Genomic DNA, 70,746 nt, shown 5'->3' with positions numbered 1-70,746 from the left:
TAGGGTCTGCCCCAGGTGGATAATAAATAGGCCATTATCAGTCTCATTTCAGTGTCCACAGTGGAGAGATTTTATTCTTCCCTTTGCTCTGGAATTGGCCCCTTTTCTTCTCCAAATCCCAGCCTTGGCCTAGAATTTTGAACTCTGCTTAGAATTCCAAATTGCCAAATATGTCAGGAGATCAGACAGAGTTAGCTGAGCAGGGAACAAGGGTGTGCTTTTCAGAAGCACGTGGGTCTATTTCACAAGAATATGCCATAAACGATATGGACAAGACTCGCCATAAATTTATGGGTGAAACAACTTATTCCAACTGCTCTCATGCCTGGCTTCATACAATCATCTACTTGCCCTTCCCTGGGCCCAGCCGATGCTGCTCCTCCTTTAACAACTGCTTCTGGGCCGGGCGCGGTGGCTCAAGCCTGTAATCCTAGCACTTTGGGAGGCCGAGACGGGCGGATCACAAGGTCAGGAGATTGAGACCATCCTGGCTAACACAGTGAAACCCCGTCTCTACAAAAATACAAAAAACTAGCCGGGCGAGGTGGCGGGCGCCTGTAGTCCCAGCTACTCGGGAGGCTGAGGCCGGAGAATGGCGTGAACCCGGGAGGCGGAGCTTGCAGTGAGCTGAGATCGCGCCACTGCACTCCAGCCTGGGCGACAGAGCGAGACTCTGTCTCAAAAAAAAAAAACAAACAAAAAAACACAACTGCCTCTGAATGTCCCTGTGGTGTGGGCCAGAAAGGAGACTCTCTTCTTCGCCAAATCCACCTGCAGTATGGCAGAAACTAGAATTCATGGCTCCTCTCCCAACCCATGCCCACTTCTGCCACTTAAAGAAAACACCCCATAAAGGGTGGGAAGAGAGAGCGTAACAGCAAGGTCTGTGCATTCCCAGAGATGTGATGCAAGGGGTGTGGGAGGCATGGCACTGCTTCACTCACGCTGGAGAGCGGGCGCTTGGCCTGGCTTTCAGAGGAAATGCTCGCTGGAATGCGGTCGGCCCTGGCCGCACCCACGCCTGTGGGGGAGGGGCTTACGTGTCTGGCGCATCATAGGTGGCTCCTGGGGTTTGCCGTGAGTCTCAGCACAGCAGACCTGAGAGGAAAAACATACAACAAATTCAAAATGTTTCTTCTATTCTCTCACCCAACAACAATCAACACAGAAGACGTCTGTGACCACACGTGTGGGTTTTTTTTCTTCCCATATACCAAGAAGCAAACAATTCCGCCATGGACTCTAGCCGAGACTCCTCCAATTCAATTCAATTCAGACACTAGCTACCTAGAGCTAGTGTAAGAAGGCACAGGTTGAGGGCTCAGTCCCCAAGACCACCCCTCACTCCTGATGCCAACTGCAAGCTCCAGGTGGTTTTATCTGTGCATCTGATCAACTGGCTATAAATCAGGGGTCCTCTCGCCCCCTCCTGTGGCCTCTCCTTGGGTTTGATTAATATGCTAGAGCAGCTCACAGAACTCAGGGAAACTCCGATTTATTATAAAGGATATTACAAAGGATAAAGATTAATAGATGCATAGGGTAAAGTATGGGGGAAGGCAGAGCAGCTCCCATGTCCTCCCCAGGCACCACACCCTCCAGGAACCTCCACGTGGTCAGCTACCCAGAAGTTCTCCAAACCCGGTTCTTTTGGGTTTTGATGGAGGTTTTATTATGTAGGTGTGATTGATTAAACTATTGGTCATTGGTGACCAACTTTACCTTCAGCCCCTCTTCCCTTCCCAGAGGTCGGGGGATGAGGCTGAAGGCCCCAACCCTCCAACCATGCCTTAGCCTTTCCCATGACCAGTCTCCGTTCTGAAGCGACCGATGGGCTGCCAGCCATCTGTCAACTCATCAGCACACAAAAAAGACATCACTTTGGAGATTCCAAAGAATTTAGGAGTTGTACACAGGGAAACAAGGTGGAAGACAAAATATATATTTTTCAATATCGAGGTAGGGTACAGTAATTTTTTAAGCCAATCCTTTTAGTCCAGTGAAAGATAACTAGAATGAACAGCTCCAGAACTTTTGCCAATACAGGCAAAATAGGCTCATGCTGTCTTGGAGAGAAGCTGAGCAAAAGCCACCTCAGTGTTCAGTGTAGGGACCCAGGTCCTGGAGAGGAGGTGGGCCGTGTACATAAGGAGAGCAGGACATTTTTTTGGGGAGCGGGGGTAGGGCCCTGTCACTCAACCCCTGTTCCCTACAAATCAACGTCAGGATCCCTGGCAAAGTGGCCCAGAGCAGGCCCAATAAGGCCGGGCGCTGGGAGGGCAGTAGGACAACTCAAGTAAAGCCACTCTCACAGGAGAGAGAGGTGAGCTACAGGCTAGCCCCATGTTGTGTTCAGTGAGTTCCTAGGTGGGGGCCGCAAGATCAAACGAGCCAGTTTATTGATCTGGGTGGGGCCAGCTGGTCCATCAAGTACAGGGTCTGCAAAATATCTCAAGCACTGATCCTAGGAGTAGTTCAGGGAGAGTCAGAATCTTATAGTCCTAAGGCATTGTTTATAATAGAAGCAAAAATAATCCAAATGTTCATAAATAGGAAACTGGCTATAGAAATTATGATGTGTCCATACTACGGAAAACCATGCAGTGGTTATAGATTGAAGTTGACCAACAGAGGCAGACAAAGAAAAATCTCAGGAACATGTATCTACATGTTCCTGAGAACGTGTAGATCTCAGGAAATGTAGATTATATGTATATAATATGTAACAATGTATTAATATATCCAGTTAATTTTTTTAAATGTTTGCATATATATAATATGTATATAAATTCATAGAAAAGAAACTAAAGGGAAGTGAAAGTATTGATGGAAACTTTGGTAAAAGAAGGTCCAGGCATGTGACTCATGCCTGTAATCCCAGCACTTTGGGAGGCCGAGGCGGGATAATTGCTTGAGGTGAGGAGCTCGAGACTAGCCGGGGCAACATAGCAAAACCCTGCCTCTATAAAAAAATGGAAATATTAGCCAGGTGTGATGCTGCATGTAGCCCTGTCATCCTGGGTTCTTGGGAGGCTGAGGCAGGAGGATTGCTTGAGCCCAGGAGTTTGAGGCTACAGTGAGGTATGATTGTGCCACTGCACTCCAGCCTAGGCAAAGGAGTGAGACTCCATTTCTAAAAGGAATTAATTAATTAATAAAAATGAAGAGGATGCTCAGCAGACTTCTGAATTCTTCGAGTGTTCACAAGAAAAATAAATTCATGTATCACATGTCCCATAAAAGAAAAAGGGGTTGGGGTTGCTTCTGCATATAAAGCAAGCTAGTTTCAACTTTTGTTTTTACCAAACTCTCTGTCCACTGGAGAAAAGTGCTTGCCGCTGAAAACTGTTTTTCTGGTTCACTGAGGTATAATTGACAAATAACAAGTATATATATTCGAGGTGTACAATGTAATGTTTTGATATAAGTATGCATTGTGAAAGGATTATTACGACCAATTTGTAGTAATTAACTTGATGAATTAACATATTCATCAAGTATATAATACATTATTATTGATTGTAGGCTCCATGCTGTGCATTCCATCTCAGAAAACTTTGAGTATTACCCTAAAGTTAACTATGACCGTTTAGGGGTTTGCTCTAAAACATTGTTTTTCAAATTTTACTGTGGAAACAAATCGCTTGGGGATCGTGTTAAAATTTGGATTCTGAATCAGTAGGTCTAGAGTGGGGCCCGAGATTCCGTCTTTCTGACAAGCTCCCGGGTGACACCAGTGCTGCTGGTCCCTGAAGCACACTTTTGGTGGCAAGGTTTCCAGCGAGCTGAGGCTCTTGTATTTCTTTACAATCCAGACATCAGTTTCCCCTCCTTGTCATCACAATTCAGTGCATTTACCATTATATGGGGCTTTATATCCCTAGAGAATCAGAACACATGTTGTGGAAAATTGGCTGAGTTGCATCAAAATGCATTGGTTTGGTCTCAGACGTGTTGCCTGTATCTGTAGCTGTATTTCAGTTCCAATAAATGCATGCATGTGGGTCTCAGGTAAACATATTGGTTTAAATGAAAATTCACTGGTTGGGAAACAAAAATAGGATTGCAATGAAAACACATTGCATTAAGTATTTTACATAATTCCCACAAACAGATGCTAGGAAATAATGTTTTGGTTTCAGTGGCAGTTCATTGAATTCACTGGCATGCTATTTGTGTCTCTGAATATGTATGAGTTTTGATGAAAATGCATTGTGGAAAGAAATCAGTCAAGCTCTTCCTATACAGTCCAGCTATAATGTTCTTCTAAATTTTATATTGCTATACCATCTTTTCTCTTGTTTATGAATACATATTATTTTTAATGTTCCATATTGCTTAGTGTTGCAGTAAATATGACCATTTTGTTTGTGTCTTGAGTTTCTCATGTAGTGGATACATACATTGAACATTAAAGAATACCAATGTGACTAAAATCTGTTATATTAACTAGAAGGTGCCTTTAAATTTTTTAAATCTCAAAATATTATTATTTCTGCATTCACTTTTATATAGAAAGATACATTCTAAAAAATACTGGACTAAATCTAGAATCAATTTTGAAATCATAATACCATACACTAAACAGATGGAAATATTGGCAATATTTGAGCAAATACATGGTGTAATTACAGTAAAGCAATTTACAGAACTGATGAGAACAGAATTACAATTTGTATCAAATTAATGCCCTGAAACAAACCTTCATTAACTGTTGTATTATGTTAGTGATCTCTGTTGCTACCCAAAGACTAAATGGTGGGGGGGAGGAAGAGGGGCAAGAAATTTAATTTCATTTAAATTGTGACAGTGTTCCTATACAGTATTTTAGACACTTCAATGGGTCAAAAGCATACCGCATGCTCAGCCAATTAGCTGGTATGCAAAGTTATTCTTAATTCTTTGTGAGAATTGTAGACAGTGGGTTGAGGAGGTGGAAATAAAAGCTGCATAGATACAAATAGTTAAAGGTCATTATCTACGTACCAAATCTAACTCGAGAAGAAAATCTTACGATACTATTTTATAGCCGAATGTGCTTCACTCACAGAGAGGCTCAGCGTTATCCCTGGACCTTGGAAATAAGGGTGCAATTGACTGAATGCTTATGTCCCCTCCAAATTCATACACTGGTATTCTAATCCCCAAGGTGACAGTATTAGCAGATGGGGCCTCTGGGAGGTGACTAGGACATGAGGGTGGAGGACTTGTGAGTGGGATTAGTGCCTTCACAAAGAAGACTGCAGAGCGCTCCCTTGCCTCTTCCACCATGTGAGGACACAGGGAGAAGATGGCTATGAGCCGAGAAACAGGCACTCATCAGACACTGAGTCAGCTGAGGTATTGATCTGGGACTTCCCAGCCTTCAGAACTGTGAGAAATAAATTTCTGTTTAAAAGACACCCAGTTTCATGTATTTTTGCCATAGTAGCCCAAACAGACTGACAATGGGTATCATTTTGTTGAGCCACTTATAAAGTCCAAGTCCAGGTCAAAACTGCAGGCTGATATTAGCTGGGCATGGTGGTGCATGCCTGTAGTTCCAGCTACTCCAGAGGCTGAGGTGGGAGGATGACTTGGCTCCACAGCTACCTGAACTTCAACCTACCTTCTTTCAATACTATGCCCAGAACATAGTCTCTCTCAATGACCCAGTCAAGCTTAAAAAAAAAAGAAAAAAAAAAAAAAAAAAGACATCACCACTTCTCTCTTCAAAATCTAGCCTTGATATATATTTTGAGGGGACACATTCTGAAGTGTATCAGCATGATACATCATATCATCTGCAACTTACTTTCAAATGGCCTAGAAAATAATATGGTATCTACTATCTATTTATCTACCTACCTACCTATCAAGAGATAAGCAAACATGATGAAATAATAACAGTTGTGAAATCCACGTGAGGGGTATTTGGCTGTTTGTGTGCCATTTTTCAGCTTTTTAAATTGAGCTTACTGTTTTAAAAAGGCAGGAAAAAGTACATGGCCTTGATTGTGAAGACAGACAAGGAAGAGCTGAGCCCTTCTTGTTTCCCGATACATCAAAAATGCGGGACACATGGTCAGTGCTAATACCTACTCCTTAAACTTAAGAAATTCCTAAAAATTAACTTTGCTTGTGGAGTGTCAAACCAGGAATCAGTTAAAACAAAGAAAAATTTGAGATTTTTCTAGGGGAAAAAATTTCGTCTTGATTTTCTGAGTTACCCCAGTCCACTGTCCCTGGGTGCGCCTCTTGCCCTGGTAAAGGGTGTCACCCTTGTTCCCCAGGATCTCTCTAGAGTTTCACTCTTGTTTCCCTGGCTGGAGTGCAATGGCGCGATCTCGGCTCACTGCAACCTCTGCCTCCCAGGTTCAAGCGATTCTCCTGCCTCAGCCTCCCAAGTAGCTGGGACTACAGGCACCCAACACCATGCCTGGCTAATTTTTTGTATTTCTAGTAGAGATGGGGTTTCACCACGTTGCCCAGGCTGGTCTTGAACTCCTGACCTCAGGTGATCCGCCCGCCTCGGCCTCCCAAAGTGCTGGGATTACAGGCGTGAGCCTCTGTGCCAGGCCCAGGATCTCTTATACAGTAGAATTCTACTCTGTCATTAAAGAGGCAAGCATAAGCTATTCCAAAACCAAGAAAGAGCACAACCCTAAGTGCCCAGAATGGTGAACAATTAAAGAGCTTTAACTGCTTGGCAGAGTCTTTATGTTACCTACATAGAAACCTACAAAAGAGGCTAGGCGCAGTGGCTCATGCCTGTAATCTCAGTATTTTAGGAGGCCGAGGCGGGTGGATCATGAGGTCAAGAGTTCAAGACCAGCCTGGTCAATATGGTGAAACCCCGTCTCTACTAAAAACACAAAAGTTAGCCAGGTGTGGTAGCACACATTTGTAATCCCAGTTACTCGGGTGGCTGAGGCCTGAGAATAGCTTGAACCTGGGAAGTGGAGGTTGCAGTGAGCCAAGTTCATGCTACTGCACTCCAGCCTGGGCAATGGAGCAAGATTGTAAAAAAAAAAAAAAAAAAAAAAAAGAACAGGCCAAGGAAAATCAATGGAGACAGGGTCTGCATGTACTACAGGTGAAAGAAATTTTCAAAAACTCCAAAAAAAACTAGCTGGGCATGGTGGCACGCACCTGTAGTCCCAGCTACTCAGGATGCTGAGGCAGAAGAATCGCTTGAACCCGGGAGGTGGAGGTTGCAGTGAGCCGAGATTGCACCATTGCAATCCAGCCTGGGCGACAGGGTGAGACTTTGTCTCAAAAAAAAAACCAAACAAACAAAAAACAAACAAACAACAACAGCAAAAACCAACAACAACAGCAACAACAAAAATCTATAAAAGATAATAGCCCCTCAAGTATTTGAGAAGTAATGCATTTTGGGGACAAGTCATGCTCATTTCCTCCATCTTCTGAAAAAAACACAATTGTTCTTCTAGATACTTCTCCAGTGTTAATTTAAAGATGGCAATGGTAATACAAAGGTGACTGAGTCACGTGTCAAGTCAAAAAGCTAGTCTTAGATATGACTTTACATTTCTCTTTCTCATCCCTTTGGTTCTTTAGAGACAGTCACCGGAATGAGTATTAACGTCTGATAATTTCAGACATTTGTTTATTCTTTGGTCTAAGTATATACCCTCATGGGGTTTTCTGTAATATTCATGTCAGAATCGTCATTCCTTTACACTTTCTGCAGTCCTTGGTTGAGGAATGTCTTATTCATTTCATTCATTCTGAAAGATTTATCGAAGCGCTATGATATGCCAGTGCTTGGGATACAAACACAATAAAAGAGCCTTCCATTACTGACAGATTTTTCTCCTTGCAACTTCTCTGCCTTCCCACTGCCTCAGCCTCATGGGAATACTTCCTTCAGAAGTATGTAATTTATAGCACAAGCTCTTTATTAGAACTCCGAATTCTAATTCAAGATCCATTTTTTTCAATGTTTTATTATAAAACCTTTCAAGCGTATCTTAGAATTGAAGGAACTGTACAGTGAACACTCATATGCTCACCAGCTAGATTCAACAATAAACATTCTACTGTACTTCTTTTACTATTTATCCATTTATCCAGCTCTTTATCCACCCACCAATCCATCTTGTCTTTATTTTTTTTTTATTTTTGTTTTTTTGAGATGGAGCCTCACTCTGTGGCCTAGGCTGGAGTGCAGTGATGCGATCTCAGCTCACTGCAACCTCTGTCTCCCAGGCTCAAGTGATTCTCCTGCCCCAGCTTCTTGAGTAGACGGGATTACAGGCATGCACCATCACGTCCAGCTAATTTTTGTATCTTTAGTAGAGACGGGGTCTTATCATGTTGGCCAGACTAGTATCGAACCCTTGACCTCAGGTGATCTGCCCGTCTTGGCCTTCCAAAGCATCTTGTCTTTTAATGCATTTCTAAGTATGCTGCAGGCAGCAATACACTTCTGCCCATATGTTCCAACATGCATATCTTTTATTAGAGTTCAATATTGGTTGTTTTTTTTTCTTCTTTTGAGGTAAAATTTAAGTACAATAAATGCACAGTTTCTAAGTGTGCCACTCAGCAAGTTGCAAGGAGGGCCATGTATGCGAGCAAGGCAAACCCCTGGCGAGATCCAGTACATTAAGACTGCCCTGAAAGCTCCCCTGCACAGCTGGTCCCCACCCCATGGCCCAACTCCCAAAGGTAACCCTTTCTCTGGATTCCCCTGCCCCCACCTTAGATTAGTCCGTAGGTTCGTTTTGCTTGTTCTGGGATGATATATATAAACAGTATGTGCTTTCTTGTGTAAGGCCTCTTCCATTCAGCCCAGCATTTTTGGAATTCATCATGATGTTGTATGTATCAATTGTTCCTCCCCCCTTTTTTTTTTTTGAGACGAAGTCTCACTCTGTTACCCAGGCTGGAGTGCAATGGTGCGATCTCAGCTCACTGCAACCTCTGCCTGCCGGGTTCAAGAGATTCTTCTGCCTCAGCCTCTTGAGTAGCTGGGATTGCAGGTGTGTGCCACCACACCCGACTGATTTTTGTATTTTTAGTAGAGAGGGGGTTTTACCATGTTGACCAGGCTGGTCTCAAACTCTTGACCCCAGGTCATCCACCCACCTCAGCCTCCCAATGTGCTGGGCTTACAGGTGTGAGCCACTGTGCCCAACCAGTTCCTTTCTTTTTTACTGTGTAGTATTTCATTGTCTGAATTTACTACAGTTAGTTTACTCATTCTCCTATTGGTTGTTTTCAGCTTTTATTTATTTATGAATAAAGCTATGGACATTTTTGAGCAAGCCTCTTTGAGGACATATGCTTTTATTTCTCCTGGGTGAGTAACCTAGGCGCGGAATTGCCAGGTCATAATGTAGGTGCAGTCGGCCATCCATATCCATGGGTTCCACATTCATGGATTCAACCAACATTCATGAATTCCATAAAAAATCAAGGGGTGGGGGAAAGGATGATCATGTCTGTATAGAACATGTATAGACTTTTTTCTTGTTATTATTTCCTAAACTGTATACAGCATAATTATGCTCACTATCTGAGTGGTGGGATCAGCTGAACTCCAAACCTCAGCATCATGCAATACACTTACATAACAAACCTGCATACATACCACCTGAATCCAAAATAAAAGTGGAAATTATTTGTTTAAATACAGTATAACAACTATTTATATAGTCTTTACCTTGTACTAGATATTATAAGTAATCTAGAGATGATTTAAAGTATACAGGAGGATGTGTGTGGTTTATATGCAAATACTACCCTGTTTTATATCAGAATCCTGAGCATCTGTGATTTTGGTATCTGCAGGGGGACCTGGAACCAGTCCCCTGCAGATACTGATGGATGATTGTATATGTTTTGTTGTATAAGAAATTGCGGGCTGGGCATGGTGGTTCACGTCTGTAATCCTAGCACTTTGGGAGGCCGAGGTGGGCGGATCATTTGAGGTCAGGAGTTGGAAACCAGCCTGGCCAACATGGTGAAACCCTGTCTCTACTAAAAATACAAAAAAATTAGCCAGGCATGGTGGCGGGCGCCTATAATCCCAGCTACTCAGGAAGCTGAGGCAGGAGAATTGCTTGAACCTGGGAGGCAGAGATTGCAGTGAGCCAAGATCGCACTGCTACCCTCCAGCCTGGAGGACAAGAGTGAGACTTTGTCTCAAAAAAAAAAGGAAATTGAAAAATCTTTTTCAAGATGTATTTTAAATTGATAAAACACTAACTTAGTATACATTTAGATTAAGAAAAACATTACTATATAGGTTGATCAATGTGATATGGTTGGTTCCATGTCCCCACACTAATCTCATGCAAATTGTAATTCCTAATGTTGGGGGAGGGACCTGGTGGGAGGTGATTGGCTCATGAGGGAGAATTTCCCCCTTGCTGTCCTCATGATAGTGAGTGAGTTCTCATGAGATCTGGTGGTTTTAAAGTGTGTAGCACTTCCGCCTTCACTCTCTCTCCTGTTGCCGTGTGAAGATGTGCTTGCTTCCCCTTTGCCTTGTGCCATGACTGTAAGTGTCCTGAGGCCTCCCCAGCCATGCTTCCTGTACAGCCTACAGAACTGAGTCAATTAAAACTCTCTTCATAAATTACGCAGTCTCTGAGAACAGACTAATACATAATGCTAAATGTCTCAACATTCTCTACTCTTTGGGTGAATATTTGCTTATGTAAGCTGTGGAGAGAAGAAAATTAAAGAAGCTAGGGAAAGCTCTCTGGGCCACCGTCCACCACTAGTGTTGCCTTAATTATTAATCCTACATCATTTTAGAACTTGCACTTCAATGGCAATAGGTATTCCTCCAGGACTGGAATGCAGTTTCATCAGAACTTTCTCCTGACACACCTTGTGGTTCTGAGTCACAGATGTTTTTCTTAAAGGGAGTGTCTTTCATCTCAGGGCCTCAAGCTGCCTGTCATTCCCCATAGTCCAGAGATCCTCCTCCCCTGTGATCACTTTCCAGCTTGCACTCTCTCTCCTCACTCCCTTTCCTTCCAGTTCCCGCAGCCACTGGTGAACTGCCACATGCCGGCTCTCTGGCTTTCTAGGGTTTGCCATTTCACAAGCCCGTTTCACAAGCCTTAGCCTCAGATTTTATAAGGTTTATCGGTAAATTGCAGAATGAGAGGTTTTGTCTTGCGTTACAGGAATTTCAGGCAGAAGCAAGCAGATGGCGTAACAGGACAATCCAAGCACAACACAATCCACAGGCCAGGGCTCAGAGCTCATGTGACCTGCCTCTACCAGGCACTGAGCTGACACCCTGGCCACACCTCTCAACTTCCCAATCATCTTCTTGCAGGAAAGAAAAGTTAAGCATTCCAGGCTGGGCGCAGTGGTTCACGCCTGTAATCCCAGTACTTTGGGAGGCTGAGCCGGCCGGATCATGAGGTCAGGAGATTGAGACTATCCTGGCTAACACGGTGAAACCCCATCTCTACTAAAAATGTAAAAAATTAGCAGGGCGTGGCGGATGGCGCCTGTAGTCCCAGCTACTTGGGAGGCTGAGGCAAGAGAATGACGTGAACCTGGGAGGCGGAGCTTGCAGTGAGCCGAGATTGGGCCACTGCACTCCAGCCTGGGCGACAGAGCGAGACTCCATCTCAAAAAAAAAAAAAGAAAAAAGTTAAGTATTCCAAGTGTTCAGCTGATTTGAGCATTTTGTCCAGGACATCTGATTCCAATGTTTGAATGTGTGTGTTTGTGTGTGTGTGTGTGTGTGTGTGTGTGTGTATTTAAAGAGAGGGTCTCCTTGTGTTGTCCAGGCTGGCCTTGAACTCCTGAGTTCAAGCGTGGTAGTACACACCTGTAGTCCTAGCTACTCACCCTCCTGAGTATCTAGGACCACAGGTGTGTGCTACCTACCGTGCTAGAATCAAATGTGTGTTTTGCATTTGTAAATTTATTGGCGTAAGTGACAGAGTCCAGGCATATAATAAAATTGGTGACTCTGAAGAACAAATATTTCATTTTCTTCCATTTTCTCTCAGTTCTTGCAAACTTTCCTGAAATATTGTCTCAGCTGAAAAACATGTTCTCACCATAGTCGCATGAAGGGTGAAACTCGTCTTCCCAGTGGTCATAATGAACACAGCTCATATTGTCCAGGTCTTTTCTTCCACTAGAGGGATTTTACTGACCTCCACTTTATTCTCCCAAGAAACTTTTAGTTAAAAAGCTTAACTGTGGCCAGGTGCAGTGGCTCATGCCTGTAATCCTAGTACTCTGGGAGGCCGAGGCAGGCGGATTACCTGAGGTCAGGAGTTCGAGACCAGCCTGGCCAACATGGCAAACCCCTATCTCTACTAAAAATACAAAAACTAGCCCGGCATGGTGGTGCATGCCTGTAATCTCAGCTACTCAGGAGGCTGAGGCAGGAGAATCGCTTGAACCCGGGAGGTGGAGATTGTAGTCAGCCGAGATAGCGTCATTGCACTCCAGCCTGGGAGACAGAGCAAGACTCTATTTCGAAAAAAAAAAAAAAAGCTTCAATGTTCTCACCACACACATATACAAATGGTAACTGTGTGAGGTGATGGATGTGTGCATTAGCTTGATTATGATCTCTCACCTCACAAGATACACGTCTATCAAAACATCGTATTGTACACCTTGAATATATACAACTTTTAGTTGTCAATTATACCTCGGTAAAGCTGCAGGGGAGGGAAAGTTTTAGCCACAAAGAAGATCCAGTTGGAAAATCTTAACATCAAATGCTAGTTTTTGCATGCAATTTCTTTTCTTTAAAAAATACATGGCCATAATACAAAATTTAAAAAGCAAAATGGTAAGTTGCAAAGCTTGTCTCTGTTCCTCCCCTTTCCCCTAGTCATCAGATCTTCCCAAAGACACCTATACATACTGTTACTAGGTACTTGTATATTTCTAGACATTCCAAACTTTTCTTAACATATACATATTATATAATCTCCTCATCACATAAATGTTAGCATAAGAGACAGCAAGTTGCCTGTCTCAACATCCATTCTCCCACTTTCTTTCTTTTTCTTTTCTTTTTTGACATGGGGTTTTGCTCTGTCACCCAGACTGGAGTGCAGTGGCATGAACAATGGCTCAGCACAGCCTTGACCTCTTGCCTCAGCCTCCTGAGTAGCTGGGACTACAGGCACGCACCACCTGGCTAATTTTTAAATTTTTGTAGAGACAGAGTTTCGCCATGTTGCCCAGACTGGTCTCAAACTCCTGGACCTAAGGGATCTTTTGACCTTGGCCTCCCAAAGTGATGGGATTACAGGCATGAGCCACTGCGTCTGATCTCCTCACTCTTTTTTATAACAGTACTCCAAATGTATTTGAAGCTACTCTTGCTGTCCAGCAAAACCCTGCATTTCTCAGCCTTTCTGTTAGCTAATAATGTAGCCTATGTAACTAAGTTTTAGAGACTGGAGTGGAAGATACTAGAATGTAACATTTGTCAGATCTTTTGCCTTTCTGCTGGCTGGGATGTGGACTTGATGAATGGAACTTAAGCAGCCTTCTTGGACCGTGGAACAGTCCACTTGGGATGGCAGAGTAACAAGATGGAGGAAATGAGGTCCTGAGAATGATGGATTTCCCTTATAAGCCATGGCCCTGTCTATATCTGTTTTTGTTGTTGTTGTTGTTGTTGTTGTTTTAAGCAGTTGAAACAGCTTAAACACCATAACAAGCTCACTGTTACTTGCAGCAAAATACAATTCTTTTTTAAAACATATGCAATTTTTATTTGTCAATTATACCTTAACAAAAAATGTAATAGTCAAAACAAATGATATAGCCATGGATCAAAAAATAAGTCACATTGAAAACTAGAAAACATTTTGAATTGACAATTGTGAAAATGCCACATGTCAAATATTGTGGCATTCCACAAAATCTATTTTGAGTGAAATGTATAGCGCAAAAGCCTATAAATGTTGACATTTAAGAAGTGGGAAAAAAATTTTTTAATTAGCTAGTCATCCAAATTAGAATTAGAAAACAACAGCAAAATAAATTCAAAGATCAAAAAATGAAAAATAAATTTAAGAGCAGAAGTAAATAAATACAACTAAAATTTATAAGATAGAGCATTACAAAGACAAGCAGTTCTTTAAAAAGTCTAATACAATTGAAAAACCTGTGAGCAAGAGTGGAAAAGCAAAAAAGAAAGGACACAAACTATATTAAGAATGTAAGAGGGGGCTGGGCGCAGTGGCTCATGCCTATAATCCCAGTATTTTGGGAAGCCAAGGCAGGAGGATCACTTGAGGTCAAGAGTTCAAGGCCAGCCTAGTCAACATGGTGAAAACCCATCTCTACTAAAATTACAAAAAAAAATTGGCTGGGTGTGGTGGCACATACCTGTAGTCCCAGCTTCTTCGGAAGCTGAGGCAGGAGAATGGCTTGAAACCAGGAGGCAAAGGTTGCAGTGAGCCAAGATCAAGCCACTGCACTCCAGCCTGGGCCACAAAGAGAGACTCTCTGCCTCAAAAAACAAAAAAGCAAAAACAAAAACGAAAAACACAAAGAGGAATGTAAGAGGAGCCAGGCATGCTGGCTCACACCTGTAGTTCCAATGCTTTGGGAGGCTGAGGCAGAAGGATCACTCGAGCCCAGGAGTTTGAAACTGGTCTAGACAACACAGTAAGACACTGTCTCTCAAAAAAAAAAAGTAAGAGGGGACATAAATGTAGAAGCTGTAGGTATGAAAGAGATAATAAAATTTTTCTATTTATAGGCAGTTTTATAAAAACAAATTACAAAATATACATGAGATAAGTTATGTTCTATTAAAGATATAAGGTATGGTATAATACAGTAAAATACAATTCTTAACAGATGTGTATACCATACATAGTGCACTACACCTTGCTTTCTTCCTTAACAATATGTCTTGGAAATGAATCTGTAGAGTACATAGAGAACTCTCTCATTCCTTGTAATGACTGAATGTTATTCCTTTATACGACGGAACCATCATTTATTTAAACGTGTCTTATTGATAGCATTTAGATTGTTTCCAGTCTTTGCTATTATAAAAAAAAGGCACAATATACAAACCCATCATTTCACACACTTGCAACTCCATCTGTAGGATAAATTCCAACGAGCGGAATCACTAGGTTTAAAGGCAAGCTCATATTTATTTGGATCGATTTCACAGAGAAGCTATACCATCTTACACTACTCCCAGCAAAGTAAAAGAATGCCTACTGAGTGTCCTAACAACAGCGTCATTAAGGCGGCACATTCCAATGTCTGTTGCACTTCTTTCATGAAGCTGAGCACCTTTTCCTGGCTGCATAGCCTTCCAACCAACTCTATCATAATAGAACTTGTTCCTCATCACCAGCAGGTGGGCATTTGCTAGCTTCAGATCTGAAACTTTCATTTTCCTCTAGTAGGCTTCCGAAAGTAACCCTCTTGCTTCATGGATTAAGTGAGCCAGGATGCCAAATAACTTATAATTGAGAAATAAAACTCACGCGAATGAGAATTTGTCTCCAAAAGTAGAAATGTTTCCATCAATGTCTCTCTTTCCACAACTTGCATTTGTGAAATTTAGAATGAACGTCAGAAGTAGGAAAAGACTCATTCTGTCCTAGTAGAATCTTTGTGTATTTCTTAGAATACTTATTGTAGGATTAAATTGAAAACAAAATCATCCAGTTTTACACTTATTAAGGAAGAAAATGATCACAGCAACATATAAGATGTTGACAAAGGGCTGGGCGCAGTGGCTCACGCCTGTAATTCCAGTACTTTGGGAGGCCGAGGCAGGCGGATCATGAGGTCAGGAGTTCCAAACCAGCACGACTAACATGGTGAAACCCCGTCTCTACTAAAAATACAAAAATTAGCCAGGCGTGGTGGCACGTGCCTGTAATTCCCGCTACTCAGGAGGCTGAGGCAGGAGAATCGCTTGAACCCAGGAGGCGGAGGTTGCAGTGAGCCAAGATCACGCCACCGCACACCAGCCTGGGTAACAGAGCAAGGCTCCGTCTCAGAAAAAAGAAAAGGAAAGGAAAGGAAAGAAAAGAAAAGAAAAGGAAAGGAAAGGAAAGAAAAGAGAGAGAAAGAAAAAGAAAGAAAAGATATTGACAAAGAATGAAGTTCAACACATGAGCTTTGACCAACATTCCAATAGATGGCAGTATTGGCCAACTTTTTCCTTAAAAACGTAGGTTCTTTTCAAGATGCTAATTAAACCTTGTTAGACACAATAGATATATTTTGTGTAATTTCTCAATGAGAATTTGTATGTGTAGTTTATTATACATTGTGCTCTATATTGTAAAAAATAACAAAAACCCTGAAGTGGTAATGTCGTAGGCAATAATAATGCAGTAACCGAAGTATGAATGCACAGTTTTGAGCACTAAAACACACTAAGGGCTTTGTTACAGACTGAAATATGTCCTCTCCCCAGAGTCACAGGATTATGAAGCCATAATCCTCAATGTGACTATATTTGGAATCAGGGCCTTTAAGGACATAAATAAATTAAATGAGGTCATAAGAGTGGAGCCCCAGTCTGACAGGACCGGTGTCCTTACAAGAAGAGGGAGATTCCCCAGGGAGTCCTCTCTCTCGGCTTGGACACAAAAGAAAGGCCATGTGAGGACACAGAGAGAAGGTGGCTGTCTACGAGCTAGGAAGAAAGGCCTCACCAGAAACCAACCCTCACAGCAGCTCGATCTTGGACTTCCAGCCTCCGGAACTGTGAGAAAAATAAATGTTTGCGATTAAAGTCGGTTGCATGTTGTTAAGGCGGGCCTAGCAAATGAATACAGGCTCTTTCCTAACATTGTCTCTTTAAGAGCTCACCAGCCTGAGGTAGGAATCATTCCATCTGTATTACTAATGAGACCGCTGAGGATCAAAGGGGTGAGTAAATTGCTTAGCAGTGCCTAGGTTTTATGTAATGAGTTTGGCTAAAACGGTAGAGCTCCCTGATTCTAACCTCCCTGCAGGCTTTCCACCACATCCACTGACCTCTACATGGCGAAAACCAAGGGTTCACTCTGTCTTCAGGGAGCTCCACCCAGCAGCCACGTTTGACAGAGCTGTTCACTTTCTCTTCCTGGAGCTGTGGCTTCCAGAGTCCATGCTCAGCAGTTCCGCTCCTTCGGCTACTCCTCTTTTAGGTGAGCTTTGTTGGTGTCCTTCATTTCCCTGACTCTAAACATTGGAGAACTTCACGTCCTGCCTTGGGCCTCTTCCCTGCTCATCCACAAGCACTCCCTAGGTGACCTCAGCCACAGCCTCCAAACTGGTTTTGCTGCCTCCACACTTGTCCCCCTGCCCTGACCGAGCAGCCAAGGTGACTCTGTTAAGATAGGAAGCAGATTGCGCCATTGCTTGACTCAAGACCCTCCAAAGTCTCTGATCTCACTCAGAAGAAAAGCTGAGGGTTTTTTTGTTTTTGTTTTCTTGTGTGTGTGTGTTTTTTTTTTTTTTTTTTTTTTTTTTTGATGGAGTTTCACTCTTGTTGCCCAGACTGCAGTGCAGTGGTGTGATCTCGGCTCACTGCAACCTCCACCTCCTGGGTTCAAGCGATTCTCCTGCCTCAGCCTCCACAGGTGCCTGCCACCACGCCCGGCTAATTTTTGTATTTTTAGTAGAGATGGGGTTGCCCCATGTTGGCTAGGCTGGTCTCGAACTCCTAACCTCAGGTGATCCACCTGCCTGGGCTTTGCAAAGTGCTGGGATTACAGGCATGAGCCACAGTGCCTGGTCAAGCTAAGGTCTTTATAACATCTCCCTTTGGTGCCAACAGCTCCACCCCCCAACTCCCTTCACTTCTCCATTTCTCTCTGGCCTCCTCTGTTGCTCCTCTGTCCTTAGCTCACTCATGCCTACCACACAAGCCAGCCATGCTTCTGCCTCAGGGCCTTTGCACTCACTGGTTTCTCTGCCTGGAATGTTTCTCTGGTAATGCAGATGCCACCATATCCTTGGAGACATCCTTATCTCAACTGCAAACCACCCTCCCTCTCAGTACTTCCTGACTTCTTTGTTTATGTTTTTCCTTCAGCCCATACCATTCATTATCTGCCATACTATATATTTTACTTACCTTGTTTATTTTCTCTCCTCTGGAATACAAAGTCTACAAGGGCAGATATTTTTTTCTTTTGTTTTCATGGTTCTAGGCTCAAAACCTCTAACAATGCATGGCACATGGAAGATGTGAGAATTTGCTGAATAACTGAATGGCACCATGTTGCTTCACCTAAGGATAATGACTTAGAATAGGAAAAATGTACTGTGCAAAGATCAGTTCTCAATAGCTGTCTACATCTCAGAACAAGAAAAATTAGATGTAAACTGTTGCACAAAGGATTAGATGATTTTTTTTAATCACATTGGAGATAAGTATTGCCATAAGCCATATAAGCAAAACAATCAAATCTCTGGAGACATTGGAAAATAAGATTGATTCTAAATTTGCTGCTGATGTTTACCATTGCTTTGCATAAAGGCAAAAGGAAGGGCTGGCCAACTTCTCATGGTTTTCCAAGTCCAGGTGTCTATGGCTGAAATAATAGACAAGGAGTAACACTGTAAAATTTGGCAGAGCTGGGAGACTGCTTGAGGCCAGTGGTTCAAGATAAGTCTGGATAGCATAGAGAGAGATTCTGCCTCTAAAACAAAACAAAATAAAAGACAAAACAACTAATTCTGTTTTTTGTTGTTGTTGTTGTTGTTTTAACACAACAACAAACTTGACTATGAAAATTATTGCTGGGTGCGGTGGCTCAGGCCTGTAATTCCAGCACTTTGGGAGGCCGAGGCGGGTGGATCACCTGAGGTCAGAAGCTCAAGACCAGCCTGGCCAACATGGTGAAACCCTGTCTGTACTAATAATACAAAAAATTAGCCGGGCGTGGTGGTGCCTGCCTGTAATCCCAGCTACTCGGGAGGATAAGGCAGGAGAATCACTAGAACCCGGGAGGTAAAGGTTGCAGCGAGTTGAGATTGCACCACTGCACTCCAGCCTGGGCGATAAGAGCAAAACTCTGTCCCAAAAAAAAATTATTATGTATAATTCATTCAAGGGCTGTATGACTCAGTTCCCTTAGAAAAATGTCATAATTTTTATGATATTACTGAATACCATTGGCATTATTTGTGTAGCCCACTTAAGTGAAGTCAATAACATGATTAACTGGCCTATTATCTTCATGTCAGGCCAACGTTATTTGGATTTTATAAGTTAGGGTGAGATAGAAATAAGTGAAAATATTTTTTCTAATGAATAATGGTGAATCTAAAATAGGATCGACTTGGCCAGGCATAGTGGCTCATGCTTTTAATCCCAACATTTTGGGAGACTGAGGCAGGAGGATTACTTGAAAACAGGAGCTTGAGACCAGCCTGGGCAACAAAGGGAGAACTCTTCTCTAATAAAAATAAGAATAAAAAATTAGCCAGGTGTGGCAATGTTCACCTGTGGTCCCAGTTACTTGGGAAGCTGTGGCAGGAGGATTGTTTGAGCACAGGAGTTCAAGGCCGCAGTGAGCTGTGACTGCACTTCAGCCTGGGCAAGAGAGCAAGACCCTGTCTCTAAAAAAATAATAATAATAAATAGGACTGACTCGCATATGTAAGCAACTATTTTGTTACCAGTGACAGAATATATGTGAGGATGTTTTCTAGTCTTGTGACTGGTTTCTCAGTTGTATGTTTTATTTTTAGAATCATTGTTTCCAGGCTGTGTTGTTTGGAAACTCAGCTGACAGATGTATGAATCTGATTCCAAGGTCTCTGAGAGCTGGAAAGGGCCTCAGAGATGGTTGGGACTGATACTCTTGCATTACAGGTTAGGAAATGCAACCCGGAGACAAGAAGAAACGTGCCCAAGGACATAACAGCCAGCCTGTGGCTAGGCTGATACTAGAATCCTGTTCTTCCCATTCCAGTCGCATGCTACTCAGGAAACTCATCAACATTCCTGAATATTGAGTGTTTCCTACCTGTTACATTAGCAGTTTTTGAGAAGGGTATATATTGTAGTTAAATTAATCAGCTCTGGGAAAATATGGGTGCTGCATGGGAATAGAGACTGCCATTTGAGAATCACTGCAGAAATGACAAAACCCTGAGAATGAAGAATGGGCCTGAAATAGTCCTGGCACTCTGCTCTTCCACCAAACTGAACTGCAGCTCTAAGGAAAATGACTTCACGTCTGTCACTCTAAAGCCTGTTCTAAGATCACATCCCCTCTGACTCTCCCTAATACTTCTGATTATAGTTGGTAATGATGCCCATTAAATGTCTTTGGTTTCTTGGTACACAGAGAGAAGGTAAATAATGGGTTCATGATTTAGGAAAGAATACACAAATATTTTTCACACTATAAATCTGCTTTCTATTCAGTTAAATATTAGACCATCTGGTAATGGAGAAAATGTTTGAAAAATCTACCTAGGTTAACCTAAAATGTTGCATTTCCTGCCTTCGGGCTTTGAATTTTTAAGTTTCATGTCTTCATAGATGGTGATCAGGATAAAAGTAATATCTCTCTTATATTCGTGCACATGTTTAAGTCTGTGTACATATACATATAAGTCATATAACAAGCCCCATGCCAGTGTGCTTAGGAAACACAAGAGTGCTAAAGACTAGAGTCAAGTTCCTCTAAGCAACTCAGGGTACGATCACTTATCACTTTTTTTTTTTTTAAGTGTAATTTCCATTTTATTTTTCTCTAGAGAATAGTCCGTCTTCAGTCTTTAAGGACTCAGCTCTTTACACGGGCTTTGGTGGGGGTTGTGGAGCAGCACCCGCAGGTCTAAATCAGGGCTGGGGGTGTTTGGTCCTTGCGGGCTTCATGAGATGGATTCCTGACTACTTTGCTGTGAATTGCATAACTCATACAGTAATGTAGCTTCACAAACAGCTTGAGAAGCACATAAGCATCGAAGACGCTCGCTTCAGAAACGTCCCTGACCGCTGCGGCCTCCACTATGTTTTGGATGACGAATTTCTTAATGGCCTTGTCCTTGGGCACACATAGGGCACAGTTTGTGCAGCGAATAGGCTGCACTTGGCCAAGGCACAACCGTTGTTCTTTCTTTTCTTGGTCATCTGGGAGGCACGGACCGGAGAGAGGACTATCACATTGTTTTGTTAGGCATAGTTTGCTAGTGTATGAGTATTCTGGCACAATTATATGATACTGAAAGTAGGAATCATAAACATGAGTAAGATTTGGAATCCTGTGTATCAAGTGGCAATGAGTACATTAATGATGAAAATGACAGCAAAAGCTAAAAGTAAAAAAGAAGACCTTAAAGTGCAGTTTTCAGCTCTTTTTTTTTTTTAAAGTAGTGACAGGGTCTTGCTGTATTGTCCAAACTGAAGTACAATGGTGCAATCATAGCTCATTGCAACCTTGAACTCCTGGGCTCAAGAGATCTTCTCACCTCAGCCTCCCAAAGTGATGGGATTACAGGTATGAACCACTATGCCTAACCAGAACATTTAAGTCACTAAAGCTAAATGTTAAAAACAATCATCCGCCAGCCTCGGTGGCTCACACCTGTAATCCCAGCACTTTGGGAGGCCTAGGCAGGTGGATCACCTGAGGTCAGGAGTTCGAGACCAGCCTGGCCAACATGGTGAAACCCCGCCTCTACTAAGAGTACAAAAAATTAGCCTGGCCTGGTGGCACACACCTGTAATCCCAGCTATTTGGGAGGTTGAGGCAGGAGAATTGCTGAATCTGGGAGGCAGAGATTGCAGTGAGCTGAGGTAGCACCATTGCACTCCAGCCTGGGTGACAGAGTGAGACTCTGTCTCAAAAATAAAATAAAATAAAATAAAAAAAAAAAAAAAAAAGATCACAGGGAAGATCAATAACATTAAGAATTATACAGGGAAGCCTGTATCCCAGCACTTTGGTGGTAGTAAAAAGATCGAGACCATAACATTAAGAATTAGCCATGCGATGGCGGGCGCCTGTACATATTATGACAGTTTGCAGTGAGCTGAGACCCGGCCACTGCAGGGATTAAGTTTGTAGGTATTCTAAGAAAAATTTCCCTTATTTTTAGGTTTAATCTTGTTCAGGTAAAATAAGAAATTTTCCTGGCTGTGTGTGGTGGCTCATGCCTGTAATCTCAGTACTTTGGGAGGCTGAAGAATGCAGATCACTTGAGCTTAGGAGTTTAAGACCAGCCTGGGCAACATAGTGAAACCCCAGCTTTACAAAAAATACAAAAAAAAAAAAAAAAAAAAAAGTTGGGTGTGGTCTGTAGTGCCTGTAGTCCCAGCTACTTGGGAGGCAGAGGATCACTTGAGCCTGGGAGGCAGAGATTGTAGTGAGCCAAGATCACTCCACTGACTCCAGCATGGGTGACAGAGTGAGACCCTCTCTCAAGAAGAAAAAAAATTCACTTATAGGTTATCTCTGCCCCAGTCCTTATTTTATATTTGCAAATAAATAATGAGCTTTAATTGGAAGACAGAAGTGAACAGAGTAATATTCCGAAATTATATCCTTACACTGTTTTTTTTTGTTGTTTTTTTGTTTTTTTGGTTTTTTTTGAGACAGAGTTTCGCTCTTGTTGCCTAGGCTGGCGTGATCTCGGCTCAACGCAACTTCCGCCTCCCGGGTTCAAGCAATTCTCCTGCCTCAGCCTCCCGAGTAGCTGGGATTACAGGCATGTGCCACCACGCCCGGCTAATTTTTTTATTTTTAGTAGAGACGGGGTTTCTCCAGGTTGGTCAGGCTGGTCTCGAATTCCTGAGCTCAGGTGATCCGCCCGCCTCAGCCTCCCAAAGTGCTGAAATTACAGGCATGAGCCACTGTGCCTGGCCATCCTCACACATTTTACTGTGGAAACATGTATACACCCACACAAAATCCCACTTATAAAACATCCCTATAGGACACTAGCAAAATCCCACGGGATCCCAGGGGTTCAGGAGCATAGTTTGAGGAACCCAATTAAAAATCTTTGTGCTGGCCGGGCGCGATGGGTCATGCCTGTAATCCCAGCACTTTGGGAGGCCGAGGTGGGCAGATCCCATGAGGTCAGGAGTTGGAGACCAGCCTGGCCAACATGGGGAAACCCCATCTCTACTAAAAATTCAAAAATTATCCGGGTGCACATGGTGGTGCACGCCTGTATTTCCAGTTATTTGGGAGTCTGAGGCAGGAGAATTGCTTGAACCCAGGAGGCAGAGGTTGCAGTGAGCCGAAATTGTGCCAGTGCACTCCAGCCTGGGCAACAGAACAAGACTCTGTCTCAAAAAAAAAAAAAAAAAACTTTATGCTTATTTTTTTAGAACTATCAGTGTTATCAGTTAGAATGATTTTGGCTCCAACTATATGTCTTTCTCTTTTTTTTTCACTTTTTAATTTTTTTTTTTTTTTTGTAGGGACAAGGTCTCACTGTGTTATACAGGCTGGTTTTGAACTCCTGAGTTCACACGATCCTCCTACCTTAGCCTCCCAAAGTGCTAGGATTACTGATATAAGCCACCACATCCGGCCTTCCAACTATATGTCTTTCACTCATATTCTTTTATAATAAATCCTGAGGTAGGACAGCTATAGGGTCACTTAACTCAGCAGCTTAACAAGACCATCAAAGACAGGGAATTCTTCCCATCTTTCCACTCTGCCATGTGGGAGCTTCCTTTATGTGGGAGCCTCCTTCATAGTCACAAAGTGGTTGCAGCAGCTCCAGACATCACCTCCCTTATATCCCCACTTGGTAACAACCAAAGCCTGGAAGACACAATAAGGACCCAATCTTCTGTTCCTTTTTAAGAGTGAGGAAAATGATCCAAGAGTCCCTACTTCCAGTCAGATTTCCCCTTAAATCTCATTGGCAAAATAAATTATATTACATACTCATTCCTAATTATCAGAGAGGAAAATGGAATTGTGATAATGACTTAGATAAGTGATTCACAACCCAGGCTGCTCACAGCATCACTTGGAGAGTTTTCAAAAGCTGTCAAAGTCTAAACCAATTAAATCAGAATCTTTGCAGAGGGGCCTAGGCATCAGGGTTTTTTGTTTTTTATTTTTTGTTTTTTCCAAGACAGAGTTTTGCTCTGTTGCCCAGGCTGGAGTGCAATGACATGATCTTCGCTCACTGACACCTCTGCCTCCCAGGCTGAAGCGATTCTCCTGCCTCAGCCTCCCAAGTAGCTAGGATTACAGGCATGTGCCACCACACCCAGCTAATTTTTGTATTCTTGGTAGAGACAGGGTTTCACCATGTTGGCCAGGCTGGTCTCGAACTCTTGACCTTGTGATCCACCCACCTTGGACTCCCAAAGCGCTGGGATTACAGGCGTGAGCCACTATGCTTGGCCAGGGCATCAGTATTTTTATAGCGCTCCCCAAAAGATTCTGATTAACAGTGAAGGGTGAGGACCAGTGACTAGTCTAATTCTTAGATGAATCAAAATTCACCCCCTTGGGCAAGGAAGGACCCAGCCTTTCTTTAAACATGTGGTTGCCTGAGAATTGAACAAATTTGAAGTAGGGAGAGAATGGTTTTGCCATGCCTATCATGGTATTGTGGAGATTTAAGATTTAGTGGCTGGTGAGGTGCCTCATGTCTATAATCCCAGCATTTTGAGAGGCTGAGGCAGGTGGTTCATTTGAGGCCAGGAGTTTGAGACCAGCCTGGCCAACATGATGACCTCGTTTTTACTTAAAACACAAAAATTAGCTGGTTGTGCCTGTAGTCCCAGCTGAGGCAGGAGACTTGCTTGAACCCAGGAGGCGGGGGTTACAGTGAGCCGAGATTATGCCACTGCACTCCAGCCTGGGTGACAGAGTGAGACTCTGTCTCAAAAAAAAAAAAAAAAAAAAAAAAAAAAAAACTAGTCAGAGCTGTTGAGGTGTTGAGGCACCTGCTACTGATACATACTATAAACATGGAAGATGATTTTCATTTTTATAGTCATGAGCAGGATACTGTCTAATGTATAATCGTTGGACATTAAAGAAAACAAATTCCTTCTTGTCTCCTTAGGCTCAGAGCCACTCAGACATTGGGAAGCAAGTTTGTCAAGATGACAGAGAACCGAGGTAATGGATTCGAGTGATGAAACAGGAAGTTCATTCATGAGTTTTTGGCCACACCTCCCAAGTGACGACTTGGCCAGAAATGGGATAACTGGATTTCTCTACTTCTCTTTTATCATCCTCAATGAGAGTGACCAAATATTAGAGCTAGATGGAACCTTAGTGAAAATCTGGCTACTCGCCCCGTCCCACCAGCCTGCCACCCATTTCAGGTTTGAAGAGACAGAGACACATGGACCTTATGTAATTACTGGAGATTATCCCAGGAGTCTGTGGCAGAAGTCAGCTTCTTCCCTCCGTGCTTCCCCGCCCTGTCTCTGGTGCTTTCTACCAACACCAGGTTGTTTCTGTGATCATACTTAAGCGTACCTAACTTGTGAATGCTGTATAGAAGGTGATAATGAACATGATTTAGCTTTAACACTCAGTTTCCTAAAGGGACACGTGGGGGCAGCAAATGTTTAGGAAAAAAAAATTCCAGTTCTAGTCTCTACTGTCTACATATGTGTATACATTTGGGAAACGTTTGGGAAAGGAATATTTGAGATCTTCTTTTTCTTTTTTGTGGTTTACTTATTTGATGATATTGAGATTGTTTCTGAGCCATGTGCTTCAACATCGGATTGGGGATTTCAGAAAAAGTTTTAGTCACTGTGATTCAATTTAGCTTCCAAATGTACCTCTGCTAAGAGACTATTAAAAGCACTCATAAATAGGACGCGTGTCTTCTTTGCAGTGTTTGTTAATTTTGAGTCACATCTTCTTTTTAGAAATTCATAAGACTTGGTGTCACAGAGACTGGAATAAGTGTAGTCAAACTTATTGGTGAAGATATCCTTTAGCTGTTTTCATAATCCATTTCCATTGTTATGCTTATTGATGAATAAAACATGTTCTCTTGGTAGATACTTCTTTTTTCCCCCCACCTTGATTTAATGTTTCCACTCTTATTGTCAAGTTTCTTATTACTCCCTAATAACTCTCAATAAAATAATGATTCCTGGGAGATTATTCCTGCCTTCCTACTATCACCTGTTGATTTGAAAAGGCAAAACAATACCGTAGAAGCTTCACTAATGCATTGAAAGATAAAATGATAATACTAAATACTAAAATATGAAAAGTGATACTAAAAGTGGAGTCCTAGCACTAGTTTTTTGCTTTTTTTTTTTTTTTGACTCTTTAAATTTTATTTATTTATTTATTTTTGAATTTTTTAAAATTATACTTTATGTTCTGGGATACATGTGCAGAACATGCAGGTTTGTTACATAAGTATACACGTCTGGCACTAGTATTTTGTTGCCACAAAATATCAAGCATGTATCCAAACCGCTCAAGACACATTAAAGGCACAGGTAATTTGTAGGCATATTCAGGCTTGCAGTTTGCATTTTTTGGCTTTCTTGTGGCTTTCAGTGTCAGTTGAGGTAATTCATGGGAAACAGTCACCAAAGAAATGCCAGTATTAGAAATCCAGGAGCCATTTGTCCAGCTTCTTCCAGATTCAAGACTTTAGAGGTAATTTCTATCAACACTGGACATTTTCTGTCTACAATTAACAATGAACACATAGCATTATGTTTAATTGCAACCTGTTTAAAGCAGATTGGATGCTAAGGTTTAAGAACATTCTTCAGTCAAAAAGGTCTTTTAATCAGGTTTTTAATCCTGAGCACAGTCTAGGACACAGCATCGTAGACTAACTCATTCGAGAATAGGTATCATCATCTAATCCTAACCACCCCCACCACCAACAAGCTGAATAGCTCTGGGCTCAGTATATACATTTGTACTGGGCTCAGTACACACACCTAAGCCAGGTTCAGTATATGCCGCTTTACAGTGAGGGGCATTTTGTAATGAGAGTTCTAAGGCTCTAAAATTCTGTGTTTCTGCTAGTTTCTTCCTCAAGAAAAAACTGTGGAACTCATAGTGAATTCCCCCTCTTTGGGTGGTTTGAGCCAGGCGGCTATTTAATCACAAACATCACAAGTCAGATTTTTCCTACCTAGTGTTGGTAGTGGAACATACCGGAACTGCTAAGGCCAAGGAAATCCCATTTTTCGAAGAGGCTTTCCTTTGTTAGCTTCTCTTTCTAGTAGTAAAGGTAAAAGAAAAAAAGATGTTAAAGATGTAAATATCTTAGGGGTTTTTTTTTTTTGTATAAATATTTGAACACAATAAGAATATGTAATGTAAACTGGATATGTATTTTTTACATTTTACTTAACCTGAATTTTACACAATCTTTGCTTGAATGCTCCAATAATGAAAGGAGAAAATATGTATTTAAACAATTTTTAAGTATTTATTCTTTATTCAGGACACTTGAGTTTCATCAAGCTATAGTTTTAAAATGTAAAAATGCTGTGAAATTAAAAGCAGTCAAATGCTTTTGTCTGAGTCTTTGTTCAAGGAAGTAGCTTAGACAACCTTGCCTTAAAAGTTCTTGAGGCAAATGAAAACCAGTTTTTCAGAATTAGAAAGACCACAATTAACTTAGTATCCTATAACTTTGGTATTTTAAAAAGTAATTCTCAAAGGGGTGAGTCAAGTCAGAAAGGGAACTGTGTGTATAAATTGTCAGGTTTTGGCATTTGTTTCCAGCCATTTCCAGACAGAAAACTTCATTTTTATTCTTCTTAGCACATTTCAAAGGAAAGTTGTACAATTCTTATATTCACAATATCACAGCTAAAATTATCTAATCATAAAGACTGTACAATTTACATCATAAGATTCAGAAAGAGCACATTTTGAGTTTGAAAACAAATGAAGTGATTTGTGCTATGTCATTTTTTTAAAAAAAACCTCATATACTTGATGAGGCCTTATTAAATTATCAACGTAAGTTTCTAATGCAACTTTCTGTGTTGATATAAATACAGAAAAAACAATACCATTTGAACAGTGCCTCCCCAGGGTTCCAGAGCCTGGAACAATTTAATAAAACAATTAAGTACTGTGCTATTGGGGTCGGGGTAGGGGGGTAGGAATGAGCTTTTAAAACTAAACCAAAACAAAACAAAACCTCTCCAGACTGAGAATCTTTGAGTTTTGAACATGTGATTGGAAATCCAGAGGTAGCTTGTCTGTCATTTTGAGATCTTTGATAAGTAATCTTGCACAGCCTAAAAAAACTGATGGGCGCGACACTTTTACTGGAGAGCTCTCCTTTTAGCAACACGTGCAAAAATGGTAAGGTTCTACTATTAAGACATTACCAGCGATTAAAACATGGAAATCTGACAAGTTTTAACAGCAATCGAAGTGTATTCTTTTCAAGTCTGTGGTTTTGAGAAAAAGCAGTGGAGTCTGGAGTCTACAGGTCCCGTCGAGCACACCAAGAGGATGGGCTTCCTTTAGGAAGGCAGGAAAGGCAAAGAGAGTGTCTCCACTTTAAAAAGCACGGCCTTACCTCATACTGCAAAATTAAAGTGACAAATCCTGGAGAAAATCTCGGAGCACGCATTACAACCAGTCCCGTCATTAGTCAATTAAGACAAACTGAATGTAAACGGAGCCTTGTCCGAGTCTATTCGCGACCCTAGGCCCCTCCAGGCAGTGGGAAAACTGGGCGGACACTTCCGGGCCTGCACAAAGAGAACCAGGACCGAGCCCTGGCCACTAGCTGGGGCTTTGCGTGGCAGAAAGTTTCGAGGCTTCCGTCCCAGACTTTCAGGAGACTTGCATCCATTTAGGAGACTCTCTGTCTCCACCAGCCTCTAAATTCTGAATGGGAATAAGCCCAATCGGCTTCCCACCCCCCGGCCCGCCCGGGTTTGGCGCCAGAGCGCCCTCCCGGCAGAGGCCAGAGCGCAGCGGGAACCGCCAGCCCGGCGGGGGCGCACTACACTCGGCACTGCGGTCCCCGCCTCCCGCCGCAGCCCAAGGGGGCAGGCCTCGGAGCCACCCAACTGCGCCACCCGGGAACTGGCTGGGTCCGCAGAGCAAAGGGGCGGCGGCGGCGACGCTGAAAGCTGGAGCGCATTGCGAGCCAGCGGCCACCGCACTGCTGGGGAGCGACGCCCACCTGTTAGCTCAGATATTGACATTTCCAGGCCATGACACCTGCACCCTGAATGGTGACCAGCCTCCTCACCCGCGGCAAGACCGAGCCCCGGGGCACACATCCTCGGGTCGACTAAGTGGCCAGAGGGTCAGCGGCCCAGGCCTCCAGCTGCGTGCGGAGCCGCGAGCCCAAGGCGCGCTCGCCTGGCAGTGGTGCCTGAGACTGGGGCTGCTGCAGCTCCCCGAGGCCCGCTCCAGGAAAAGACATCCGAGCCTCTCCACCCAGCGACTCAGGGACCTTTATGTACAAATGTAGGACACTTGCCTCTCTGGTGGGGAAAATGTTGGAGAGGGCGCTGCCATTGGGTGCGCACCTGGTCAGCGAACTTAACCTAGCGAGTTTGGGATGGAGAAGTAGGATGGAGAGGAGAGCGAAATTTCAGTCTCTCTGATTTAGCAGGAAGAAGTCCATGATCCAGGATTCCTGGCTTTTCGGACTTGAGATTCAAAGAACAAGTCCCAGGCGCATGGGCTTAGCGAACGAGACTGAGACGTCAAAGTAGCGCGCTAGGAGTTGGAAAGTGGGGAAAGAAAAGGCAGAAGTGTGGAAACTGGAGAAAAAGAAGCCCAGAGGTGGAGTGAAGTTATGCCCGGTCCAGAGTAAACTTTATTCTAACCTAGAGGCTGTCTCGATTTCTTAGATGTAAAGACACCCTATACTGTGCTTCTAAACCAGCGTCCCGGGCAAACAGCCAACGCCGCCAAGAGATGTCGGGAAACGCTGAGTTTTTAGGCTCTTGCTTAGCAGTGCTGTTGGACTTGTTCTTAAGTTGGCTAATTCGAATGCACAGCAGTTTGAGAGGTTTAGCTTTGCATACCTAGGACTGAGACACGCCCTGTTTTTCAAAAGGGGGACTGATAAAGCCAGGGTCTCAAGTTTTTCACAAGGCCAAAGATGAGGAGTGGCTGCAGTTTAGAAAGTCAGTTCCAAAACTCTGCTATAGATCGACGCAGACTTGCCCTAAATAGTTCCCAAATCTAGGTTTTACTCCCAGATATTCTGATTTCTTTGTTGTGTTGAGCCGCTCAGGCATCGGGACTTTACAACCCTCCAGCTGACTCTAATACACAGCAAAGTTTGAAGGCCACTGCGCTAAGTCACCCATTATCCCCAGGAAAGGTTTTTTGGAGAAGGAGCAGAGACCTTCTTCCATTTAGCTCTTGGCGATTGTGCCAGCTTTGGAACTAGCTCCCTAGTCATTGAAAAGTACAATCCCTCATCTTACAAGGTTGTTATTGTTTTTGTTTTTTGTTTTGCTTTGTTTTTTGTTTTTTTTTTTTTTTTTTTGCACAGAGACACAGCAAAACATTGACTCTCCACTGGCATCAGCCATATAGGAATTATGAAGGATGAAACCATCTCCCCCAGGCCTTCAATAAGTGCAAGTGATAACTTAGCATTGAGAATTCTGCCTACCAGTTACAAGGTAAACTGGTAGCTCTTTTCAGCCACCCTGACTCAGGATATCCCATTAGGAATCAAAGTAATCTCTCAGGGCTAGTGATTGCAGACTTTTCAAGCTGGTGTTAAGGAAACTGAGAGTCTCAAATTCAGGCTGGATCACATGCACTTGCATCCAGACTCCCCCAAAATGGATCTGCTATTTTAAGACTGGCTGCAGAATAAGCCTGGGGGGGGGGGGGGGGGGGGGGGGGGGGGGGGGGGGGGGGGGGGGGGGGGGGGGGGGGGGGGGGGGGGGGGGGGGGGGGAGGGGGGGGGGGGGGGGGGGGGGGGGGGGGGGGGGGGGGGGGGGGGGGAGGGGGGGGGGGGGGGGGGGGGGGGGGGGGGGGGGGGGGGGGGGGGGGGGGGGGGGGGGGGGGGGGGGGGGGGGGGGGGGGGGGGGGGGGGGGGGGGGGGGGGGGGGGGGGGGGGGGGGGGGGGGGGGGGGGGGGGGGGGGGGGGGGGGGGGGGGGGGGGGGGGGGGGGGGGGGGGGGGGGGGGGGGGGGGGGGGGGGGGGGGGGGGGGGGGGGGGGGGGGGGGGGGGGGGGGGGGGGGGGGGCTGGTGTCTAGAATGTCCAGGAGTGGTGCTGGGGAACTGGGGGGCGGCATTGGATGTCCAGGATCGCTCATATACAAATCTAAAACCTGGTTATATTAAGTGGTGAATTACTGATACCAAGACTAGCAAAATAGCCCCTTTTCAGCCGACATGGAGGGGAGGATAGTTCTCTTGGCCTTTCCTAAAGGTAACTCCAGAGGCAGAGGCACCACAGAGGACCACCCCCCTCCCAAACCCGCCAGGCACCCAGCTGTGCTTGGACTTGGCTGCCTAAAGCGTTTATCACCTTACTTTATACAAGGCGGGACCTGGAAACAGATAACCCCCGGTGGCTGGGTCGGGTCAGGGATCACTAATAACTTCCTAGGGTTTCATCCTCTCTCTCTCTTATTTCTGCACCATTTCTTTGCAGTGAGAACTGCCTGATACTTCCTTAACCTCCATCTCTCCAAGAACAAGTGCATAACATGGGGCTGCGGGGAGACAAGGGATTGGAGAGAGCAAAACCCTCCTCCACTGGTCAGGAATTCCCTGCATACTCCAGTTGTTGAGGATGCGAAAAGGGATCTTACAGTCTTCAAGAACTCGCTTTTTCACTCCCCCACCCCCAGAACTTTCTGCTGATCTATTTTGGGGGTCCTTGGGAGTATCTTCAAAGACGCTAGGAAAGTAAACACTGGAGTGGGGGGCTGCAGATGTGCCCATTCTAAAGATCCAAGAGAACCATTCTGCACTCTCCCAGGCCCAGTCCTGGAGGGGCGTCCCTGTCACACCCCAGCTCCACAGTTCATGGTACCCTCCTTCTTTCCAGGCCGGTCCGGACACGAAGCATCCCAGCGATTTACTCTGAAGAAGAGTTGGGAGAGTCCCCTTTCCTCCATCCCCCCTCCCCCAACACACACACACACACACACACACACACACACACACACACCGCAGTTCTCCACTAGGGTTTCCCTCCAGGGCAGATTACTTTATGACAGGGTGTGATAAGTGGTGATTTTGTTCCTCTTTTGATAGCAGGATTGCTTTGTAAACAAAAGCGCAAACTCGTTCCGATAGTGGTTCCGCACCAGTGCTCGGCAGCCGCCCTGGCACAGCGGGCAGCAGAGACAGCTGCTGCACCTGTCGCCTAAGGCCGAGAAGACCGAGAGGCCGCTCTTGGAGGGGGCGCACTGACCGGTGACGCGCTCCTCCAGTCTCCAGGGCATCTTTAGCTTCCCAGCTTGCTGCACACCTCGGGCCTGTGCCCACTGCCGTCAGTTGAAAGCGTGCATTCTGGAGAGCCATAGTGGGACACGCCTAATGCACACCCTCCCTTCTTCACCTTCTCCCTGGACACCTTTGCTAAGAGATTTGGCTAATTTCTTCTGTGGTTGCTGGTAATTCTACTGGTAATTCCTTTGCCCTAATCCAATTGGAGAGTCATGCCACTCAATTTCCCTCACCTTTTCCTTCGAGTAGCCCAATTTTCCTTCTTTCTGGCCCCGACCCTGACGGCCAGTTTACCATTCCAAGGGAGACCAAGAAGGAAACCAAGTTTGAGTTAGGTTTGCTCTGCCGAGGGCAGGGAAGAGCAGCCACTGTGGGAGACAGGGGAAGAGGAGAGAAGTGCAGCCAGGGGTCACCCCACCTGCGCAGGGATCTTCAACTCCCCAGTGAAAAAGCGAAGCCGAGGTTATCACCCGAATGGACTCATCGCTCAGACTTGGGTACAGATATCCAAGTTCCTTTAAAGAACTTTGGGCGAAATCGCTAGGGGTATGGTGCTTGATGGTAAGTGAAGGGGTGGAGTGAAAATGAGGCTCAAGCAGGGCTAACCCTAACGCAGAGATTACTCCCTCAACTTTGGGGCTGATGGTCCTGGGAGGAGGGTTGTTGGCGGAGAATGGGTTCCACCGGCGTTTCTGACACCGTAGGCCTCAGAGAGCCTGAGCTCAGCATTACCTGAAGGTGGGAGCTCCGCTCAATCCAACACCAGGTCATCCCGCCCCTCCCCGCAGCACAGGCTTCCCTCACTGAGTGGCGCACAGAAAAATTTGCGATATGGTTCAGTGTCCCAGGCCCTGTTAGCTAGGGAACCTGCTTCGTGGTGGCAGCGCCAGGAGTGGCTGGGGAACTTCCGCGGCTCTCCCTCTCCCATCCCAGGGAGAGGAGCGGGGTGCCGCTGGTCTCTGATGCAAAAGAGCCCCAAGGCCGCACTTTCCGAGGCCTCTTGGACGCAGAGGTGGGTCGCCAAGTGCAGTTAGTGGCCTTGGGCCTGCCCGCACTGGGAGCAGCTGGCTCTCCGGAACGTTTGTCTGGAACCCAGAGAGCTGATGAAGCTGGGAGGCATCCCCCATCCCTCGCCAATCATGGCACCCCCGGAGATGGGGCAGTCTCGCTGGTGCGGAGCTGCGGAGGAGGTCCGGGTGGGGAAAAGCTCTGAGCGGTGCAGCAGGTGTTTGAGGAACAAGGGAAGGACGTAAATCTGGCAGGACTGGGGTTCTGAGGGGGAAATCGCGGGAGGTGCAGATGACCAGTTCCTGGCTGCGGTGTGTCTAAGAATGGCAATGCAGTTTACATCATCTTGAATTGAACAGGTCTTGGGCGCTGTGAACTCATCTTGGACGTGGGGCTATGTAGACCGTCCTGGACACGGCTCAGCAGCCTTTCTTGAAAGCACACTGTTGGCCAGGCGCTGTGCTAAGCGTTTTGCGTACAGTCTCCTATTGAATTCCCACCAATTAGCCACTTTACAAACCAGAAAACAGAAGTTCAGACAAGGTCAGTAACTTCCCCAGGATCACACAGCCCCTACACGTATATATATCGGAGCTGAATGTGGACCCCAAGTGATCTTACTGCAAAACTAAATTCTAGCTCCCGCATTCCACGTCCCTCCGCCTCTCTCCCACATCATCCTCCCGCTAGGATGTGCACAGCTGCCGACGGTCCTCTCTCCTAAGGCCCGGGGTGCTTCGCTTCCAGGTCACCCTGCCCATTCCCACCCAACCCTATGCGGTGCCTTAGCTTCGCGCTTAACCCCGCTCTCAGCTCTGCCTCCCGCTTTCCGCACGCTCAGGTTCCCCACCCCAAAAGTACCGAGGGTGGAGACGGCGCTCCCCAAGCCCCACCCTGGCCCTGGGACGCGCCCGCCAGCCCTTCCTAGGCTCGGCCCGGCCTGTCCGGCTGGGCCCGAGGTCGCCTCCAGCCAGTGTTTCCCCCGCGCTGGCGAGGCGAAGCGACCGCAGGTTGAAACCGCCGCTCACTTTTAAGAGAGCACAGCGACCTCCGCCTGAATCCCGGAGAGCTGCAGGAGCTCCCTTCGTGCGTGTCTTCCACTCTGAAAAGTTAGTCACCGCCCTATATTTCCACTTTCTGGAAGAAGCCAGGGAAGGTGTACTTATTAGTTAAAAACGTCATCTAATTTATTTAAATTCTCACCAAAACAAAACAAACCAAAAAAGCTACCCACAGAAACCCCCAGACTTGAGCAAGATTCTAAGGCAGGTCCCAGAAAGTTTTAAATCAACTAAAGGATGGGTACTGGGATGAAAGTCCTGTAGCCCAGGGATGAATAAAATGCGGAAGCTATAAGAGGACTCCAGGGAGAGGCACCTCCACCCCACCCCTGGGAACGCCGAGAGGGTGCAAAGCCGCCTGGACAGGGCCGGGGGTCGGAGGTTCTCGGGCACGGTTAGAAAGGGAAGGCTTTGGTGCCTGGGGAACAGGCTCTGCTCCACAGCGTGGAGCTGACCTTTTACACATATTTGCCTGACATGTCAGAGAAGATGATTTAAAACTGGTTCTTTGTTCGTCTCCAAGTCCCAGCTACAGCAGCCTGGGAGGGTAACTGGGCCTGCCCCAGGAGCCCCAGGCCCACACCAGGACAATTCGATCTCATGGCCGCAGGAATGGGACTGGCACTGTCTCTGGGAGAGTGTGGCCCGAGGCCATTCTCCTCACCCTCACCTCCCTGCCGGCCAGGTGCGGCTCCTGAGGGAGGTGAGCTCCAGGAGCCCCAAATCCTGTGGCTTCTTTTAAAGCTCCCCTCTAATTAGAAGCAGCGGTGAAATCACTTCAGTGATTTTATCTGTCATGGGAAAGCAAACCCTAAACCAAACCTCAGTTGCCCATCCCAGAGCCACCAACGCCCCCTTTAAATAGTTCTTCCTTTAAATAGTTCTAAGTGGAAAAGAGGGAGAGGGGAAGGGAACTGTGAAAGTGGGAAGAAGAGGGTGGACCTTTGTACAGAAGTGCTCAGTGTGAGTGTGTAAGAGAGTGTGTGAGTGTGTGTATGTGTAGTTTCTCTCTCTCTCTCTACGATGGGAGGAGACTAAACCTAGAAGCCAGAAGTGACACAGAATCATGAACGTCTTCACCTATTGAGCAACAGTTTCATGTGGAATCTAACGCTGAAGTGGCCCCGGGGGTGGCAGAGTAGGATCCGCTAAGGCCAGTCGTGCCCTGCACCTCGTGGGCGGGTGGGGAGGCGGGGACAGCGACCCATCCCCACTGTGTCCAGGTCCGCGGGGATCATCGGGTCTGGACGCTTCCACCGGTGTAGCCCTTCCCCAACCCCCGACCCCCACCCGGGTGTGGAGACTCCCCCAACTCGAAAGTTCCGAGGGGAGGGGAGCCAGGGGTCGAGCTTGTCGATGCCCCTACCACTGGAGTGCGAAAACACACTCACACTCGCATCGCACCCAGCACATCCAGCAGTCAGTCCGCTTCGGTTCCCGGGCCAGGGACTGACCGGGAAAGCGGGTTGGGGCTGTTGGGAAAAGCTGGAGCTGATGGCAAGATTGCCGCGGCTATAAATCCATCACTTCCCAGGTCAGCTCCGTGAGGCGCTGGGACTGCAGCTGGCGGAGTGAATTCCTGGGCCAGCGCGCATGCGTCGGCAGGTAGCAACCCAGCTCTTTATGACCAGGTGAGATGTTGGTGAGCAGGTAAAAAAGGAGGATTTGCCTAAGCGATTCCAGGGAGCGGGCCCGGCCGAGCCCTCCAGCCCATGCCCGGCGGGGACCAGTCGCCAGGAGCGCCGAGCCGCGATGTCCATACTTGCCAAAATGGGGGACTGGCAGGTACGGGGGGTTTGCCTTGGCTGGGGCTGAGGTGGGCGGAGGTGGAGTAGGGGAGGGGGCCGGAGTGGGGAGGAGGAAAGGAAGCGCCGTGGCCCAGGGCACGGGAGTCGTAGGTGAGGCGCGCGTGGCAGCGCCCAGGAGAGCTCCCAGGAGACAGCGAAGACAGGAAAAACGAGCGCAGGCAGCGGCTGCGGTGCTGGGGGCAAAGCGCGCCGCCCGCGGGGCCCGGAGCCGGGGAAGGTCCGGCGCACGCTCCACAGGTGGCCTGGTGGGTCACCTGTGGTTTGTGCTGTGGCCGTTTCCCCCACCCCCTCCCACCTCGAGCAGGAACTTGGGAGGATGACTATTTCGGAAGCGGGGAGGACGCAGGCCTGGGGTTGCGGTGCACGGCGGTGAAGGTTTCCAGCCCCCTGCGCCTGCGGCCTCACCCTAGACCCCAGCGTGGAGTGTTGGACCGGTTCTGGTGCACCTGCCTCTCTTGGTGCCCCCAGGTGTCGGGAGATGTAGAATGTATGAAGAATGGAAAGGGGGCCGGATGACTGGGTCGCGGAGGCAACATGTTTCTTTGGGAGATAAAAAGTTTGCTCGAAGTTTAGCTACCAACTCTCTCCACTTCCTGAAATGGGTTTTTGCCGCCTGGGCTACAGATGACGGAGTGTGTGAATGGTGGGTGAGGAGGCAGGGGGGTCGCGAATTTGCCAAAACCAATGCCCGCGGAACTTGGCCCTGCTAGGCCGCGAGCACCCCAAGGGGTCCAAGGTTTGGCTCCTGTCCTTCCTGGGCCCGGGATTCCGATCCCGGCCAAGGAAGCATTTGTCCCGCGCTCTTCTTCCAACTTCCAGACATTTTCCCTTCGGGAAACAGCACGGCTCTGGCCAGGTTGGTGGCGGTAAAAGGCTCTGCCTGTCGCCGATTTCATCATCAGAACAGCGAGGCCCTGTTTTCGCCCCAACCAAGAGGCCTGGTTAGGGTGAGATTCTGTGTGCCCAAAAGCCCGCGGGGGGGACAATTCGAATCTAATGCCCTGAACTTCCCTCCCTCCTAAAAAAAAATCTGAGGCCTTGCTACTCCTGGTCGAGTTCTTTCTCTTGTTTCAGATTTAGGCCATTAAAAGTAAAGTTCTGAGAAGTGCAGTCTTCACTAAGCTACCTGGAGTTGGAGAAAGAAAGGCCTTTTGCGTTCTGTACTTTTTTCCCTTGTATTTATTACTTTTATCAAGAGTGAACTCTTTTATATTCTTCCCCCTAGTTAATCCTCACTAAATGGTATTTCATCCGCGAGGTTAGACGAACCTGTGGTTTAAGGACGCAAATCCGGGAATCCACACCTCTCCCTCCCTGCCCCTGTGGGCTGAAGGCCCTTCGTAACTCTCTTATTTGGAGGCTGAAGACTGGGGGAGTCCTTTCGTAGCAGTCTTAGGGTTTTCTCCTCAAATTCCAGTGAATTTCGCTGGAGAACTCCTAGGCAGTGAGAAGGTGCCTGTTGAGTAGCTTTGACCTGGGACTGGGCCTTCTGTGGGTTCCACTAAGGTTTGAAAGCCGCGAGACTGCCGCAGGAGGAGGAAGGAGCGAGCCGCGGGCCTGGCTCCTGCGGGCTCAGTTAGGCAAGTGGCTGGAGGCCTGGATCTCGGGTGGGGCGAGCGAATTTGGGGCCCGGAGGGGCCGAATCTGCTGGGCTGGGCCTGTTGGGCTCCCGGCTCCCACTGGGCATTGGCAATCGGAGAAAATAGAGTCATTCTGGCCTCTCACTGTCTCTTTCTCTTTGTGACTCTGTCTCTCACACAAATACTCCCTGTTCCCCCCCGACGCCCTTTTTATGGCCCTCACATCAGGCCTGGATCTCCGACGCCCAACCCCAGGCCTGGCGCTGCTGTCCCGGGGTTCTGGCCCTGCCGGAGCATTGACATGCAATGAAGCGACTTAGCGTGGTAATGACGCTGGCACAAATGCAGCTCGGCTGGCTCCAGAGGCGACCCTGGCGCTCGCCCGGGCCTTTCATCAGCGTCTACACCGGGGGCGGCAGTCCAGAGTCGGCAGGTCCCAATCTGCACCTCAATGGCGTCCTCAGCGGGAATACAACAACTGTTTAGCAGCCCCGGAGGGTGCGGAGCCGGAGATCTGTCCTGCGCAGGGCAGCGGGGACGTGGGAAGGGGGCTGAAATGGGGTTGCAGAGGATGGAGTGCGGCCTTCCCAAGCCCGCAGAGGGCAAGAAAGCGAAACTTGGAGTTCCCTTAGAACATCGCGGCGACGTCAACGGAGTGTAAAAACCCATGCTCTCAGGCCTAGGATTTGGCCTGCTCAGGCTGTGGCTGCTGCTGGGAGGGTGTCGGTGCCCCTGGCAGCCCAGATCCTGACTTCAAACCACTGCACTGGCGACAGGCTGGGACCGCCCTGTAGGGTCTAGCCCTGGAAAGTCGACCATTTTCTGGACGGAGGGCGGTGCCAAGCCTCCAGTCCGGTTCAGCCGAGGGATTGTGCTCAGTTCAGGTGGGGCTAGGGAGCGCCCAGAGCATGGGGAGGGCTCCCTGGGGGCTCTGAGGCCCCTTGCCAGCTCTGGCTTCTCCTTAGCTTTTTGGAGCCTTCTGCCTACTCTGCTAGGTTTGGGGAGTTCGCTGGGGTGTTTGGAGGGAGAATTCCCCTTCTGCAGCTTTGGGTGGAATGGGGAGTTCTCCCAGCTCCTGCCTGCCTTCCACCTGTGTGGAAATGCTCTCATCTGCCACAGTTCCCATCCCCTTTTAGGGACGCCCGGTGGAAACCTGGGAGGCCTGGAGGTTTTCGAGAAACAAGCCCAGATGAATCAAAGGTCCTTACTGGAGCAACTCTGAGGTGGGACCTAGTGTAGTTAAGGAGTTTGCACATACAGCAGAGAGAAAAGACAGAGGTAACTTTCTTTTTGAGGACAAACGAGGAAGCTCAGCCAGGAAAATTAATTACTCTGTATTTCATAGTGTCACATTAGGTCCTTTTCTTTTCTTTTTTCTTACTTAAAAAAAATCCCAAAAACGAAAGGGATAAAAGCCCCGGAGGAGCCAGCAGGCTCCTGTGAGGAGTCCAAAAGCCCGGACTGACCAATCTGGACGAGGAGGTGGCTCCCAGGCCTCCAGGTTGCGGCAGCCGGGCTCTGCCTCGCGAGCACGCCTGCGTTAGTAGCATCACCAAATCATGAAGGAACTCTCCCTGCTTTAATTAAAAAGGGGAATCTTGGGAAAACTAGAGCAGATTAACACAGCTAAGAGTCGGTTCCCGGTGATTTATTTTGATGCATGCATGAGACGGTATCTAGACTTGCAGGCACACACATGTCTGTATTTCGGCTCAACTTCAGAAGCGGGTGTGCAGTTCCATAGTTCTGTATTCGTGTGCAAGTCGCACCTAGGAAACCTTAGCCTGAACACCAAGTTGAACTGTCAGTTGGCCCTAGCTTCACACAAACGGAAGGAAAATTGTTTAACCCCCGAAGCTGTCAAGTAACCTCTTCAGGGTACAACTTTTATTTTACACGCCGCAATTAAGGGATTGCAAACCCCAGCAGAGCCACCGGAGTCGCTTGGCAGAATCTCCGACCTGGGGGAAAGCTCAAAGCCAATAAAACTCCCAAGGCGCTGCGGCCCGAGGGGGTGGCTGCCGCAAGCGGAGGCGATCCCTTGTTGGGCAAAAATTTTGGAGTGACTTCGCCGGTCTTGGTTTGGTGGTTATGTTTAATTGCGAAAGGGATAATGATTTCTAATAAAATTGCACGGGGCCAAAAGGGCAGCTCGGATCGTGGTAGTAGGGTTAAGGGAGAAGTGCTAGAAGCCGGGCCCCAGGCGTGGCGGCTTGGACTTTGAGCAGTGCCGGGCTTTGCAGAAGGCATCTCTGGAGAAAAGGAAGCGGAGAGAGAAAGGAAGGGGAATGTGGCGGAATTGGGGTAAGAGAGGTGGTGCTGGGACAGGGGCTCGCGGCGGAGCTCAAGGAAGGTTTTATCAGTTCGCAGGCTAGAGTGCGCTCTAGAAGCAAGTTCGCGGCGTAGAGAGGCCTTTATACCTGTGTCGGAGCGGCCGGCGGCAGATTGTGGTACTGGCGAGCAATTGGACTATTGTTGATATGCTAATGAGGCGATTAGGCTGTTGGTAAAGAGCTGGAAAAGGGAAAAGTTTCTACCATTAGAGGGAGATCTCCGAGCGCACACGGGAGCTCTTTCCCTTCTCTCCTCCTCCTCGCCCTTCTCCTCGCCCTCCTCCTCCTCGCCCTCCTCTTCCTCCTCGCCCTCCTCCTCCTCCTTGCCCTCCTCCTCGCCCTCCTCCTTCTCCTCCTCCACCTCTTCTCCCTCCTCCTCCTCCTCCTGCGCTCACCGCCGGCAGCCAGCACTTTGCGCTTACCCAGAGAGTAGCTCCACTTGCGTGCGAGACGGAGAGGGGCATATCCGTTCACGCCGATCCATGAAAATGCTTTGGAAATTGACAGATAATATCAAGTACGAGGACTGCGAGGTAAGCGCGACGCCGGCTCGATCATCCCTGCGCCCACAGGCTCCGAGCTCGACCCTCCCTCTCCTCCTCCTCTCCTTGCAACCAGCTGCGAAACGCGGGTGGGACAAACTTTCCCCAGCGCAGCGCCCGCCCCTCGGATTCGCCCGAAGAACGCGGGGGAGAAGCTGGAGAGGGAGGACGTGGATGCTCCCTTCTTTGGTTTCCCTACTTTGAAGCCCGTGTCCCACTTTACTCCCCTTTCTGACCAATTTTGGCTGTGCCTAAGAGTGGGGCGAAGAGAAGAACATGGGCTTTTGAAGCAATTGCTGGCCACTGGGCACTTGCCTGTGCACTCCTCGTGTTATCCTCATCGAGATTCTGAGGGCCCAAGTCACCAAGAACAGAAAGGAAAGAGAAAACTCTTCTCTCTTCAACTTCCTCTCCGATCTTTAATATTCCTTCTTCTTTCTATTCATTCATTCATTCTTTCTTCCTTCCCCCCACGCCACTTTCTAAAGCGGTTCCCTTCTCGGCTTTAGAGACGGGCCCCCACACTTCGCTGTGATCTGGGCTGCATCTTACTGTAAGCGGGTTCAACTTAAGACCACTCTTTCCAGCTGCGGGGCTCGCTCCAGATCCTCTGTGGTTCAAGAAGTTCTAAGTAGCTTCTCCCTCTAAGCTACAGGATCGACGCACTCCACGGGGGTGTGTGGGGGTGGGGTGGGGAGATGTGTCTCGCCGAGCCTGCTGGCCGCTGGGTACTGGAGCACCAGCTTCTGCACCAGCCCAGAACGACCGTGGGAATCCTTGCGCGGCTGCGGACCACCTCTGGTGCCGCGAGCCCGCTGGGCCGACAGAGCGCGCCGCTTTGGAACCCATTTTAAAACCTAGAGTCCCCTGAGCTCGCCTTCTTGAGGCAGCAAGGGAGACCCTAGCGCTACCGGTCCACCCGCAGGAGGCGCTGGGAACGGTCACAACCATCACTGAAATGAGCAATGAGTCCGAGAGCGGGGTTGGGGTGTGTAGGGCTGGAGATTCCCTAAATAAATAGGTGGCAGTCCCAACTTTTGCTGTTTTTTTTCCCCCCTTAGTTTTTGGCATTTGGAGCTGAGAATGTTAGGCAGGAGGTGTGCAGGCGCAGGGGCGGAGATCCTGACTTCACTGGAAACCAGAAATTGGGTTTATGTGAACGATGTGTCACCCGCTCCCTCCTCCCTTTTCTTTCTGAAGACTATTTTAAATCTTTCTCCTTTCAGGCCCCCCATCCCGGTAGATGGGGACGGGGTGACATCCCACGGGTGCCGGTTCTTCTCTGGTGGGTCCTGTCGCGCTGGGGGAGGGGCGCAGGGACCCCGCGTCAGACCAGTAGCTTTGTTTTCGAGGCTGGGGGCGAGCTTTGCGGGCAGGGAGGAATGAAACTGAGCCCCTCAGTCTCATAGGACAGTTCATACTGTACTGGTCTGGGCTTTGGCTGGAGGCTCGGGCATTTCACTTTCGCAGAGGCCGAAACCCAGCTCCAGGTGTGGGCGCTCTCGGCGGGCGGGGTCCGAACCTCCGAGCGGCTCTAGGTGCCGACTGGGTGGGGTGGGTGGCTAGGTGGGGGATGAACTTGCACCCATAGAGGGATCCTGTGGGGGCAAATGTGAATGCGTGTGTAAGCGAGGCAAAAAAGATAAGAAAGGAGAGAGAGAGGAGAATAAAGTCAAAGCTGTTTCCACAACTTTGGCGGCGGCGGGCAAGCGCCGGAGCGGGGATTTCGGGTTTCGGAGTTGGCTTGGGGCAGTCTGATTGTGCCGGGGCTCTGCAGGGACACGCAGAAGACGAGGTGCCGCCTGTTCTAACAACCTGGCGGGTAGACTGGCAAAGGCAGCACGCCTGGAGAGCTAGTCGTGTCATCTGGGGGGGCGTCAGGCGGGAGTGGCCCAGCCAGTCGGACGGGTTTTTGCCGGGAGCCGCGAGCCCGTGCCAGCGGCGCCCGGGCTGGGCCGCCTAGCGTCTGTGCGCGCCCCGGCCCGCATCCCGGCTTCCGATCCGGAATCCCCGGCCCCAGAGAGCCGAAGGCAGAGCGACGGTAGCCCGGGAGCGCCCGGTGCCCCTGTCCGAGGAAAGCTCAAGAGGAAGCCGAGAAGAGGGCCAGCGCGCGAGAGGGCCGGTCCCGGGCGGGGCGCGGGGTCATGGAGGAGCCGCGCAGCAGCGGGCAGCTGAGTCCCGAGTCCCAGACTCGGCTGCGAAGCGGCGGAGCCCGAGGCCAGACAGGGCCGGGAAGCGCCTGCGGCGCCGAGAGCCCCACGAGCGCCCGGACGCGGTCCCCAGCAGCTCCTGCCCGCTACGCACGACCCCCGCTGCATCCCGAGGTCTGCCCCAGCCTTTTAGGTCTGATTGTCCTCGCTCGCTTCCTCTCCCCTTCCCCCTCCCCCGCGGCCTCCCCCTCTGTGCGCTCTGGCTGGGCCCCCTCCCCCTCCCTCCCTCCCCCTCTCCCTTCCTCCCTCCCTCCCTCTTTTCCTCCCTTCCTCCTCTCGGGCTCTCCCTCCTTCCCTCCCTCCCCTCTCCCCACCCCGGGCTCCTCTCCCTCGCCCACACTTTCTTTCTCACACACGCATGCAGACACATTCTCCCTCTCTGCGCTCTCTCCTTCGGTCTCCCTCTGCCTCTTTCTCTTTCACTTTTGCATGCCCTGCAACCTTTTAAAATGTTGCCCCTTCCCTGTGATTCGCCAGACGCCGCGCCGCGGCCCCCCGCGCGCTCGCCCGCTCCCTCTCTCGCCCGCTTTTTGTCTCTCGCGCTCCCTCTCCCCACTCCGATTTGCTACACTGAGACTCCCGTCAATGGACTGCATTGAGAGCCGGCTCCGGCGCGAGTTGCCTCTCCGCTTCACGCTCGATTTCCAGGCATTCTTCCCTTATTAAGTATTCGTGTAATATTAATAGTCATGAATATCTGCTATTAGGAGGCTCCAGGAACGCTGCCCAGCGCGGTTATTAGAAGCTCAAGCGAAGCCGCCGCTAAGAAAAGAGGGGGAGACACGGATTAAGGAACACGCACGCACCCACACACTTACACATACTTTTTCCTTTTTCCTTTTTTGGGGTTTTTCATTTTTAAAGAACTTTGAATCATAACCAGTCGCGGCAGGATAGAGACCGTGGGTTCGACCAGCTGAAGGCGCCGCGCGAATCGGTGGTTCAAGTTCGGATGGATCCGAGCCGGGCTCCCGCGCTCCGGGGAGCGTCGGCGCCGTGACTGGAGTCCTGGGTCGCGCGGGGCTCTCGGCGCCTTTTGTGTGGGGCGCGCTCGGGCAGCGGGGCAGCCGGGCGCTCCAGGCTTGCTTGTTTTTTTCCACCCTGACTCGTTACCCCAGACTCTTCGCAGATGTTAGTTCACAGTTTTTCAGCTATGGTGAGTCCCACCCCCACCCCGTTCCTGTTTCTTTAGGAATTCGATTCTGGAAACCTGGTGCCGTGGAGCTGCCCGAAACCTCGGGTTTCACGCCCAGCTTTCCTTCAGGACACCCCCTCCATTTGCATCCCCCACCCCACCTTCCGCCTTTCTCTCGTTCTTTTTCATCCCTAAATCGAATGCATTACCTCCTACCCCAGTCCCCGCTCGACCTCTCCGAGCACGCAGACCTACCTCACCGCTGCTTCCCAAGGCGTGTTTTTCCCCATGTTCATCTTGATTTCCTTGCGTCTTCACTTGTTCCCGAGATGTTCTCAACATTTGATGCTTAATCTGTCTGCAGGAAAAGTGCAGCCCGGTGTGCCCCCTACCCTCGGGGCCTGCGGCTGAAACGCCGAGGGTTCGCCGTCCCTGGAATCAACTCTGTTCGCTTGTTTTGCAAGCGAATTGCAATAGAGAAACCTACAGTCAGGCGTTTCTTCTGCCCTTTGGGGCTGAGGTGGAAGGGGCGGGGGGCCTCCGCCCCGGGGTGCACCTCTCTCTTTTAAACCCAATAAGGCTGAATCTTTCTATTTTAAACCTTGACTTGACCTCCCCCTTTCCCTATCCAAACCATAAATCGACTCTGTCGAGAGAAAGGCTCCTAACTGAGGAAGCGGAAAAGACAGACCCCGATCCTGCAGTTAAAACCTTCTTTAAGCTGGTAATTTAAACGTGTGTTTTCGTTACAGCCCCTCTGCGAAATATGTTTCTATTTAAATAGTTATGAAACGGTAATAGTCTTTGAACGTTTATGATTTTTTCTCTCCAAATAAATACAAGATAATAAACAATAACGCAGTGGCAGACAGGTTCAAATAGGGGGAAAAGAAAAGGCCGCTTCTGCTGTTTAGTATTTAGGAGGAGTTTTAATTTTGCTTAAGAGAGGTTTCACGCTGCAGTGTAACGGGCTGTGTTCCAGGAGACCCTTTTCTATCTCTTCCCCTCTTTGAAAGAAACGCCTGAATAGTCTCTTGTGCCTCTACATATACAGTTCCTCTGCGTTGTTGGAGGGTCTGTTTCACTTGAGGGTATTTCCTGAAAAGAACTTAGAGCTGTTTTTTTCCCGGCGGCCAGCCAACGGGAACGGGGGATTTCCCACGCAGGCTTGTCAAGTGGATTTTGTGTGGATAATTGTAGCTGGACGCCTGATTCCTTGTTCTTTACCTTTCCTCTCGCTCTCTTCTAGGACCGTCACGACGGCACCAGCAACGGGACGGCACGGTTGCCCCAGCTGGGCACTGTAGGTCAATCTCCCTACACAAGCGCCCCGCCGCTGTCCCACACCCCCAATGCCGACTTCCAGCCCCCCTACTTTCCCCCACCCTACCAGCCTATCTACCCCCAGTCGCAAGATCCTTACTCCCACGTCAACGACCCCTACAGCCTGAACCCCCTGCACGCCCAGCCGCAGCCGCAGCACCCAGGCTGGCCCGGTCAGAGGCAGAGCCAGGAGTCAGGGCTCCTGCACACCCACCGGGGGCTGCCTCACCAGCTGTCGGGCCTGGATCCTCGCAGGGACTACAGGCGGCACGAGGACCTCCTGCACGGCCCACACGCGCTCAGCTCAGGACTCGGAGACCTCTCGATCCACTCCTTACCTCATGCCATCGAGGAGGTCCCGGTAAGAGGCCGCGCGACCCGCGCGGGAGAGAACACAGCCCCCTTCTCGCCTACCCCCAAAAAGGATACCTGGAACATAGAGTCGGTGGGCCCGGGTACTCCCCAATATTTCCTTTTAAAAACATTTTATTCGGGGGCAGGGGGGGTACGTTTTGAGGAACCACACAAAGTAGTTGCGAGTTCTGCCCCAGAACAATGGTTCCTGGAGCTCCCTCAAACAATGCCTGCATTACCATTTCCACCAACACAGATAAATCAGACCAATGTCACCATTAACAATATCTTCCTCTCGACGACAGTAAACTGTCTCAATTGCTAAAAGATCTACTTCCACCGCTGAGTCTGGCGTGGAGATCTCTCCCTGTCCTGGGAATGATGTTAAATGCAACCAAAAGAGCTCATTAAATGTCCTCAAAATGTAAAAGAAGTGTAAAAGACATACTAAGATCATTTTAACCGGATTTTATAAGCACAAGTGAAACCTGAATGTGTACACCCTATCCTGATTAAAGAAAAACTAAGTAGCAAATCCAAGCAGAGGGACATTAAAATGCAGCCTTCTTCTCTTCCTAGGGGTGCTAAGTGGTGACCTCATAAATCATTAGCTGGGTTCCCAACGCCTATCAGAGCCTGCTACACCCCATATTAAATTAAATGTTTTGAGACTATTGGGTAATACATTGAGTTCTAATTTAGTTATCAATAAATGCAGTTTAAAATAATTTCTAAAGAAGCATGGCATTAGCACATTTACTATTTACAATGCAAACCAGGCTATTGATAATTTGAAAATACTTTCTGGAATTAAACTTAAACCAGTACCTCTGCTTCAATTCTATATATTTATGGTTTCCTCACAACCTTCCTGAAATGGAATTAGAGCAAGCCAATAATTTTATTAAAGCTGTAAAGGCTTCTGTTAAAGCTGCTTTTCTTTGGAGAGGAAATGTATCTGGATGTGATTTTTGCTAAAATGCTATTTCAAATTACTGCATCAAATATTGCAGCAGTATGTCCGTTGACAGTTTAATGATTACTACATTAGATTGTAAGGAAAATGGTCAGATGAACTTACCTGCTTGCTTGGTGAATTTAAAACATTATTTAAGTTCCATAGGAAAATAGAAAATTTATTACATCTCTCATTTGGCCCAGTTAGTCACTGAAATTTGTTGGTTATGTTTAGCAGCCCTTGCATGGAAGGCAGGAAAGTAGGCACTTGATCTAGTATAAGGTTTAGTGAGCACTGTATGTCTGTATGTGTGTGTTCATACTTACATGTTTTTAGGAACTGATACTTAACAGTGCATTGTTTTGGAAGTGAGAGGAGCACTAATTTATATAAGAGCAATTTAAACATGAAATGGGAGTTATGATCGTTTTAGTTCCCTTTCCCAAAGCACTCTGAATCTTTTCCTTGCTTCTTTGAAAAGATTTGAATTGCAAAATAATGTTGCAAGCTTTTGGAACTACTGTGAATTAGAATTGCTCTACTTTGCAAAAATTTCAAGGTGAATTCTTAACACCTGTATACTCACTGTGGCAAAATTGGTCAGTACCAGAAATTAACCAAAAGACGAAATAAAAACAAGGAAACCCAGTTGGTGTTCTTCCCTCTTCCTCCCCCATCTTTTAAGAAAAAAATTCTTTCTTAAAGGAATTTGGGTCAAGAAAAAGGTTGTTTTCAATTTTTTCCCATTGCTGCAACAGTTAACCTTTAGTAAGTATAACTGCTAAATATTTAAGAAAATCAAATCGATGGTGAAAATTATTTAATCATTAATATCTCAGTGGGGTTTTAAACTTAACAGTCTTCCCTGTATGGACAAGGTCTAGAAATAACACAAATAAAAGTATTATGCCACACTACATTTACTTTATGGGTTTAGGGTGCATGCATAAAGGGATCATATTTCCCCATATAGTTAAAAACACAAGAACTGCAGCAGTAGTCATTTCTGAACATTTCTCAATTTAATTATACTTAAATCCAGAAGCACTTTAGGCAAGTTACAAATGAGAGCATTGAGTATAATAAAACCTGTAATAAAGCAACTTAGTACCATCCACCCGGAATCATTGCGATCAGGCACAATTAACAGGAGCATAAATCCAAGACAGAATGGAAAATGTTCGAATCAGTATTATTGTTGGACAAAGACTAGAGAAGGAAGTAATAGTTTTTTAAATGGTAATGCCTGTGTTTGGTAATGATTGCAAAATCTTCTATCTCAGCAGCCCTGGTGCTAATTTGTAAACACAGCCAGACATTATATTGCCTGTCAGTTTCTGCATTAGAAAACATGATTTCATTTTACTTTCTAATCACGTTTTGACTCCAGCACACACACGTATACCCATCCATCTGTAAAACAAAAAAAAAAGAAAAAGAAAAACACCCCACACCACCAACAAACCTGCTGCTAGACAACAGGAAAGCAAGCTCAAAGGTTTTTTGTTTTTAATCATTTTCATATTCCTGTCACATCCAGGCTCAGGCAGTAGTCTTTCTAAAAATTTATTTGGAGTTTTCCATAAAGGTGTGTATGTGTGTTTGCTCTTTATTATACTACCTAAACCTTTTCCAACACTCTCCTGTTACTTCCGCCCCTGTCATTTCTATTGTGTTTCCCTGGCTTTCGCTGCCTGAACACTGGAATTGCTCAATTCAGAAGCCGCTGAGGCGCCAATCTAAAGCTAGGTACATTTCTAAATGTTGAACTGACTTGAGAATGATTAGGTGCTCCAACACTTGATTTAATTTCCAAAGAAAGTTTTATTCCTCATCTCCACGCCTTTTAAACATGGATCATTTGCTGGAGGAGGAGAAATTGGCCATGGGCGTGCAGTGAAACCTCTTGAGTTGCAAAGCCCCAAATTCCAATAAGCCAAGATGAGATGTTTACATATAAATGTCATTATACGGGAGGGGGAATTTTGATTCTGCACCTTCCCCTCCTCCCATCTTGGAGGGAATATTCATTTCCTTTTGTTTTGATTATACACTTACATCCATGTGTATCCTTTTGTTGCAGCACGTAGAAGACCCGGGTATTAACATCCCAGATCAAACTGTAATTAAGAAAGGTAAGCCATTTCCTTCTGCATTCCAAGCATGTCCTTACAGGCAGAGTGCTATTTAAAAGAACTTGCAGAGCTGTGTTTATTTTTTCCAAATAGGATTTCCTAAAGGCTCAGAATTAGCAAATAGATAGGCACAGAACAGCAATGCTTAAATAATCAGCTTTCAGTATGTTGGTAATGCCAACAGGCTAGCTTTGTTCTGACTCATGATTTAACCATTTAATTTAGTTTAATGATATTTGGACAAACACACAAAATGTACAGTAGTGGAACTGATTTGGAAGTGGCATTTCAATTTTGAAACAGTTTAATAGTTTAATCCATTGCGTGGATGAGGGTTAAGAAGTGTAAAATGCTAAAATAGTACAAATAATTTAACATTAATGTAAGGACAGATGATAAAAAGCACTCTTTAGCAGAGGGGAAAAAAAATTCATGTTCTTCAATTTAGTTTCTTGTTAGATGTTTAAGGGTCTTGGAACTTTGTGAATTAGGTTAACAAAATTTTAGCTTTTGGTTAAAATTAGTATCTTGAAGATGTGAGGATTATTACCATACTTGTTCAGAGCAGAAATTGTTAGAAAAGTGTCAAGTGATTTGAATGGATTTGTAATTTGTATTGTGTTTAGTGAGTAGAAATAAAGTTTACTGAATTAAATGCTATTCACTCTTGGTAGCAGCTTTTTTTTGGTTATGGTGGCAATGTTACATTTCAGGATTCTAGGCACCACCAGAGGACGATGCTATATAAAACTGTTCTCATTTCTAACCCCAATCAGTATATTGTTAGCTAGTTTAAAGTTTCATTTTTGCATCTGTGAAGTCTTTGTCACGTCAAATTAGATGTGCAAGGGATAAATCTTAAGAGATGCTCTTTCCAAGTCGACATGATAATTGGCTCTTTTATTAGTAATCTCTCAAGAGTTCGTTTAACTCCTATTGTCTCTATTAGCCTCCCCAGAGCTATTAATGTCACAAGTGATCTATCCAAAACCTAGAGCCCCCCACCTCCCTATACGTCTAGCATATCCCCATTAAAGAACGCATACGGAACACTGATGAGACTGTGTGCACATTATGTCTCCAAATGGAATTTTGAAATACAATGCATACTGTACTTAAATGACTGTGGATGCATCTGAATTACATTGATGCTGAGAAACGTAATGCATTAGTATACTTTCTGCAGGTCTTCTATTTTTTTCCTAACAATGGTAGTCCAACAATAAAGAGCTTATGGTTTTAACTAGGAAGTATATATATCCACTTTCCCCATAAAGGCGCTTTAGCAGAGAGGAGCTATTAATATTTACTTAACAAAAGGGCACATTGCTAGTATTCCACTGTAGGCCTCTTCTTCCCTCCCCACTCCGCAGTTCAAAACGGGCCTTGGAATGGATCTCCAAAACTGAGACGTTTTCAAAATTGAACATAGGAAAGGGCCTATTTATCAAAAAGACTGGACGTGTGGTGTGGACAACAAAATCCACCACTTCCCAGCGTGATGCCTCAATTAAAACGCTCGTTTACAGCGTTTAGCCATCTAAATTCTCGGCTGATTTTAATAATAGGTCTTTGAAGCAGTTTTTCCCCGACACTAAACCCCTCACCCAGCAAAACCCCTGAAGTACAAGTAACTTGCTCTCGGTTTGCAAATGTAACTCCCTCTCTGAACCCTGAACCCGTGCTCCTGGACCTCATCTGGGGCCCACTCCGCTAGGATGCTCAGAGCCTCAGGGCTCACCAATTTCACCACCCATCTCTAGAGAGCACCTTTGACGGCGAAGGGGAAAGGGTCAAGGCAGAAACGCTGGCCAGGCTGGCTGGGGGAGGGCAGGGCCGCCTCCAGGCCGCCGCGTGAGGCAGGGAGGGGCTCGAGGCCGAGGAAGGGAAGTAGCAGAGCCACAGAATTTCAGAGGCGGACGGAAAAGCGGGGACTGTGGCCCAAAGCCTGGGAGCCGACCTTGGCCGGGATGAAGGCCGGGGTCGGGCAGGATTTGGGGGTGATCCATGACGCCCAACACGCGGCCTCCCCTCTGTCTCCGCAGGCCCCGTGTCCCTGTCCAAGTCCAACAGCAATGCAGTCTCCGCCATCCCTATTAACAAGGACAACCTCTTCGGCGGCGTGGTGAACCCCAACGAAGTCTTCTGTTCAGTTCCGGGTCGCCTCTCGCTCCTCAGCTCCACCTCGAAGTACAAGGTCACGGTGGCGGAAGTACAGCGGCGGCTCTCACCACCCGAGTGTCTCAATGCGTCGCTGCTGGGCGGAGTGCTCCGGAGGTAAGGCCCGGCACGGCCCCGCCCGCCCCGCCCGCCCCGCCCTGCGGCCGGGGGAACCACTGCGCTTGCGCCGCCGCCGGCGGCGGCGGCGACGCAAACCGGCCTCGCGCCGCGGCCCTCCCTACGCGGGAAAGGGAAAGGGGCGGAGAAAAGAGCGTAGAGCCAAGTGGGCGGGATCGGGGGTGGGGGCGGTGGGCGTTCGGCGCGCGCCTGCGCTCTCCGCTGCCTTCTCGCGAGCGTGTTTTGGTGCGCGCCTCGTTCGCTGCCGCGCGCTCGCGGGGTCCTCCGCCCCGCCCTCCTCCTTGCGCAAGCGCAGCTCGCTCCTCCGCGGGCTCAGTCCCGGCCGCTGCAGCCGCGGGGCGCCGTGCAGCCACCTTTTTTCCTCTTCGCGCACACCTTGCAAGCCCAGGAAAAGTTCCTCTCAGGCTCCTCGCTTTGCCTTACCCCTCTGAGTAGGGTCTCCGAGGATAACCGGTCGTGCCTTGGATAGGGTTTTAATAGAATGGTTTTAGGAACCATTCTATTATGGTTCCTCTTGAGGAAGAGAATGGTGTCCTCTTGAGTCCACACGCCATGCCCCCCTTTCGCTCTCACCTCCCGACCCCCCGTACTATAGGCGTTTACATATGATGATGATTCCATCTTACTGGGGCCCTGATGTGTGCCAGGCTGCGTGCGAGCATGTTTACGTGCATTGTGTGTAGTCACTACCAAGGAATGCATCTGTTACATACATGGCCAGGGATTCTTACCTCACCCCTGCGAGGTCTGAGGGATCCATTTAGTAGATAAGATTCTATAAGGGTCAGCAAGGTAAAGCACCTTCCCTCAGGGCAGGTTTCTCCCTGCTGTGGGCTTCCTACCCCTAGGATTCCACCGCACGTTGTGAATTGTGGGGCTTGTGTTGAACTTACCCGGATAATAGGTTTCTTCTCTTTCTCTTTCTTTAATAATACTGAGAACTTCATTGTTTTGACGGTTATTCATTTACCTGTTTATGGACCCGCAGTTCCGTTCTAGTGGCTATATTCCACACAAAGCCTATAAAGATCATTTTTTGGAAGGTTTTAACATCAGCCATTCTAGTATTTTCTTCCTCCTGCACAGTCATTTTGCTTTCCCTTTGTAATCTTTCACTCACACAGATCTTTTCCTTGCCCTCTGCTTTTTCCTTCCCTTCCCCCATCCCCAATATTGGAGACTGTTTACCTAGGGGAGTATAATCTAATCCACACAATTAAAGAGCACTTGAGTAGGGAATAAAATCTGAAATTAATTAATTTGCTGTTTTATTTAAACAATTTATCTTAACCACTTTCTGATTATGGGATTCTATTTAGACATCTGTTTAGAACTGCCTCCATTGTCTCTGAAATCAGTGAAACTTTTAAGGGCTGATATCAGCCTTTGACATTTCCAGTTAGGCTGGTGACATGGCACGTAAACAGTTGGCAAAATGAATTTCCCTTTGGGGCTAGAGCCAGAGCAAGAAACGTGAGTGATGATAACTTTGGTTACTCGGAACAACCTAACAGCGTATCTTGCAAAGACAGTTTTAAAGACCCCATTGGGATTTGTGTGATTGTAACAGCAGGGAAAATATACAGTAATCAGTTGAACTCAAGAATACCTCAAACCCTAGAGATGGGGCTGTGTTTGTTTGTTTGTGGTTCTTCTTTAGAGAGTTGGGAAATCAGACCTTCCAACCTGCCACAAGAGTTGCAATAATAACTGAACTGAACATAGGGGGTGCTTTACAGTTTAACAGGCGTTGATCTCCTGTGAACTTTCTGTACTATTCCTAGGTTTCCCCCTTTAAATGTCTTGGGGCCAAGCTTCTCAGTTTTTGAAAGCACATTTTAGGAAGCTTTCACAATGATTTTAATGTGGTGCACAGCAACCCAATGTTTTCTAAATCCCTTTCTCGCATATATTTGTGAAACAGGGCGAAGTCTAAAAATGGAGGAAGATCTTTAAGAGAAAAACTGGACAAAATAGGATTAAATCTGCCTGCAGGGAGACGTAAAGCTGCCAACGTTACCCTGCTCACATCACTAGTAGAGGGTAAGCGAATCCACTTGCTAACTAGAAGGAACTTCCTTGGAAAATGGATAATATTTAGTGGCCAGATGTTTGGTTGTATTTTGTGTCAGTTGGGCAGTTTCATCTTTGCAGAGAATATAGCCAGATGTGAATGGAATTCTTTCATGGCAAAAAGAAACATTTGCATATACTCCTATACCTTCATCCTTCTGCCTTCTTTTCCTCTACCATAAAGTTACACCTCCCCAGCCTAATTCCGAGCTAAACAATGCACAAGTTTAAGAACTGCATATTCTCCAAGTTTCTCTCTCTTTTAAAGGGCTCAGCAGTAAATCACTTAAGTTATTCTGACATCTGCGTTTGAGAAATGCGTGACCATTACTTCCTGAATTAATTTGGGAATCTTTGACCTGCGTCCTGATTTAAGCCCATCCTGAAAGCTCAGGGTTATGTGCCCTTTCAGGTTTTTGTTTTCCAAACATATGCTCCCTTATCTCTTTAATTGTGCTTTTCTCTTGGAGAAGAAGAAAAGTGAGCAATTTTTGATTCTGGATTGTGTGGATATGGAAAGATAAAAGAAATATAAGCATTGCAAAAAGTTTCTCCTGGTAGCTTTAAACACACACACACCCTTCCAAATGCCTCAAAACAAAAAGCCAACCCTTATCCTCACTCCCTGCTCTAGATAACTGTCACCAGAAGCCACTCACATTCCTGCTGCCTCTAGATTAAGTTTTTCTGATACAAGATTGGCCTAGGTTTTGGTGTACTGGAATGAATCTATAGCTCTCCTGTGTTTTTCTTTGTGTCCTATTGTAAATGTCTCATGCTAACAGGGGAAAAAAAAGTTACTTTAATCACCAGAAACTAGCATGTATATTTAAAGAAGTCATTTTATTTTATTCACATCTTGTATATGAGGAGATATATTATAATTCAATTTTTCTAGCTTTGTAAATTGTTTTAAAATGTTTAAAACCGTATATTTGAGGAAGAATCCTATGAATTCCTTTTGTTGATGATGTCAGAGATTGGTAGTAATATAACTTTAGGAAATCAGCAATTGTTCAGTGCCAGAAACTCAACTACAGTAGCATTACATTAAAAATCCTAACAGTCCATAGAGAACCCACTATTCATACTCCAAAAGAATTATAAGCCAAGAAAATGGTAGTGGTGGCTTAGGGTGTAGCGTGGAGTTCCTCTGGGTTTGGGGGTTGAGTTCTGTAGCAGGGAGGCAGTTTCTGGAGAACTGTTATTGTTTGTGATCCGCTCCATTTTATGGAAACAAGCTCTGCGGAGAGGGCTTTGATGCTCTAATTGGCGCATGCGTTCTTCCGGAGCTGGAGCTAATGGCAGGAAGCCCTGCAGTAAAAACCAACTGGTTCAGGAAATTAAAACCAAAGATTCGAAAATCAACAACACAGACAGACTCAGTGGAGTGACCCTCAAATCCTCTTGGTTAATCGGTTTGGATGAACAGATAATTTATGTGATCAAGTTAAAATGTAACCCCTCAGTTGTTCCCTTGCAGAAAAGCTCAAGGAGTAATTATGAATATCATTTGTGAATGTATTGATAGGTGTGAAGTTGGAATACAATAAGCATTTTAAAAGAGAATTTGGAGACATGTCATTTAGGGTGGGGGATGGGACTGGAAGTTGGTGGATGGGATTTACATTTTCAAGTCTTCTTGGCCCTCTAGGAGAAGTGGTCATTTTTCCTGATAAATGCATCCACCAGATCCTATAGAGAAGGAACTAAAATGCCTGAAATGAGATAACAAGTAGTTTGTGTTTCCTGCAACATCTGGGGTGAAGGGAATTAGGGAGTTGGTAGTGGGGAGGAAGTTGGGATCCCCACTCTTCATTCTCTCACACTGGCTCCCTCCTCTCCCCTCTTGCCAGGAGAAGCTGTCCACCTAGCCAGGGACTTTGGTTATGTGTGTGAAACCGAATTTCCTGCCAAAGCAGTAGCTGAATTTCTCAACCGACAACATTCCGATCCCAATGAGCAAGTGACAAGAAAAAACATGCTGCTGGCTACAAAGTAAGGCATTTACCTCTGCAGGGTCCCTGCGTCTGGTTGTCAGGAGAAACAAAAATCGTTTTTGCTCTTCCTTCTCCCTTGTTTTCCTTTGGTGTTAATCAGCTTTGTTGCAGTTATAACACTGTCTTATAAACCGTGGTCTATGTTAAGGAAGAAATACAGGTGGAATTGTTAGGGTGCTCCCATCTTTTTCCTCTCATCTGTCCCATTTTCTCTTTTTTTTTTTTTTTTAAAATGAATGTGTGTGGGAGTGGCTTGTAGGAGGGGTTTGATTGAAGTTGAGAGTGGATTTGTAACTATGTTGTTTCAGAAAGACCAGAATCAAATCCTCAAAGGTGTAGCAGGCTTACCTATATCAGTTTTTGTCTCCTATCAATATGTTCTCCAAGGGCAAAGATTAAACAGTGGCCTGTAAAATGTGCAAGCCAGAAGCTGTCCTAGTTTCAACCTTAATCCGTTATTCCATTTCTTACCTTCCTTTCACAACCCCTTCTCGACAGTGCCCCCCACACACACACACAGACCCACACCCCACAGAAGTTTTAGCCCACAGGCGAGAAGTCAAATAGATTTCAAAATGGCCCAAGTTATATTCCCTTCGGTGCCTGGGCTGAATAGCCTTCTCCAGGTGGTGTGTGAAAAGAAAATGACTGTTTTGATATGTTTTCTGGAAATTAAAAGGCTTGTTTGGAAGCCCTTAATTATCAAAGTTGATGTCACAGGAGGGCATGGAAGCAGAGGGCAGAAGCTGAGGCCTTGGGTGGGACCCTGTTTCTGGCCTGGGGACATCAGCTGGCCTTGGAGAAGGGAGCCAGCCCTGGCTCCTCATTCATCCCCCTCCCCAGCCCCCCAGGCCAGGCTGCTGCTGCCCCTGGAAGGCCCCAGCTAGCCCTTGCTTCCCAGATTCAGGGGCAGAGCTTCCTGAGTTCAGGCCTCATCTACCTCTGTGAAATTTCAACTTTTGTCCTCTTCCCCAGGCTTCCTAAGCACAGCCATCTTCACAGTTTCCCTGCAGTATTTTTTTGAGCTATGTGGGGAAAGAGGAGGAATGGGAAATTGAAATGTGTTTCTTCTTCCCAAACACTACTTTGAATTATCTCCAAGTAACAGGGTTTTTTTGTGTTGGCCTGTTTTGTTTTTTTGTTATTGTTTTTTAAAGGCAAAGTAATCCCAAGTAAAGTTTTGTCTTTCTATCCAAATTCACCTGAATTTGATTTGAAGGTGAATGAGTGGGAACTTCATTCTACAAACTGCTGCTGAGGTCTCTAGAGGAGCAGGGAAGAGGGTCTTTATGACATTTTGAATAGGAAGGCCGATGGCTGCAGCATAATGTTGGCAAGGTGCTCCTGTTTCTGACTTCCGGTCTGCCTGCCTTCTTTCTTTCTCTTCCAGTGTTTGCAGTGGTTTCCTATGTCTTGGATGTTTGGTGTGAGGGAGAAAGGTGAGACTAGAAGTTTAACATATCTGAGAGGAGAGAGAGAGAGAGTCATTTGTGAAGATAGGAAGGGCTTGCAGTCAAATAAAGAGAGATGGTTTCGTGGTCACTGAAAGGTGGCTGGGTCTCCCACCATGTGGCCACCCTGTCTGTCTCTGGGGCCTTGGGTCATGTCAGGTGCTGCCTGGATCCCGCAGAGGGGGCTGCCGGGTGCTGCCCAAAGTGGAGCCTTATGTCTCTCTCTCTGCTCCGCTTGTGCCGCAGACAGATATGCAAAGAGTTCACCGACCTGCTGGCTCAGGACCGATCTCCCCTGGGGAACTCACGGCCCAACCCCATCCTGGAACCCGGCATCCAGAGCTGCTTGACCCACTTCAACCTCATCTCCCACGGCTTCGGCAGCCCCGCGGTGTGTGCCGCGGTCACGGCCCTGCAGAACTATCTCACCGAGGCCCTCAAGGCCATGGACAAAATGTACCTCAGCAACAACCCCAACAGCCACACGGACAACAACGCCAAAAGCAGTGACAAAGAGGAGAAGCACAGAAAGTGAGGCCCTCTCCCGACCTGTCCCTCCCACGCCTCACCAGTCCCCGCGCGCCCACCCACCGGCGGGTGACAGCTCCGGGATCAGCAACCCTTCCTGCTGCTGCTGCTACTGCTGCTGCTGCCGCCGCCGCCGCCGCCGCTGCCCTTGGGTCCCCCTCCGAGTCTCCGGAACTGCTCTCTCGACTGTCAGTGGGGTAGCCGCTCCGACTCTGCGCCCGCCTCGACTTCCCCACCCGCTCCCACACCCCTGTGCCCTCATGTGGAGCCTAAGAGAACAGAACAGGCCGTGAAGCCAGCAGAGAAACGTTCTGCCGAGTTTGTGAACCCCCCCTTTTTTTTTTTTTAAACAAAACAACAAATCAACAACAGCAACAACAAAAATTTAAAACTTTTTTCTAAAAAAAAAGTAAAAATAAAAAAAATTATATGCGCTTCATGGGACTGAGTCACCACCTTCCCTTACATCAGTTCAGATTGTAGCCATACTTTAAAAAAAAAAAAAAAAGCCAAAAGGATGATGACAACATTTTTATCAGTATTGTGAATAAACTTGAACACAAATACACGAAGTTCCATGTCATGTCTTCAGTTGTAGAAGTTTTTCCTCTTTAAGGTAAAGCGACCAACTTGAAGTTTCTCTGGCAACACGATTCGCAGTTATATAAGGGAATCAGTGTTCACGTCTCTGTATATATTTATTTATGTGTAATTTAATGGGAATTGTAAATATGGTGAGTCTGTTTTAAGCCTTTTTTTTTTTATTTATCTGATCTTGTTTACCTCTTGTTTAGTGGGTTTTGAATCTTCCCTATTAGTTCTTCATGTGGTTCATGGTACTGATTTAGAAATCCAATGTTTGGGGGATTTTGCTCTCTGGGATTCATGAATTTAGCCCTGTTGTAGCATGTTAAAGATGACAAACAACTGGACAAATTTTTAAAAGATAAAATAAAATTTTATCTGTAATTAGTATTATTACATTTAGCTTTTCATTGAATTGAAAGAAAAAAAGTGATATTGGACCCTGAAAGATTTTTAAACTTGAGTGGTTTGATAACCCTTCTATGTATTGTAGGGAGAAAAAAAAAAGTTTATTTTATTCCACTGTCCTCACTTAAAGGCATCATTTGAGCAATAAATGAATATTGTCTTTAAACCAAGGGTTAGGGAATTTTCCTCTCTCTCTCTCTATCGCTGTCTCTCTCTCCTCTCTCTTTTTGTTCAAAGAACTTCAAACATTTGAGACCACCTGGTATTCTGTATTTTCACTGGCCATATTGGAAGCAGTTCTAGTTGCATTGTATTGAGTTGTGCTGGCAGTAGTTTCCATGCCTGTCAATGTATCATAGTCCTTTGTTGCCCAGATAAATAAATATTTGATACGCTTTATGTCGATTTTTTTTTATTCAGTGGCTGTCTTTACCCAGGCGTATTTTTGTTCTTGGCAGTATTTTTTATTCAGTATGGTTACAGTAATTGAGTTTAACTCTCCCTTGGCAATTGCTCCTTGCAATAAGCAGCTGAACCCATTGTTTCCCTCAAGTATAATAAAAACTTACTTTCAACTTGGAGTTCAGAGCAGGGTATCATTTAGATATTCCACTGAGTCTGTATTCAGACAAATGACACAATAAAACCCAATGTATTCTTTTGGATAAAAGATTGTACTGCTAAAGGAATGACATACTGTCTTTTCCTTACGAGAAACATTAATTTTATTATTAAAAATAAAGTTTTATTTTATTTATGTTGATCCTTTAGGTTTTCATTTGTGTTTTGGAAACCAAAATACAAAATCTCCAGGACCAAATGTTAAGGATGACAAGGAAGATGGAGAAGAGAAGAACAGAAGAAGCTTCCCCCCAGCAGACGCCCCGCCTAACAGCGCCCCCCTTCCCCTCATAACTGCTTTGGAATTTGTCTCAGAGGATAACTGAGATTTAAATTGTTAGTTCATTAGCACAAAGGAAATACCGACTTCAACCTTCACTTGCTTGCTCAGGCTACTCGGTGGCTAAGACAGGCAAATGAGCTCAGACCAGCTCTAGTTTTCTGGTGGGAGAAAAGGAATAGTGGCAGAAATATACATGGAGCAGGGAAAGAGAGAGCAAATTGTCTCCCATTTATTTTCATATTTTATTTAGAGATGAATTTACTACTGTGCTGTTCTTCAGTAGCTCTCGAGGTAGAAAGGGGAGTGGGAAATGGTGTTGATCCCTGGAATCTTTCCTGCTTGCCCCCTAAATGCCAGCCCACCCCTTCCTATCACCACAGGGCTCCTCTTAGGACCTTTTAGAAATACAAAACGTTCTCTGAGGTGGGGTGGGGAGGATGGGGGAGGGCTGTGAAGCCTGCCTCTCCAGACCTCTCCTATCTGTCTTCTACAATAAGAGGACTGTGTGCTGAGCTCAGAGAAGGAAGGACTTCCTGTGCATAAAGATGGCGAATCCAGAGCTTTTGTAAACTGATTTGGAAATTCTTTGCTTTGGAAGTGAAGAGGATTTTTAACAAGCAAAAGGAGGTGGTTAACTGGAAGGTTTCGAGGAAAGGTCACAGAACAAGTGTCTAGGTAGACACACTGGTGGAGATTTCACTTTTGTGCTGTGCTCTGACATTCCGAAGGACCAAGGAAGCAAAGCATTAGAGAGTGTCCATTTTGCAGCCTTTTGCTTTCTAATCTCCTTATGGAAGGCAGTGTAAAATCAATCTCGACAAACGAACGAGAGTTGGTGGAGTCTAAATTCTATTTTCCGAAGCCAGAGAATTCATAACAATGGTGGGTTTAAAAAAGAATTCAAATGGAAAGTGTATTCTCAGAACGCAATGCGGCAATTGTTTTTTAAAGCGGTTATTTATTATTTCCTAGAGAGACTGGTTAACTGTAACGTAGATGTAACAAAATAATGAGGCGAATGAACCCTAACTGTACATACTCTTGACAGAAATGAAATGCACACAGCATTGTAGCAGGTGAAGTGAAGCATTGTCTATCAGGGCTGTTTTTCTTGGCTGCATCTCAGATTGTGTGGGGGATCCTAACCTCAGGCACAATAGCATTCATAAACAGCCATACATTGCTGCTCTGTCTCCAACGACACATAAATACTCATTTTAAAACGAAAACAATCTTATTAAATACCATTCATTCATATCTGGATTTACAGATGCTTGTTATGTTGGAAAACCTGAACCCAATATAATCCTTGCATCCTGAGAAAGACAGAAAGGAAATAGTGGGTTAGAACATTACAAGGTCATAATAAACAGTGGTTTCCAAATGCAGAGAATTAAGTTATTTTCATTCGGTAGTTGGACATTTTGAGGATCATGATATTGTCACCCTCTCTTTTTCTTTAAACAAAAAATTTAAAAGAAGTTATGTATATTTTTAAGAAATGGGAGGATTAGAGAGATTGTATTAAAAATAACTTTTATTGGGCTAACCAAAGGCTATGTGGATTTTGGCTTTCTCTGTGGTGACTGATGTATACTTTCTAAAACACATGGTGACTAGTTGACAGGACAGGTGTTTGTAAACTAACAACAGTGATTTTTTTTGGACTAAACTAAATTAGGATACATAGTTGAATTCTAACGATGCTTGCCAGGATATGCTAATTACCGCACCCAATTTTTATGGAAACACAATGCTCCTTCGAGTTTGGTAGTCATCATTACCCCCTCTATTCTCTAACACCCTTTAAAAATTACAGTCCCATCCATTCCTCCCCAAAACTGAATATTAATATAATTTGCGTTCTTGATGGAACTACCATCAGGACTGCAATGCCCCGCAGCTGAAATAATATTTAAAATAGAAGGGATTTGACATTTGAGAAGTCAGTGGCTTGAAATACCCAGTTGTACTTAGCTAATTCAGTCCTTAACCTCTGGTTTCAAATAAATCAATTACAGTCGATTCCACTTCAGTTCAGAAGTGCACAGGGTTTTAGTTAATTGAATACATTTTATTCACTTGCTAGGAATATTCATTTATCAAAATTCCAAATTTAATGTACATTTCTTTACAACTCAGGTTGTGTTAGACTGCACAATCAGATCAAATTTGCCCTGGTTTCCCCAAATCCTGCTTAACGTATACATTTTACTACTCTCTGAAAGAGACAGTGTCTCCCCATTCCTTTTGTCAGCCAAGAGTAAATTCACAATAATTCCATGTCAGGCAGGAGAGCTACTTTCCCCCACAAAGACAAAAATCATCTGTGGTCATCAGCCTTGCGTTAAGTTTAAATAGGTTAAGAACAAAGCTGGATTAATTAAGTTTTTTAAAAGTGTAGACTTGAAAAAAAAAATTATGCATGGTTTCCATTAGAGCTTAACTTTGCTGCAGCTGACAGGTATGACAGCATTTTGTGGTCTTAAAGCCACAGGCTCCTTTTCTTAACCCTCTTTCTTCCTCTGCCTCCCCCTTTGGCTTTTGGAGAAGTACTTGAATAAATACCCAATTGTTAACTGAAAGAGCAGTACAGTTAAATGTGCCCAAATGAAGTTGTGCTTTAAACAGATATTGATGTATGCAGTGTTTTATATTTATTGTTTGTAGCATCCTGCTGGCAGCAGTTTACTGTTTGGAAAGGAAAGGGGTTAATTAGCGTCATTATCAATCACTAATGCTTGCCTAACGTGTCCAAAGAATAATCAAGTTAGAGGACGGCATGAAGCCAACAGCTGCTTCATCCCAGTTACAGATCTCCTAAGCCACTCAGTTATAGGGTTGAGGGGTGGGGGGAGGTAGAGTTGGGAAGAATCCTCATTGCTTGGGTAAAAGGGCTGTAAAAATCGGGTCAACTTGCTAGAGATCTGAGAGGCAGAAAGTACAAAATAAATAACCAGCGTTTTCACTGTCTGCGTTACAGGTGCAGAGATGGCAGTGGTTCTGAGGCAAGAGTACTGAAATTTGCTCTTTAATTTACTTGATTATCCAAGTTGTGCATTTGAAGAAATGCATCCATGTTTCCCTATTGCTTAGTGCTATGGGGGAAAGAAATCTAAAAGTCAAACAGAGAAGAAAAAAATAAAACCCACGCATACCCCAGACAATCCCAATTCAACTCCTAACATCACCTAACCACCCCATCCCAGAATGAAACCATGGAGCACGACAGCTAACATCAGTTCTCACACCTCTGCATCCTCTTTTAGGATGCTCCGGGATATTTTTCCTTGTGAATTTCAGTGAACGATTCTCTTCTATATTAAACTTGGTTGCACAGGTATGTCATCTCAGCTTCCTATTATTATTACTACTCCCTCCCCACCCCCAAGACAGAGCCTTGCTCTGTCACCTAGGCTAGAGTGCAGTGGTGCGATCTTGGCTCACTGCAACCTCCCCCTCCCGGGTTCAAGCAATTCTCCTGCCTCAACCTCCTGAGTAGCTGGGATTACAGGCACACATCACCATGCTTGGCTACTTTGTGTATTCTTAGTAGAGACGAGATTTCACCATGTTGGGCAGGCTGGTTCGGAACTCCTGACCTGGTGATCCACCCACCTCGGCCTCCCAAAGTGCTGGGATTACAGATGTGAGCCACCACGCCCGGCCTATTACTGTCCTCCCTGTGACCCACCTCAGGTGGGAAACTGAAAAAGTTTGACCCTGTTATGGGTTCCTTCTTTCAATGTCTTTAAAAACATTATTTGCCAGGTTAGCCGTGAGTTCAAACTGATGATCCCATTAATGATCAGAATTTGGTCAACTGTTTTTTCTGAAGGCAAGGATGAACTTGTCTGAGTTGAAGTATTTATTCACAGTGAGCCCTTGTTTGATTGAACAAGACATTGATTTCTTTCTGCAAAACCAGTAGCCCAAACTCATCTTTGCCTTTGTGGACACAGATGAGAAATATTCAGAATTACATTGTGCACTGAGTCTTACCCTCAAAGAAGTAACTGGATGTTTCCCATGGAAAGCATGAGAGTGGAAAGAGAGAATGTTGGGATGGAAAACTAGATAATTCATGTATATGGGAAGTTCCTGTGTTTAAAAAATAAGGAAAGGAGGAAAGAAAAGTGATTTCAGGCTGAATTTGGGAGGCCTAAAACTAAACTTTGTTATTCATGTGTAAAATTTTCTTTCTCTCTCTTTTTTTTTTTTTTTGAGACGGAGTCTCGCTATGTCTCCCAGACTGGAGTGCAGTGGTGCGATCTCGGCTCACTGCAAGCTCCGCCTCCCGGGTTCAGGCCATTCTCCGGCCTCAGCCTCCCGAGTAGCTGGGACTACAGGCGCCCGCCACCACGCCCGGCTAATTTTTTGTATTTTTAGTAGAGAAGGGGTTTCACCTTGTTAGCCAGGATGGTCTTGATCTCCTGACCTCGTGTTCCACCCGCCTCGGCCTCCCAAAGTGCTGGGATTACAGGCGTGAGCCACCACGCCCGGCCTTCTTTTTCATCTTTGATGCCCGAAAAGGACAGTGCAGAACCAACTTAGTTTTCACAGAGATGTTTATTTCTTAACAAAAAAGCAATACTTAGTATATTGCTGGAGAAGTCTGTAGAGAAGCAGTGGCCCAGGGAAATGGCCTTTCCACACTGGACACTTGCAACAGGGATCGCCCTTTTTCTCTCACCAAAAAAAAAAAAAAAAAAAAAAAAAAGGGGGGGTCTATAGGACTGTGAGAAAACTTCCTAGTCTTACTAATTGACTTTCCTTTAACGCCCACTTAAAGGGGTGGGAATATTTTCACCAGCAGGGCGGGAGCTTTAAAAAGTGACCCAACCCATGCTATGCTTTTGCTGCAAGTGATTTTTCTATGGCAATACAATCACATCCTTTAAATTCCAATAACAAACCTAAACACACACCCTCAACTGAAGGTGGTCCACAGCCCCTGGATGAGCGATCGATCTTGGCGTGTCTATCATGACTCTCGAGTTTTACAAGTCAAAAAACCCAGGCCCTCCGGGTTTTTGTGTTGTTTTCTCCTGTTTTGTTTTTGGACTGGGAACAAATCTCTCCAAACTCTCTCTAGAGTTGGTCTCATCACCGTTTTAAAATCCAGCCTATCCTCAGGATATGGATATACACACACTTGTGGGGGGTGTGTGTGTGTGTGTGTGTGTGTGTGATCAAACTAAATTTAGTTAATATACCTTAAGATAATTTTTCCTCCTGGGGCACCAAGTTAAGGCTAGAATCAAATTTCCTTTTGCTTTGTCAGCTACCAAATGCTATTTCAGGATTCCCCCCAGTCTTTTTGGAGTCCCCAAGACTGGGTTGCGCCTTTGTCCACAGCATGGAGTCAGTCCCCAGCGCCAGAGCTCAGCTCCGGTCTCCTGGACCCCTGCCTGGGAGGAGGCGGCGCGGTGCGCACCCCCTCACTGGGTCCCACCCGACCCACCCAGGACCCCACCCGCTGGCAGGGCGCTGCCCTAGCTGAATTCCCCGAAAAAATCCTCCCGCGCACCCCTTTGTATTAGGAGCTATTCGCTACTTGATTTTGACGGTCTGGCGTTGGGCGTGGGAGTAGGGGGATGGTAGAGGTTGGGTGGGACGGGAGGTTCGAGTCTTGCCTGGGCTTGGGCGGCGGGGAGAGGAAAGACTGGCAGGGGCTGGAAGGACAGCCAGGGAGGGAAATGCGGACGGCCTGGGCGGCGGCCACCGCCACTCGCGTCCAGGTTAGACCCAATTAAACTGCAGTAAAATCCCGAGAAAGAGGTTTGGGACTTGCTTGTGCCTCCCGTTTCCCTTAGCGCGCTTGCGGGTGCAATGACCAAGAGCCGGGAGGCTCCAGGTCGGAGTTTTAAGGGCTTTTTTTTTTTTTTTTTTTCCACGGAAGGGCGCTTTAATTAATGACTGGAGGCAGGATCTGGGAAACTTTCTGGCCCCAAACTCCCAAAGCAGCGCGAAGTTTCAGCATCCCTCGCCCGGGTGTCTAAGCAGATAGAGAGCTGCGTGGGGCTCCGACTGCCGTAACCCGCACCCTTTCTCTCCCACGCGGCCTGTCAGAGCTTTCCAGCCTCGACCCATTTCATCAAATATCTCACTGTGGGACTCGTCTCCCGAGGCCTTCCCCGACCTGGACCCAAGGCATGGCTGGGAACCCGCGCCGCCCTCCCAGGGCTTCCTGCCCAGCGCAGCCTTGACCATTAGTTACTTCCATCTTTACAGTCATTAAAACCTTATTTCATTGCAACAATTCGGTTGACCTTCCAATACGCGTTCGAGAGGGCATCCCGAACTGAACTACCTTGGTAGTGGGAAATTCCACAGGGGAGCATTTATTTGACCCCCTCTGGGTTTCCACACCCAAGCACGGACGCCCCCCTCGGGATCGCCGGAGAGGAGAGCCTGGAGGGCCGCTGCTGGGGGAATCCCTGGGCCATGTGCACCTCTGGGCACCTACTCCCCTCCTTGCCAGCTCCTCCCCCAGCCCTCTCTTCTCTCCTCTTTGTAAAAATGCACTCCGACTTTTCCGGGGCGGGGGCGGGGAGGCTGGCGGGGTTGGGCTAGAAAGGGGGGCTTTGCAGATAGTTGATATTCCGGGTCCAGCCGCTCTCCGCGCTCCCATTCTCTAAGCTCAGCCGGGGGGAAGTGTCGCCCCGGGCCAAACATATGCTTCTTTCCAGCGCGCTAATCCACCTTCAGCGTGGAGGCATAATTGCTCGAGTGTCCATGGATTCTCGGCGCTTTGTCCCTCGCTGGCTCCCATCAGCCCTGGCACACGCCATTTCAATCAAATCTTTTCAGAAAACTGTCTCCTTTTATCAAGTCCCAGCCCCTGCGAACGACGGGAGCATTTAACAAAACACCCTCCGTGTTCCGCCCGCCTCCCTCGGCCCTTGCGGAGCAGAGAGCTGCGATTATTGCAACAACTTTTCACTGAGTTCAGTCTCCGAGAAAGGGGGTGAGGGGGATGCAGAGAGAGCGAGCCAACGCGAGCGCAAAAGAACAACAAAAAAGCGACATCAGCACCCCATACCCCAAACGGGTCTTTTCTAAGCCATTTGTGTCAGGTGTATTGGAAAGAAAGGTCAAAGGTCACCCTCAAAGAGAAAACATGTTTCATCTGTTATTCTTTTTTCTTTGAAAAAACCACAGAAGTCGACTGCTTCTGTGGAGTGTTTGGGCAGTCCAGTGGGATAAAAAGACGGGCAGAAACAAGCTCTGTGAAATGGGCCTAGCACCCGGAAGGGTCCTGTCTAAAGGATACTATTGGTGGTCTTTGACTCAAAATGCTATGATAAAAAATCCCCAGCGCTGATTTCCATTCACATATCCAATCTCTCTTTTCTTGCTGGTGACAGGCGAGAATAAAAGTTGAATCTAAAGATTTCTGCCTCGGTTAATGTGGAAGTCGCACACACTCCTGATTTGATATTTTGGCTGAATTCCTAGCTTCAGGAGAAAAAGCTTTTCATTGATTAGGAGAAAAAGAAAGGAGGAATGACAGTGAAAAGATGAATTCTCAAAAAGATCTTAGAAGCAGATAGAGAGGAAATATTTTTGACGCTGTTGAGGAAAAAAAAGTCAAATGCAAAAGACTGGGCATGAGGTTTGATTTTGTGTAGCAATTATTATGCAAATAACACACAAACAGAAGAGATTGTAGTTCCATTATGAGAACGCAGCCTTGCTGCTTGTTTATAAAATGAGAACGTCAGGGTAATACACAGTTTTCTTCAAATCCACAAACACTCCATATTGAGACTGATGTAAATGACTTACATAGTTCCTTTTGCAGCATTTTTTTCTTTTCCATGATGATCAAGGGGAGGAAGGCAATGTAAATGGACATGGTTCCTTGTTTTACAGTCTTATAGTGGGCCTTTATGGCATAAAGTTCCAAGTGGCTTCTTAGTGATTCCCCTCTCTCCTCATATGTCCAGGCTAAGGAAGACTGTGAAGGGCTTGAAAGTGATCAGTTGTTTCCTGCTCAAATGGACCCTTCAGTGCCAACCCTACCGGCCTTGGTCCACTTTCAGATTCAGATGAAATCATTGCGGTCTCCCAGATTAACTAAATGGATGAGCCAAATTCACTGTTAACGTTGACGCCCAGGTGTTCAAGTCAAACCTCCACAATCAGTTTTAACATGTGGTTGGCAACACGCTGCCTTAAGTCCTCTAAAGTGTTTAGGCTGTGGGATGAGAAGTGATAGGACTTTGAAGCAAAGGCTGTCCTGACTCATCCTGAAAACTGGAAAATGGGGTACATTTCATAGCTTAGTAGCTTCATGTCTTAAGAACGAGAAACCAGTTTGTTATGGTTATAAAACAGTGAAGGATGGATAACATCCTTCAAAACCCCAACCACAAGAATTGCCAAGAGAAAGAGAGATTTTTAAATTTTTATTAATTTGCTTCTATTATGATCATTTGTAATTACAGAACAAAAGAAAGACTCAGTAACACCAAGACCTCCTCAAGCCCTCATTTCCACATCCCTATAGTTACTTGAGGGTGAGGGTGGGAGTGGGCAATGGATTCAGAAGGAGACAGTAATCTCAAAAGGAAAAAAGAAGTTAGATACTAACCACCAGAATGGCAAGGGCTATGAGAACCCTCTGCTGGGGGAGACTATACTCAATAAACATAGTTGTTGCATATTCTGTTTCCTACCCCCACCCTCCATAGCCAGTTGAATGGAAGCACCCAAGATAATGGTTCCAAAAAGGGTAACTATTTCCATGGAATATCAGGGAGCACGAGAGTGTTGAGTCTTAACCTTGAGGATGTTTCTTCAAGTCAGAATGGTCTTGGAGATTCCCATCAAGTTCAGAGACTGGGACACTGAGTGGGTTTCTCTTCTTGTGACATGAGATATAATCAGGTGGTTCCAGCTTCTTGGATCTGTGAGAACAAGGTGGGCTTGGGGGAGACCCATTATTAGGAGATAATGAGTTACAGGGAAACTCTAGCCAGTCATGGGAGTGCACCTATTAAACCATAGGCTAAAGTTCTGATGAGAAACCTCTAAAATTAAACCAGCCTCATTATTAAATGAGACCATTCTTGGAAGGCTTTTTCTTTTCAAACATTCAAAGAGATCAAGGTATCTCCAAACCTCACCTCCACCACTGCTTTCCATCTCTGCGCTCTATAAGGTTCTGCAGCATCTTGCCAGTTTAGCTCAGGAAAGCCAGGGGGAGGGCTGGGAGGGAAGGCTGGAGTGGCACTCCCTTATACGCTCTGGGAAAGCCTATATTCCTGAGTGACATAGCTTAGAAGTGGGGAGAATCCACCTGCCTGTTCCTGCAGGGGCCTTTTGCAACTAATTTGATCAGGAGATTTGAAAGGAAGGCTGGTGCTAACTGAACAGGGAGGTACCTCGGCGTATCCTAGGACTGGAAAATCCCTTGCTATTCCCTCTAGTATAACTCCGAGCCCTTGGAAATTAGTGCCATATCAAGAGAATCAAGTCACTGGTCTGTGACTGGGATGCTGGACTCCTTAGGGAAACCATGTCAATTGGTGTTGCTAAGTTTGAAGAAAGCGCTTCGAAGGAGAGGAATCTAGAAACAAGAGTTTAGAGAGCCCTCTTGAATTTCCCTCCTACCCATCATCTCCCCTTCTCCCCTTACTGAGCAGTTTTTGGCTGAACTTACTGTTTCTTTGTTTTTCCCTCTTTGCTGAGAAAACTTTAAGAACCTTCCACTCGGCTTAGATTTAACCACAACCTTTACTGAATCTGGCTTATGAAAACCAGACTTCTCTAAGAGACGGGTCTTCTGGCAGCAATTAGTCTGACTTTTCTTTAACAAAATTCTTTGTAATGCCATTGAGAAAACAGGTCGGTTGGTAGGAGTTTGTGGCAGGGAGTGCGTATGTGTGTGGGTGAGTACAGGAGGTAGTAGTTGGGGCAGGAGGATGATGTTACAGAGGGCCAATTTGTATGATTTGGTGGAAAAAAAGTCCCAGTGTTAACACATTAACTTTGGGAGCTGTGAAATATTTAATTAGTGCACGGGTTGGGATCCTATTAAAACTGGCTCTATTTCTGAAGGCTGCCCTGAAAATCTGCTTGTTCCTCTTCCTATGTGCAAAGTGTAAAACAGCATTGCCATCTCTCCTTGCCACGGAATTATTTCAAACAGTTTATTTACTACAGCAGTTTGTCTTTAAAAGCAGAGCTGCCTAGAACAAACAAAAGAAAGATCCAATGAGTGAATTTTCGAATGTAGAGGATTCCAGGGGTAGATATGAGGGAAGGGAGAGAGAACTTGGAGGAGTAAGGAAACAATACTCTGTCATCAGCCCAGAAGCAGCTTCTCAGTTTCTGACTCTTGGGGCAGCAGCATAGCCCTAGAGATGCCCTGCTCCTCCCCACATGTATTTAAAAATCCAACCCCACAACACACACACAACAAACAAGAGACCTATTCATTGAGTCTGCAAAGCCACCTTCTTCTCGTGGTTATGCAAATACTAAATTGAATCAACCCCAGCTATAACTGTTCAGTCCATTGCTGAAATATGATAGAAAAAAAAGTTGAGTATTCCCAGGAAATTGATTCCAACAGTTCATTTTCAGTTGGTGTGGATGTCTGTGTGTCTGAAGGTGGAGACACAAACACATTTTGTTAAAGTTGAGGCTGCCATTCTGAAAAGCAGCCTACAATTTTAGATTCCCCCTCTGCCTTCTCTCCCGGGGAGATAAGAATTTGAGCCATTTGAGATGCAATGCAGCAAACTCTGGGCAGCCCATCCCTGGGGGAGAGGACTCCTCTCTGAACTCCCTCCTCCTCCTCCTGGTTTCCCTTCCTTGACAGGACCCGAGGTCCAATTGAATTGAGAGCCCACCCCAGGCGGGAAGACAGCCAGCTCCTGCATTCAATTCTGCCTGCAGGAAGGAAGGGTTGTTCAGACGGCCGGCGACCCCGCTGGGAGCAAACACAGGCTCTCCTTCGCGTTCAGACCTTGGGCGCAGGGGCTATCTTTAGGCTACGGAGAGAACTGGGTCTTGCTCTGGAAAACCAGGGGACACCCAGGGCGTTCCCTCTCTTCTCTAGGCCTCTTCGAGTAGCTGATTTAGCAAACGTGGACAGCCATGCCAGCAGTACCTCAGTTTCCCTAATGCGGAGACCAAGGCGGGAAGTTTTTGAGAAGACCTGGGACACGCTTGTTTCTCGGGAAATCAACGTGGGGACCGGCAGGAGGGAGATCAGTCTCTCCCCTGTAGTCCAAGGTGGTGTTTCCTGGCGCGGGACCCTGGGCAGAGTCTCAGTAATCCAATCCCAGCCCAGAACAATCAGGGCAAGACGCGGCGCAAGCTCTCCGCCACCATCTCTATTTTACACATTGTCAAAAAAAAAAAAAAAAAAAAAAAAAAAAAATCCAATCTTTCTGCACACCCAATACATCATTTCAATAAGAATGACTTCACTTTAATAAAGATTTAATACGTTAAATCTGTCTTTGTCGCTGATTGATGCTCCTTTGTCTTGAAAACGATTTGGGTTTTCCTGATCAGGAATTCTGGGGGAAATGCTATAATTCAGAGTCGCGGGTTGCTATTATTGTTTGATAACACTTCCCGAAGAGGAAAACATCCCCATGTGCGCGCTAACACGCACACACGCTCACACGCTCAGAGGCCTGCTGGCTCCTTCTCCTTTGGCTCTCCGGCGTGGAAACCTAGCAAGCTTTCC

General features: G+C 46.4%; 1 protein-coding gene and 2 long non-coding RNA genes across 5 annotated transcripts; 2 read left to right on the top strand and 1 right to left on the bottom strand.

The window, feature by feature from the left end:
- The first annotated feature begins 16,558 nt into the window (after window positions 1-16,558).
- LOC126953892 (uncharacterized) lies at window positions 16,559-25,953 on the top strand. The gene is made up of 3 exons (XR_007725403.1): window positions 16,559-16,875; window positions 16,962-17,135; window positions 24,997-25,953. It is a non-coding gene; the product is annotated as an uncharacterized LOC126953892 (long non-coding RNA).
- Window positions 25,954-35,951: 9,998 nt separating this feature from the next.
- On the top strand, window positions 35,952-58,892 carry TFAP2A (transcription factor AP-2 alpha). 3 transcript variants are annotated; one of them, XM_050789589.1, is made up of 7 exons: window positions 35,952-36,193; window positions 45,266-45,700; window positions 48,735-48,786; window positions 50,832-51,063; window positions 53,009-53,127; window positions 55,014-55,155; window positions 56,855-58,892. In XM_050789589.1, the coding sequence occupies exons 1-7, from the start codon at window positions 36,161-36,163 to the stop codon at window positions 57,141-57,143; spliced, it is 1,302 nt and encodes a 433-aa protein (XP_050645546.1). In that variant the 5' UTR covers window positions 35,952-36,160; the 3' UTR covers window positions 57,144-58,892. The 3 variants fall into 3 exon arrangements, with proteins under 3 accessions (XP_050645546.1, XP_050645545.1, XP_050645547.1); XM_050789588.1 differs by lacking the exon at window positions 35,952-36,193 and adding an exon at window positions 40,366-40,662; XM_050789590.1 differs by lacking the exon at window positions 35,952-36,193 and adding an exon at window positions 43,203-44,037.
- LOC126953889 (uncharacterized) lies at window positions 39,874-41,271 on the bottom strand. The gene is made up of 2 exons (XR_007725400.1): window positions 40,552-41,271; window positions 39,874-40,310 (listed from the first exon to the last, which is right to left on the bottom strand). It is a non-coding gene; the product is annotated as an uncharacterized LOC126953889 (long non-coding RNA).
- Window positions 58,893-70,746: the final 11,854 nt, after the last annotated feature.

The sequence above is a fragment of the Macaca thibetana genome, chromosome 4 (genome assembly GCF_024542745.1).
Source record: "Macaca thibetana thibetana isolate TM-01 chromosome 4, ASM2454274v1, whole genome shotgun sequence".
In the NCBI taxonomy this organism is placed as follows: domain Eukaryota; kingdom Metazoa; phylum Chordata; class Mammalia; order Primates; family Cercopithecidae; genus Macaca; species Macaca thibetana.
Note: the sequence above shows the minus strand (reverse complement) of the source record. Positions and strands in the feature narration are given on the sequence as shown.

Coding starts and splice junctions, on each gene's coding strand:
- TFAP2A (XM_050789588.1), top strand. CDS start 40,612: ATGAAAATGCTTTGGAAATTGACAGATAATATCAAGTACGAGGACTGC. Junction 45,701..48,734: donor ATGCCATCGAGGAGGTCCCG/GTAAGAGGCCGC, acceptor CTTTTGTTGCAG/CACGTAGAAGACCCGGGTAT. Junction 55,156..56,854: donor AACATGCTGCTGGCTACAAA/GTAAGGCATTTA, acceptor CTTGTGCCGCAG/ACAGATATGCAAAGAGTTCA.